Source organism: Phoca vitulina, unplaced genomic scaffold, assembly GCF_004348235.1.
Source record: "Phoca vitulina isolate PV1807 unplaced genomic scaffold, GSC_HSeal_1.0 scaffold1, whole genome shotgun sequence".
Lineage (NCBI taxonomy): Eukaryota > Metazoa > Chordata > Mammalia > Carnivora > Phocidae > Phoca > Phoca vitulina.
In genome coordinates, this window is record NW_022589704.1 from 11,173,542 (window position 1) to 11,245,630 (window position 72,089).

The 72,089-nt window shown below is 41.3% G+C and overlaps 1 protein-coding gene across 3 annotated transcripts; it reads right to left on the reverse strand.

Moving 5' to 3' along the window:
- Positions 1-2,736: 2,736 nt before the first annotated feature.
- On the reverse strand, positions 2,737-52,746 carry DAW1 (dynein assembly factor with WD repeats 1). Of its 3 annotated transcripts, none has more exons than XM_032400669.1 (13): positions 52,647-52,746; positions 35,754-35,826; positions 32,217-32,361; positions 30,741-30,799; positions 28,134-28,256; positions 24,096-24,195; positions 19,928-20,035; positions 17,624-17,730; positions 16,617-16,719; positions 15,728-15,842; positions 8,550-8,626; positions 5,598-5,760; positions 2,737-3,387 (listed from the first exon to the last, which is right to left on the reverse strand). In XM_032400669.1, exons 1-13 carry the CDS (start codon positions 52,726-52,728, stop codon positions 3,353-3,355), a joined length of 1,290 nt encoding a protein of 429 aa, XP_032256560.1. In that variant the 5' UTR covers positions 52,729-52,746; the 3' UTR covers positions 2,737-3,352. The 3 variants fall into 3 exon arrangements, with proteins under 3 accessions (XP_032256560.1, XP_032256570.1, XP_032256580.1); XM_032400679.1 differs by having other exon boundaries at positions 52,661-52,732; XM_032400689.1 differs by lacking the exons at positions 2,737-3,387; positions 5,598-5,760; positions 8,550-8,626 and adding an exon at positions 15,134-15,566.
- Between the last annotated feature and the right edge of the window lie 19,343 nt (positions 52,747-72,089).

Genomic DNA, 72,089 nt, shown 5'->3' on the forward strand with positions numbered 1-72,089 from the left:
AATGATTCACTTTCCTAAAATCCTATCCTAACTCTGAATATATGAAGATGGATTAGACCATAATCATTTATATTGATGATGATCTCACATCTCAGCTCCTCTGTTTGAGAGAGAAACCTTAAAAGGACAATGCTCCCAGGTTTCTTAAATTTTTATTGATAAAAATTTGAGTTATATTTCTCCCCAGGATACCTATAATACATTAAAGTGAGTTATATTTTAGCTATCATTTCTGAGTAATTAATACTATGTTCCTTTCTGAGAAATGTGTTCATATATCAAATAGAGTTTTTTAAGATGACCACTAAGTTACTGATTAAAAGAATAATAGGAAATATTTATCATGCTTACAATGTGCCAGATATTCCCAATCCTCAAAACAAGAATGATTATTATCACCACTTTCTGGCTGAAGAAACGAAGGCAGTGTGGTAGGGGAACTTGCCGAACTAAGAGTTGGAATCAGAATATATATCCAGGCACCCTGACTCCAGACCCCACACGCACTTCTCTTACATCCTACAACACTCCAGATGAAAATAAAGTGAGGGTATTATCACTTCTTTTATGATCTTAAGTAGCTTATTTTTTAAGTAGCTTTTTTAAGTAGCTTTTTTTTTAAGTAGCTTAAAAATACTACTGGAAGAAGTACAAACTTCCAGTTATAAAATAAGTCACAGGGATGAAAAGTACAGCATAAGGAATATAGTAAATAACATTTAATAATGCTGTATGGGGACAGATGGTGATGACACTTCTCATGATGATGACTGAGTAATGTATAGAATTGTTGAACCATTATGTTGTTCATTTGAAACTCATATAACATTGTATATCAACTACACTTCAATAATAAAAAAAATACTACTGGATAGTTAAGCATCCAACTCTTGATTTCGGCTCAAGTCATAATCTCAGGGTCATGAGATCAAGCCCCACCTCAGGCTCCACACTGAGCATGGAGGCTGTTTAAGATTCTCTCTCTCTCTCCCTCTGCTCCTCACCTCAGCTCACACATGTGCACTCTCTTTCTCTCTCTCTCTCTCTCAAAAACAAAAAAAATACTACTGGAAACTTTAATAAGTATTCTATAAAGAAAGATTTCTTCAACACATAAAAATTAGAGGAAACTTTTCTGACTGAGGGGCTTCCTACAGCTAAATAGGTCAGTGAGGTGTAGAATGATCTCCGTGACCATACATTGGCTCTCTCTATTGAATGATGTAACAAAATAGCATTTCCACCTTCCCTAAAGCCATCAAACACTCAGAAAGGAAGAGTCAACGTCAACTTCTTCTTGGCTTCAGAAGAAGTGGCTAAATTTTGGCCCAGGTTTCTCTAATCCAAGCCTTGCTTGGCTTCCCCATCTCTGAACGTCCTCCTTCCAGCAGCTGCACTGAAGTTTTTGTTTGTTTTGTTTTGCTTTTGTTTTATTTTTCTTCTTGGGTGCTAGACATCCATTGATGATCTGAGGGATAATTCGCAGCCCCGACCTTCCTACTGATACATCTGATACTCTTCTCCCATGATTGTTCATTTAAGGACAAAGTGTAATGGAGCCAGAATCCCTAACACGTGGTGTCTTTGGTAGATTATTTCACTTCAGTGTGACTCACCTCCTCATTTTCAGATCAGGACTGTTACCTGCTCGGAAACAGTTGCTGGGAGGGTTGCATGGATGATCCGTGTCAAGTGGGTGGCCGGTGTCTGGCAGGCGACACACACTCAGCCACCCTGATGACTGTTGTTACCATTAAGAAAATGACTCCATAAGATTCCCATGCATTCTCTTGCTCTGGGTTCAGGCATCACTGGTTTTATCTTGTGCTTTATCTTTTAACAATAGTTTTTAATATACATTACAGCACTTTTACATAGAAAAGTGTTTTTAAAAATAGTTTTTAGTATTTCAGTAGCAATTGGGTTGGTGTTTGATGATTTTCCCTGGTACCTCAGTTGTTTTCCATCCAGATTTTTTAATTCAATAGTTCGAAGGTCTATTCTGTTTAACTTTTTTTCTGGAGAAAAACCTGCCTATATATTTTATGCCCACTATGAATTCAGAATATATTTGCTATTAAGTGAGATCCATTTTGCTTTCCCTATATGCTGCCCTCATTTTACTCAGTATAGGTTGTCAACTTTTTTTTCTGGGGGAAGGAGGTATAGATATACTTTTGAGTACGAGGGAAGAAAGATTAGGCTTCCAATTTTGCCTTTCTCATTCTTAGTTACACAAATTAAAATCACTAAAGAAGTAATACAACTTCTAGTCAAATTCCAAACTGGTGCAGCCACTATGCGGCATGGAGTTTCCTTAAAAAATTGAAAATAGAACTACCATATGATTCAGCAATTCCACTTCTGGGTACTTCCCGAAGAAAATGAAAACACTAACTGGAAAAGATATAAGTGCCCCGATGTTCATTGCAACATTATTTACAGTAGTAGCCAAGATATGGAAACAACCTAAGTGTCCACTGATGGATGAATGGATAAGAACAATGTGGTGTATAAATACAAATGAATATTGCTCAGCTATAGAGAAGAAGGAAATCTTGCCATTTGCAACAACATGAATGGACCTTGAGGGCATTTTGCTAAGCAAAATAAGTCAGACAGAGAAACACAAATACTGTATGTTCTCACTCATATGCAGAACCTGAAAAGAAAAACAAAACAGAAAAAAAAAAAACAAACACTGAAACTCATAGATACAGAGAACAGATTGGTGGTTTGCGGTTGCCAGAGGCAGGGCATTGGGGGGATGGGCAAAATGGGTGAAGGCTGTCAAAACATACAAACCTCCAGTTAAAAAATAAATAAGCCTTGAGCATGTCATAGACACCATGGTGACTCTAGTTAATAATATTGTATTGTATATTTGAAAGTTGCTACAAGAGTAGATTTAAAAGTTCTCATCACAAGAAAAGAGAAACATACATCATAAATATAGATGTACAATTCACTAAAAACTGCTTCCAAAAACTTTATTCAACAGAAATTATAATAGCCTACAAAGTAGAATCTTGGAGACACACTGTTAAATCACTCTGGTTTCCTTAATCACTACCATGATGCTACTAAAAATAAAAACAAAATTGAAATGACCAGTGACATTTGCCAAACATTATGCTCTTTCCTGTCATTCCCATCAAATAATATCAAGAAATGATATAACTTTATCAGTTTTAATGGTCATATCCATGAACCTAAGGATAGTGTATAAATTGTTGACTTTTGGAAAGAGAGAAAACATGAAATATCAAAACAGCTTGCTTGCTCTCTGTGAAGCTCCAGGTCTTGATCTCCATTACTAGCAAATTTGTTCACCAACTGCCTTTTTCTTCAGTCAGCGCCATATCCTACACGTATTATCCTTGCTACCTAATAAAACAAATTTCACCAAGTTATTTTTTCTTTATTTCATTCACTAACTCTCCCTTTTTACAAGTTGATCTTCTCTGGGACATTGACGATGGTCAATGTACTCAATGTGCCCAGCTGTGGAGTCTTTGAGCTGCTCCGGCATTTTGGGGGCAAGAATTTTCTATTTTTAATGATTCCTGTCAGTCATCAATTGGGCAAGTTCATGTCCTACTCATACGTGTGAGATTCATGGCATCTCAGAACTGGACCCCTGAGAATGCAGCCTTCCCCTCTGCTCATTCCCTCTGCCCTCCCCTCAAACAATGCAGTCAAGTGGAAAGACAGTGAATTTGAACATCACCAGATCAGGGTGATTAACTTATGAGGCGGCAACACATTCCACTTCAGAACATTTCAAAATGTCAACGGATTTTTCTCATTGTTGGTAAAATGTGAAATGTGCATTCTTTTACCTCCCCACTGCTATGATAGACACTCTCCCAAAGCAGCTCTGATCAACTGCTGCCCAAGGGTGCCATTCACATTCACTCTGCCTTTGGAAATGGCCACTCTGGTATGGAGCAGCGCTGGGCACTGCTGGTTCTCTGACCTTTGGGAGCCAGGCACATAACATTGATATAAGAAGTGTGCTGGTTACATGGATTGGGAGAGCCTATGAAAACTGTTCATTCCACCAAAAGACACCTCATCTTCTAAAAAAAAAAATTAATGACCATGCTGGCCAAGTTCCTTCCATTTTGTGATTTCAGGCCCAACCTCAGGCAGCCCATGAAAACTCATGCAGTTAATCACACCTGGGCCCGTCAAGAAAAGGGGGTAGATCCATTCAAACAAAGTGATTGTTCTGGTGATGACAAGACAGAAGTGTCACCCCCCTTGTAGTAAGCTCCCCCATCCAGCAGGCCAGTATTTAGCACTTTGGTGCTTTGAGAGACACTAAATAAATCAGTAACGTCTTAACGAGCTCAGGAGCGCAAATGCCAGCAGCAAAATGAGGCACAAACAACGTTCTTCCCTAAAGTCTCTTAGGATCTCCTGTGACTCCGGGAAGAGGTACCACACAGCTGGTCTAACATGAACTATGTAGACTAGAAAAGGCTGGTCCTCTGACAAAACAGCCCCAGCTTCCTTTTCCTTACTTGCCATCAGCTTCCTACATGAGCTTCTGGTGCCCCCATCACTGCCTCCCACCTCTTTCCTTGTCATGGGAAAGGATTTGACATTGTGCTCACAATAAAATATGTGGGTTATTATGGTATTGCCTTAAGAGTACCTACATTTTAGTGATGCTAGCAAATCATAAACTCCAGAAAGTAATCCATAATTTTAGAAATTATCCACAATTAAATAGTAACATGAGGTTTTTAGGGCAAAAAGGGAGATTATTCTCAGCACCCCTGAAGTTATATGACTAAGAAGCTACTTAATCAGCCAATATAGAAAGTCAACCTTGCACGTGGGACATTTAACTTATTGGACCAGTTAAGCAATTTTGAAATTGCTCAACACAGTAAGAATCACTGGAGTTAGGCAGATTATGTCCTCTGTGTCCCCTTAGGGCACCCCTACCCCACACAGCTTTACCACCCCACTCCCTGCTAGGGCCTGCTTCCAGAGGCACCGCACTAACATCACACCATACTCTTGTCACTTCCCACAATCGAAGTTAACCTATTCTCAATCCAGTTCTTATAAAACATTTCTAATATAATTAATTCACAATAAATTGTTAATGGTTGAAAAATGCTCAATATGGGTTCTCTTCCCCCAAATATTAAGGTGTTAGCAGGGGGCATCCAAGGAGAAAACAACTTAGCTCAAAGAATAAATCTCTCATGGGCTGGAAGTCCAAAAGTGCAGAACTTGTGTCCTAGCCTGTTTTAGTTACTAATACTTACTGACAACTGAATATTAACCATTCGGTGGGCACTGCCTGGGGAGAGGCGGTAACCAGTAAGGCAGGTTACTGAATTCTTTGTTAAGAGCAACTAAAATTCAAAATTCAACAAAGCCTTATAGTCAGAGCTCACCCTTGTGGTCCCACATGCAACTAAAATTAAATCACGAGTGTGGGAAGCATGGGCATGCACCAGGGACCCTGCAAGAGGGGGCAGGGAGAGCAGTAAAATCCTTTTGGTATTCAGCTTGGAAACTCTAATAGCCAATTGAAAAAGAAAACCAAGTCTATGTGTTTCTCTCTCCCATACCTGTAATGATTATGTTGCCTTTATAGTTGAAAGCACATGAAAAGATCTCATCCGTGTGCCCCTCAAGAATCTGGAGGCATTGACCAGTCTGAGCATCCCAGATTCTAGCTGTTTTGTCAGCACTGCCAGTCAGAAGATGATTCCCTTGGGGGTTGAAAGAAATCTACAAGAGAGAAAGGAAAATGACAGGTTTGTGTAATTTGATTCCTGATATATTTTTAATCGGCAAAAGGGGGACATGACTAAGCACCTGTCATCTTCCCTGCTTGACATTTATTCTTACATAGAACAGTTCCTTCCTGGGGGGGGGGGGCGGATTGCAGGGACTAATACATGAAAATTAAAGTCTAGACAGAAAAGTATAACTGGCCACCCCACCCCCGCCCCACAGTTCTAAGGATAAAGACCAAAGCTCCCTTCTAATTCGAGTATTCCCCACCTAGCTTCTTTCCAAAGACTCAAGATGCAAGTCTCTCCAAACAAACAAAGAGACAGCCCTGGTGTGGATAAGAACACAAGTCAGGTTCCTTCACACCCAAGCCTCCATATTATCCCTATAACCCAACTTTCTGTAATCAGAAGCATATAGATCGTCCTTCAGTCTGTGCCACAGAACGAGTGAATGTTGGGGGGACTTTCGTTTTACTGCCACTCAAAGTAAAGCACGTTGTATAAATATGTCCTGAGTGCCCCCTATGTGCCAAGCGGTATCTGAGCGACTGCCAAAGGAAGTGGTTAGTTCACTATTTCTTTGGGCGCCACGCTTATAACCCTCTCTAAGTCATCGTAAGACAACGATTTGGGTCACAACCTCTATAACTGAAGGTTTGATGAGGACAAGGATCAAGAACATGGCTTTTTTTGTCCCTGTGTCCCCAGTACAATGCCTAGCACAGGGAAAGCTCTCAAAATGCATTTGCTGATCCATTTGTCTGTTGAAGGGCATCTCGGCTCTTTCCACAGTTTGGCTATTGTGGACATTGCCGCTATGAACATTGGGGTGCATACGGCCCTTTTTTCACTACATCTGTGTCTTTGGGGTAAATACCCAGTAGTGCAGTTGCTGGGTCATAGGGTAGCTCTATTTTTAATTTTTTGAGGCACCGTCACACTGTTTTCCAAAGTGGCTGTACCAACTTGCATTCCCACCAACAGTGTAAGAGGTTTCCCCTTTCTCCACAACATCTCCAACATTTGTTGTTTCTTGCCTTGTCAATTTTTGCCATTCTAACTGGTATAAGGTGGTATCTCAATGTGGTTTTGATTTGGATTTTCCTGGCAGCTAATGATGATGAACATCTTTTCATGTGTCTGTTAGCCATTTGTATGTCTTCTTTTGAGACGTGTCTGTTCATGTCTTCTGCCCATTTTTTGACTTGATGCCCTTCAACAGATGAATGGATAAAGAAGATGTGGTCCATATATACAATGGAATATTACTCGCCATCAGAAAGGATGAATACCCAACTTTTACAACAACATGGATGGGACTGGAGGAGATTATGCTAAGTGAAATAAGTCAAGCAGAGAAAGTAAATTATCATATGGTTTCACTTATTTGTGGAACATAAGGAATAGTATGGAGGGCATTAAGAGAAGGAAGGGAAAAATGAAGGGGGGGAAATTGGAGAGGGAGACGAACCATGAGAGACTATGGACTCCGAGAAACAAACTGAAGGTTTTAGAGGGCAGAGGGGTGGGGGGATGGCTTAGCCCAGTGATGGGTATTCAGGAGGGCATGTATTGCATGGAGCACTGGGTGTTATACACAAACAATGAATCATGGAACACTACATCAAAAACTAATGATGTACTGTATGGTGACTAACATAACATAATAAAAAAAGGAAAAAAAAAGCATTTGCTGAATGAATGAATGAATACCTTAACTTTGTATACCATAGAAACGCCATTGCTGAATGGCAATTCAATAAGTAGTATATCGCATAAACCTAAAATGCAATATAGAGTGTGAGAACTCTTTATATACACAAAAACATGTGCGCTTGTTGAGTGGGCCACATCATGCATATCAATGGTTATCAGACCAGTCACTCAGCAACATGGCCTGGGCTCTCTTCCTAAGCTGTCTCCCACATCCACACTTCCCTATCTCCCTTCCTGCCAGGCCCTAATGCCTCCTAGCCTATGGAAGAGATGTGTTCTGTGTGGCCTCAGAGACCAACCTTGGAGGGCAGGGTCTCCTGGCCACTGGCAGCAGGTGCAGAGGAGGGAGGGGGAGGGAGAGTACAGCAGGAGGCCGTTCCAGGGTCCAGGGGCAACATTCCAGGACCTGAAGCCATCAAACTGATCCTTTAAAAGGAAGGAGCAAATCTGATCTCAGGTATGAGACGAAGGAACTGGGCTGAGCTGGGTGGGAGCTGAGAGTCACCAAGTCCCGGCATTTCCAGAGTTTTTGGAGGACACAGCTAAACCTCAGATCACTGATTGGAAGGCTCTGCTCTGTGAATCAGCTTGTGGGAGGAGCTTAGACAAAATCGTAAGCTACAGCCTTGAAGTTTCAAAGTAGGTCATTTTAAACTCTGTTAAGTGTTAAATATTTCCAGGAAATACTTTCTCAATTGCACCTAATTTATGAAACACTTGATACTTGCTGCACAGCATGTTTTTTGCATAAAATATACTTGTGTGTCTGCCAGGACCAGGAAAAGCACTTCGTAGGTTTCTTAAATAGCTTTAATAGGTATTTTCAGTGAACTCAATCTTTTGCTGATGGCTGAGAAAAAATGCTGTTTTATACTTTTTAAGAGGTTTTAGGAATCTTTTATTATGCTAAGTTTGAGGTCACACTTAAAAATATAGTTTTTAGGTAGCTGATTTCTAGAAAGAGTGAGATAATTGGACAAGCCCTAGTGCCAACAGACCTATTTACACTAAGCATGCTATGTTTTTAAAACTAAATAAATTGCTCCAGATGAGAAAGCAACTCACCTTTGAAATTTCGCCTTCATGGCCTTCCAATTTGGTAATGCATTTTCTTGTGGCTGCACTGAAAACTCTTGCTGTTCCTTTTTGAAAGAGTGGAAACACATATGAATGCGTCCGAAATACAGAACTTTGAGCCATGTGCCCTGAATTATGGAATATCTATTCCTCTGACATACAGGCTCTGTGCTGCTTGTCTTCTTGCCTGTGGTGAGAGCCACCACCTAAAACTGCACATGTAAGCTGGCGCCACTGCAGGAGAAGAGGGGAAGCAGGATGCCCCTCCAGCCCCGAGCTTCTTAGAAGAAATGATGGGTTCCAAGGTAGAAAAGGTGGGGGGGAGGAATCCACAAAGACAAAGTTTGTAATGGGAAAAGGGAGAATCAAAACAAGTTTTGAGAGGCGGGCAATGAAATAAGCAGCCAGACCAGCATCACACACCAAATAGGAGTCTAAGGTTACAGAAGGTTCGAGAGGCCTTCCTGAAATGGAGCAACAGCCGCTACTTGCTGGGCAAAGAACAGGCACCAGGGAAGCGTTTCTACAGAAAGAGCTGGTAGAATGATTTGTTCCCTGTTGTATCCCCAGGGCCCAGAAGTGCCAAGCTCCCAGTAGACACTCAATAAGTGGATGCTGGATGGATGGATGGGTGGATGGATGGATGGATGGAATGGATGGGTGGGTGGATGAATGGATGGGTGGTTGGGTGGATGGATGGGTGGATGGATGGGTGGGTGGATGGATGGATGGATGGATGGATGGATGGGTGGATGGAAGGAAAGGTGGATGGATGGGTGGGTGGAAGGAAGGAAGAAATGGTATAGACACTCCTTAGAATTAAGGAATGGAGGAGTTAAATAAATGTAGAAGGAGAAAAACAGCAGTAGTAAAATTGTTGTCAGAGAAAAAGTTAAAATTTTTCTGGCCGGATGAAGGCTGCTCTCTTATTGCAATTACAAAATTACATAGAGGCAAAATTGGTAACGATAGAGAATTTTGGTTACTTAATTTTCATTCAGAGAAGAGCAAAACATCTTAGTAAATTTTTTACTTGCCCTTCTGACAATGTCAACTTCAGGAAGAAACAGATGAAAATTGCTATTTTACAATTAATATGACTAAAAATATAAACCTTGCTAGTCGGACATTTCAAAAGCCTTAAAGTGACCAATGTGTTTTAAGATTGTGTTAATAGGGCGCCTGGGTAGCTCAGTAAGTTAAACGTCTGCCTTTGGCTCAAGTCATGATCCCGGGGTCCTAGGATCGAGCCCCACATCAGGCTCCCTGCTCAGCAGGGGTCTGCTTCTCCCTCTTCCTCTGCCCCTCCCCCCTGCTTATGCTCTCTCTCTCTCAAATAAATAAATAAAATCTTTTTTTTTTTTTAAAGAATGTGTTAATATTGGGGCGCCTGGGTGGCTCAGTCAGTTGAGTGTCCAACTCTTGGTTTCAGCTCAGGTCATGATCTCAGGGTCGTGAGATCGAGCCCCATATTGGGCTCTGTGCTCAGCAGGAAGTCTGGTTGGGATTCTCTCCCTCTGCCCCTCCCACCTTCGCTTGCTCTCTTTCTCTCTCTCTCTCAAAAAAATAAATGAATCTTTAAAAAAAAGAATGTGTTAATACAACAAAAATGAATATCCTGCCTACAGTAATTCTCTAAATTTCTCAAAAGCATTTTTAAGCTTCAGAAAACACAGAAATAATATCGCCTAAAACTATATTTTTTAAAAGATAGAAATATGAATAAGACACCAAAAAATAATGCAGCCTTGAGAGTGATTCAAATGAGGAAGTAAAAGGTGATAAATGGGAAGAAACAGATGTCATTTCACAGCTTCAACTAACCCTGTTGAATGGATCCAGTTTTAAGTAGGGAATGAGAAGCAAGAAGCAGAGTTAAGTAAACAAGATGTCTCCAAACATCAAGACTTCTTAGAAGACGCAGAATGAGAAGAGGTTTACAAAACATACCAAAGGGAAAAAAAAAGTTTTTTTGAAGTAATGTCTTTTTTTTTTTTTAAAGATTTTATTTATATATTTGAGAGAGCGAGAATGAGAGAGAGAGAGAGAATACATGACGGGGGGAGGGTTAGAGGGAGAAGCAGGCTCCTCGCTGAGCAGGGAGCCCAATGCGGGACTCGATCCAGGGACTCCAGGATCATGACCTGAGCTGAAGGCAGTCGCTTAACCAACTGAGCCACCCAGGCGCCCCTGAAGTAATGTCTTATTGATCAAGGAAAGAATGGAATCACTGCTAGGGGACATATAAGATGATAGAGAAAACAAAAGAATTATTGAACTTGCAGTTAATTCTCATCCATCTCTCAGCATCCTGATCCCCAGACCCTGCTTGTTTCTCCACCCATAGTGCTGACAAACTCCTAACATTCTTTATAATCTAACATCCTCTATATTCTAACATTCTATGGAAAACACATATATGATATTCTTCATTGTCTCTCCCTCCAAAATATAGCTGCACGAGGGAAGGAATTCCTCTCTCTTTTGTTCATTGATATATCCCATGTTCCTAAAACAAATCCTGGCACAAAGTAGCTTCCCTATTCTTGTTGAATGGATTTTTTTTTTTTATATAAGTGAGAATGATATTTAAAATAAAAAGGGTAGATTAATTACCATTGAGGGATGATTTTAAAAAGCTAAGCTCTGTAAGAAGATGAAAAAGAACGTAGTTACTTTGAAAGATAGAGTTCTCCAAATTCAGGGTGTTTATATTCCAGGATATAGAAAGAACTTTATGTATGATCAAAGAATCACCTTTGAAAAGTCCTAGTGAGTAAGGGAACAGCATGCAAATGTAATTTTGAAAAGGGAGACAAAGGTGGAATAAAGACTGTAATTAAAATGAATCACGGGCAAAATTCTACAACTGATTATAACACAAAGGATATGTGACTACTTAACAGTATGTTAGTCACAAGGAACAAATGCAGGCAAACAAAGAACAAGTCATGTCTGAAAAAAGCATCCCATTTTTGCTAGAATTTCTTAAATGGCTGTTAAGTTTACATGCACATGATGTAGCGTCACATAGGGTCGGTCACTAAAGGAATTAGACATAATGAAACATCATGTGTGATTATCAAAGAGATGACTTAGACACAGTGGAGGCTTAAGTGTGCTGACATGGTGATGACATAATCATAGTACAGCATGATATGCATTCATGGGGAGGTGACACAGATATAATATAGTGTCACAGGTGGTCATCACGGAGATGATGTAGACATAGTGGAGCATGATGTGTGGTTGTCAAGGAGATGAAAACACACAGTGTAGCATCATACATGACATCAAACAGATAATGGAGATGTTGTGTAGAATCATCTGTGGACCACAGGAAGATGGCACATACCCAGTGTAGCAACATAATGGATCATCAACCGATGACACAGATATATTGTAGCACCATATAAGGCCATCATGGATATGACACATACTATATCATCACACATCATCATCTGGGAGATGATGCAAAATAGTGTAGCACTCCACATGGTTATCAAGGAGATGACATAAACATAGTAGAGCATATACAGCATATATCCCTAAGAGGTTGTCAAAGACATGAATAATGGTACAGCATGATGTATTTATCGAAACATTCAGTAGTAATGACATAGCATGACGCATACTTAAATTTGGTACAGAGTGTGGCATCATATGTATTTGTCAAGGATATGATACAGACATCATGAAGCATCATTCACTGTCATCAGGGAGCTTACCCATAGTACCGCATCATCCATGGCTATCAGGACAGTGGGAAGTCGCAATGTAGCATCATACAGAGCAGGTTAAAAGATGATACATAGTGTAGCATGGTATGTGGTTGTCAGAAAGATGATCTATAGCATAGACTCACATATGATTACCAAAGACATGATGCAGACATGTCATATCCTGGGATTTGCAAGGAGAGAAGCCTTTAGGCAGAAAATGCAAACATGCTCTATGTCATACATGGTGTTATGCACCAAATTGTGTCCCCCACAAAACTCCTATGTTGAATTCCTAACCCCGAGCACCTTAGAAGTTGACTTACTTGGAGTTTGAGCCTTTAAAGAAGAAATAGATTAACATGAGGTCATTAGAGTGGGCCTTAACCCAAAAGAGCTGGTGCCCTTATAAGAAGACATGAGGATACAGACACATGCAGAGGGAAGACCACATGAAGACACAGGGAGAAAACTGTCACCTGCCGGCCTCAGAAGAAACCAAGGCTGCCAACACATTGATCTCAAACTTATAGCCTCCAGAATTGTGAGAAAAGAAATTCCTGTTGTTTAAGCCACTTAGTCTGTTGTACTCTGCTATGGCAGCCCTGGCAAACGAATACAGTTATACAAGAGATGATGCAGTCACACGATAGCATTACATGAGCTTACCACAGACATACTGTAGCATCATACGTGGTGGACCAGATGGCACAGATACTCACAGCATCATACATGATTGTCAGGGGACTACCCATAATAGAGCATCATACAGGATTATTAGAAAAATACGCAAACATAGCATATAGCTTCATCCGTTGTCAGAGACACGATGAGACATAGTATAACTTCATACATGGTTGTCAAGGAGATGACCCAGAAATACTGTAGCATCACTTTGGTTGTCAGGTGAATGATGCAAATGTAGCATGGTGACATACATTATCAGGGAGATGACACATAGTGTAGTGTCATACATGGACATCAGAGTGACGACATAGACATAATTCACGTCATATGTGGATATAATGGACTTGACACAGACATATTGTAATGTCATAGGTGCTTCTCAGGAATATGAGACATATAGATTTCAGCATAAAAATAAGAAAATAACACAGAAATAATGTATCATCATACTGTTTTCCAAATGGCACAGACATGGTGCAGTGATTATCATGGACGTGATACAGAAATCATCTAGTCCATCCTATCGCATCTTACAGGGTTGTTTAAAGGGATGAGATAGTAGTAGTAGAGCATCACACATACTTTTGTCTTGGAGGTTTCACATAACAGCATAGTTTTCTAGGATATGATGCATATATTATGTAGCCTCATATGTGGTAATTGAGGAAACTCTCATAGTAGAGCATCATACATGATTTTCAAGAAGAGGATGTAGATGTCATTGTGAAGAACATGATACAGACATAGTATAACACCATACATGTTTTTAAGGAGATAACACAGAAATAGCATAGCATCTTAATGATTGTCAGGGAGATGATGTGGTTATCAGGATATGATATAAGGTATAGCATCATGAACGGTTGCCAGAGAGAGGAGGCAATCAGAGTATAGCATCATAAATGGAGGTCAGTGAAGTGACACGCTTTAACATCACATAACCTCATTAATTGTGGGCACAGAGAGCATAACATAGGAGCCTACCATGGAGATAACACACATGATAACCTCACACATAGCACTCAAGGAGATGACATTAAAGGATAGTGTGATAAGCAGACTTCAAAGATATAGTCTTATATCTTAACGTGGAATCATGCAGTTTTGTAAATGAAGGGATCCAAACATAGAAGACCTTGAAGACGTGTTTGTCAAGATGATGAGGTAGAAATATTACAGCATCACACATAAATTTCTAGGAAATGGTGAAGGTATGGTAGAGTATCATACATGGTTATAAAGGATTAGATGAAGATATAGTGTAGCATCATACATGATTTTAAGGAGAATGACAAGGACTGTAAATTAAAACATAGCAGTCAGGTATATGATATAGACATAAGATAGCATCATACATGGTCATTAAAGGAATAACATAGACTTAGCACAGCTCCATACGTGATCATTAGGTGGATGACACAGATGTGGTGTAGAATTATCTGCAGTCTTCAGGAAGAGGACATGCAGTGTAGTGTAGTATCATACTTTATTATCAAGGTGATGACTCATAGAACAGCACCACACATGGTTGGGTGATGGCATGAGATGACATAGACTTAGTATAACATTACATATGCGTGCCAAGGAGATGGTGTAGATGGAGCATCCCATGTGGTTGTCAAGGAGACGATGCAGACACAGTATCACATGTGGTGGTCATGGATATGATATAATGACAGGGGGGCCAGTGAATGAGGCAGAAGTTGTGTAGCCTCTTACATGCTTGTCAGGAATACATAGTTATCATGAGGATGACCTGTTGTTTACTCTCATAAATTATCAGCCAGGACATAGTGTATATGTAGTATACCAATACTGATGGTTGTCAATGAGATGATACAGACATCACATAGCATTATATGGGGTTTTCAGTGAAATATCACAGATACAGTGTAGCATCACATATATTTGTCATCAAGATGAGTTCTAGTATCATGGCACACATGGTTATCAAGGAGATGATGCTGACATAGTACACATCATATGCAACAAGCGAGGAGATGATATAGGTAGAGTGTAATATCATACATGGTTTTTAAGAAAATTTGAGTATGGTGTATTATCATGCATGGTCATCAGGATGATGATGATACATAATGCAGTATCTTGCTTGGTGACCCAGAGATGGAGTAGATAGAGCATGTAACATGTGTTCTGGAGGGATGAGGTGGGCATAACAGAATAGCATACATGGTCAACAGGGAAATGACATAGATGTCTTGTAGCATCATCTGTGGTCTTCAGTGAACTGAGGCACATGTAGTGTACTACCAGCCCATAGTTACCAGTAAGATGATGCAGACCCAGGGTAGAATCCTAAGTGGTAAGCAAGAACATGATGTACAGCATAGCATCATATACGTTCATCACAAAGATGTGTTACATGCAGCACATATGGTATAAAGGAGATAATGCAGATTTATTATAGCTCCATGGATGGTGGTCAGGTTGATGAGGTTGACGTGGTATAGCATAATGCATGATTAGGGCGATGACCCAGAATATACCATTATATATAGTTACCCAGGGGATGTGAAGATGCGAAGGCCCAGTATAACATCAGATGTGGTTGTCAAGGAGATGAAGCAGACATTATAACCTGTGGTTACCAAGAATATGATACTGACAGAGTGTAATGACCAACATCACAGAGATGAGGCAGATGTAGTTTCTCTCACAGCTGGTCATCAGGTAGATGACCTACAGTGTAGAATTATACATGTTTATCAAACAACTGAAATATATGAACAGATGACCTACCATCGGCTGAAGCAGTTGCAATAAGTTTTCCAGTGTAATCAAAACAGCTGTCTAATATTTCATCATCGTGGCCTGTTAGCGTTGCCACACATTTTCCATTTGTGGCATCCCACAGCTACAACAGAAAAAGAAGGTGACTATGACTTCCTGTCTGAAGTGCAAAAATGGGAAGAAGTAGGCCTTATGACATACTTATGGCTAGCTGAATAACTGTGCCAAGATCATGTGTACAATTTTCACATGTTCCATTAAGTTTACATGGATTCACGACAAGAGACCACAGTCAACCGTCTCACAAGGCACACTTTCGACAAAGAGAAGACCAGAGACAGACATTTAGAATGGATAGTGCAAATCTGCCCCTATATTAGGCAAGATCTCAAAGTGCACGCTTCACTGATTGGAGTGAAAATGTCCTCTTTTCATAAAAAGGTCATCGAATGATAAGGAGCTTGATCTGAAACTATAATGCTAGAGAATGAAAAGTGCATTAAGATTGTAATACATCGGGTATGTAATCAGATATTAATTCCAGAGTCTAAGCTCTTAGCAACAGAAATTTAAAGGCAGGGAAATATTGTATTGAGCCTCCTTGAGATTCACTCTAATCAAAGTTTAACAAATGAACAGAGAGACATTAAAGAAAAATAACATATCTTTTAAAATAAGATGTTGTAATACATTTGATTCAATTAACATGGTTTCACTCTATCATAATTCTTTAAAACCTGGGGGATCAGAAACTTAACATTTAAAAATAACAATTATTTATAAATTAACATCCTAATTTTACAGCCCCTTTGAGATGAGGTAATGTTGCAATGACTGTCCGACACAGTAAAAAGTGCACACAGGAGAACTGTAAAGCAAAGATATTTCTTGAGCTCACCATGCAGGTTTTGTCCATAGAGCCAGTTAATATCAGAGAGCAATCCCAGTTGAATAGAGCACTGCTAATTTCAGCACAATGCCCGATTAAGGTATACACCTTCCTACAAAATGGAAAGGATTCACACTGGTGAAAGACACCTTGTTTCAGCATATGTGCACAAATAATGATGTCAAGCCCATTGGTGTGAGAGTCAAAATTTTGTTTTTTACAAAATAATATGTTTGATGACAAAGCAATGATAGTTGTAGTGTAACTCAAAAAGAGTCAACTAGGCTACTAATTTCATTTCGGCAAAAATATACTTACATTTGAAGCACTCAAAAATAAAAACATTACTTAAGACTTCAGAAAGCCATGGGTAAAAAATAATACAGTTGGTCTGAAATTCTGGAAGTATTCTTATACCAGACCAGTGGACCCCTTGGTAGTTCAGAAACTACCCATCAAGTGTCTGAAGGGCCCTTCCTTCTCCCTCATTTCTTGGTGTATCCATCTTGTAGTAACCCCTGGTACTTAGCCCCTCTATCAAGATGCAGGCAAGTCCAAGGTAGAGCTTTCCAACGCAAATAGTCTAATTTAGTTAACTTCTTAGCAACTAGAACCCAAAATAATTAGGAAGGAAATTGAAGTTGTTGGACTAAATTTAATTTGGAAAATTAGCCATAATTTTATTTACTCATGATATCCATGCCTGCCATAATGACAAGCCATTGAAATTTGATTACACAGTACATGGAACAAATAATAGCCATACACCCAGGCTATTGTTAACATTCTCCTTTTATGTTTCTGTGTGGCATTATTTGCTCAGAATTCCAAGATAACACACATTTTTTTCTGGATCAGAAATATCATTAAATAATGAATTAATTTATTTTCGGTGCATCCCATTCCTATAGAGTCCAAAGCACAGTTAATAGATACGAGATTGAACTAGTGAACAGCAAAGACAGTCTTCTTAACCCTCTGATCCAAATTAAAAAATCCTTAAAGACAGAAAATACCTTCCAGTATCAGCTTCCCACACTGCAACAGTATGATCAAAAGATCCCGTGATGATTCTGTTTCCCGAGGTGTTAAAGGACAAAGAGATGATTTCAGCTGAATGTCCCTAGAAAGAGAGTGGATATCATCATGCATTACCTGCAGAAAAACAATCTCTACAAATGCACAATGTCACAGTTTAAAAGAAAATGCGAGAAAAGGAAAAACTCTATAGGGAAAAAAGAGATTAGTAGTTGGCTGGGGGTGGTAATAGGGAGAGACCGCAAATGGGCACAGGTATCTTTTTGGGGAAATTTTAAATACTAGAGTTTGGTGAAGGTTGCACAATTTCATAAATTTACTAAAAGTTGAATTATACACTAAATCAAGTCCATTTAACTTAGTAAAACTAAATAAAACTGGGTTTTGTTTGTTTGTTATTTTTAATGGATAGGAAGAGGACATGATTTCAGAAATCAGAGGGCTTCTTTCACATTGTCTTGAAAATAATTTTTAAAAGGCTGTATGCAAAAAAAGAAAAAAGAAAAAAAAAGGCCGGCGCACCTGAGTGGTTCAGTCTGTTAAGGTTAAGTGTCTGACTCTTGGTTTTGGCTTAGATTATAATCTCAGGGTTCTGAGATCCAGCCCCGCAGAGGGGTCCCCGCTCAGCAGGGAGTCTGCTTGTCTCTCTCTCTCTCTGCCCCTCCTCTTCTTGTCCTCTCTTTGTCTGTCTCTCTCTCTAAAATAAATAAATAAGTCTTTTATTTAAAAAAAAAAAGGCTGTAGGCTTTATGGGTTAACAATAGGTGATAGGTAAGTTTGTGAAATAAAGTTAACTTAAAAAAAGGATATTCTTATGGTAATTTTTTTTAAAGATTTTATTTATTTGAGAGAGAGAGCACAAGAGCTGGGTGGGGAGGGGCAGAGAGAGAGGGAGAAGCAGGCTGCCCGCTGTGCAGGAAGACCAACACACAGGACTCCATCCCAGGACCCTGAGATCATAACCTGAGCCAAAAGCACCCCCTAACCAACCAAGCCACCCAGGTGCCCCTCTTACAATGATTTAACATTAAATAGGTTAAGAAATATCTGGCCTTTGGTCTGACTTTCACTTGGTCCCTGTCTAGGGCCGATGCATCAAACATTCTGAGACAATGGGAGGAAGCCCCTCTCTGCAGCAGACTCTGCTTGCAGTATATCCCTTGTTTCCCAAATTATTTTGGCAAATTAACATTACTTTTTTCAATAGTGAAAGTGTTCATTTGCACATCAAATTTCTGGTTGATTCTAAATGGCAAACATTAAATGTAGCTGGACATGAAAATTCCAAACACGCAAGACAAATGTGTTGTCTGGCGACAGACAGGTGTAGGTGTGCCGAGGGAGAGACATCCTTTCCAAGAGCATCAGGCATCTGTCTAAAAGACGAGGTAGTGAAGAGGCAGTGACCCACAGAAATGATGAGAACAAAGATCAAAAGAGTATACTATATTAATTAAGGTTGGCACTCTGAATTCAGAAAATCCCTTGGTGTTTGTTAAAAAGAGTGCTTTTTCTCTCTTTCTAGTCCTTTTTTTTTTTTTTTTTTTTTTTACTTTCTTAGGAAAAGCTCTCCTAGGAAAGGGGTCCTAATTTGAAATCCATTTACAATTTGAAAGGATAAAAAAAAAAAAGAATTGGATTTCCCACCCAGCTGTTCCCACTGATTGGCTCAGAGAATCCCCCTATGTGTGTCCAGTTGTTTGGGCTGGGGTGGGAAGAAGCAGAGAGAGCAGGTGGGAGGAAGGTGCTGGGCACGTGGTGGGGACAGACAGAGACCCCCGTGGAGATACACCACCAACTCTTGCTCTCTGGGCAGTGCCCTTTAGCCTTTTTCCTCCTGCCACTTACCCCTTGTCATTTCAGACTTTGTAATACAGGAGGCTTCTGAGACCGGTGGGTAGTGGAGGAGAGTGTTAATGGTTATCGTTTTAAGGAATCTTCTGGCAAGTTTCTCCAGTTCTGCCTCTTCCAGAAAGTGCTAGCCTCCGCCTACTTGGCTTTAAGCCAGATAGATGGCACTAGGATTTAAGCTGTCTGTGGTATGGCTTACAGAAGGAAGCTAGTCAAAATAAAAAAGCCCATGTGGCCTCCTCAGCTCCCCCATCAAAGTCTTTAGGAATAGCCAGCAAACCAACTGGGACAACTCTTTTCACTGCAGTCTGAAAACCAATAGCTCAAAAATATCTTCTGACGCAGAATTCATTTTGTAATAAGAATATGAATAAAAACAAACTCAAAGGGAAAATGCAAAACCCTCGAAGCTGGTGACATTATGCACGTACTGTTAAAGTGAACACTTCCTCTCCATTCTGAATGTCCCACAGTTTGGCTGTTGTGTCCATGCTCCCAGTAGCCACCAATGTGCTTTGAGGATTGAATGATAAACACACCTGAATTGCAGGAAATAGAAGAAATTTTAGAAAGATAAGAGTTTTGAATTGTTAATTTTGTATAGAAAAGCTTCAAGATGCAACCACCTTAGGTTCAGCCTAATTCTCTGCAGTGAGATACCAGGGTGGCATTTGGGTGGCCTGCTTTCTGCAGGTTGAATCCTGAAGCAAGAGGTTGCTTTGATCTAGACCACAGAAGAGCAAGAATAAAAGCAAACCCATCTCCTTTGAGATTCATGCTCTCTGGCTCCCATCTTCCTTGTTGTTAACCTCACAGTCCTTTCCATCCTGCTCCGTCACCTGCCCAGGACTTTGGCTATTGGCTCACGGTCTCAATTCCATGTCCTAGCTGGCCTTCGTGTGAGCTGTCAATCCAGTAGCCCAGACCCATGACCCTAGACAACCTTTCATAATCACTTCTGTGGCCACACCCTGGACCTCAATGTCACATTTTCTAGAAAATTCACTACCCATACATCCATCTCTTGGTACAATTTCCCAATGCTTCCACTTTCATCCTTACCAAGCCACCCCCAGGATATCTTCCACCTCACTGAGACCCCTGCCTTTTCCTGGCACCCCATCCTCATTCAACTGACACCCTGGAAGCATCATTCCTGCCAGCCTCCTCAATACCTTACTCCTTGTCTTTTCCCAGCACCGTCCATAAGACTCCTAATAACTGTATCAAGCTGGCATTTCACCCACTCATTGGCCCTCCCTCACCACTCAGCTTAAGAAAACCACCTAGCAGATTACAGGAATCGCTCATTCGGGCCTTCTGTCCTCAGCTGTGTCCTCAGCACCATTCTCTCCCTACTTGAACGTGCCTCTGGCCCTGTACGTTCTCCCTTTCCCCACTCTTGCCCCCAGTCTGTCCTCATCCCTCCCCCACAGATAACCTGGCCTCCCACTACTTCCCAGAGAAAACACCTATGGGGGGACCTTGCTCACCTGGCCCTCACTTCCTTTCCCTTCAGTGTCAGGTGCAGAGGGATCCCTTTGCCCTCCTGAGACACCCTCTTCCCTGCACTCCTAGAGGAGACGTGCCCACTAATTTTTCCCTCCGTCTAGACTGGATGCCTCCTAGTGGCCTATAAATAGGCTTGAGCTCTTCCTACATAAAAATAAATCCTCCCTTGACTCTATGTACTCTTTTTTAGCTTCCTTTTTTTCCTTTCACTACCAAATTCCTTGGAAAAATAGTGTGCCATCATCACTGCTTGCCCATGTTTGCCCATCCCCAACTACTTCAACCACTCTGGTTAAATGATCCAAAGGCTCTCTCGGTCACTCCATTTAACCTCCCTGACGCCTGCAGTGTTGACTCCTTTGTTCTCCATATTTTCTTCCTTTTTTTATTTTAAAGATTTTTTTATTTTTTTGACAGAGAGAGAGAGAGTGCGGATTTGAGTAGGGGGGAGAGGCAGAGGGAGAAACAGGTTTCCCATGGAGCAGGGAGCCCGACATGGGGCTCGATCCCAGGACCCTGGAATCATGACCTGAGCCGAAGGCAGACGCCTAACGACTGAGCTACCCAGGCACCCTATTCTCTTCCTTCTTGACAGCTTTGACAGTGCTCTGCTTTTTTTCTTTTACCTCCTATCTCTTTTTTGTATCTTTTGGAGAATTCTTCTCTTCTCCAGCTGCTCAAGATGCCATCACACTTCTCCCCATACTGACCCTTTTCCTTTCAGAAATTGCAATTCTCAGTGGTTCCCACGGCCACCCCGATGCCCGTGACTCAGGCACCCACGTCTCCTTCCCCAACCTTGTGCTTGGTTCAGCCCCAAAGGGCCTCTGTGTGGACATCACACAGGCAGCTTGGATCAATCTAAGACATGCAAGTCATATGACCACAAACCGGCTTATCTTTTTATATAAAGAACTGGTGAATGGCCCTGCCATTGTCTGAAGTCAGGGAATCACCCTGGGGCCCCTTTTCTCCTTCACACCTCACATCTGCCTGGTAACCCCATCCTACTCCTCCACTCCAGCCTCTCTCGCATTCTCTTCACCTGCCTCACGACAGGCCTCTGTTGTCTTTGCTTGGACTGCAACAAGATGGTCAGGGGGCCCCTACTTCTGATCTTACATCACGCTGCCACAAGAAGGATCTCCCCAAAGAGTAAAAATGACCATGCTACCTCCCACCTAAAAAGTCTCAACAGCACGGTGTTATCCACAGGATAAAGTCCAAATTCCTTAGCACAGCATATGAATCAATACTGTGGCCTTGCCAGCCTTCCCCACTTCGATCACACTCACCACGTGATACGGCTTTGAATGGGGTGCAGGGGCACAAGACATGGTGCCTTTAACCCAGGCAGCGGGGCAGCACCAGGGATCCTTAGCCAGCACCTCTGACCATGGGCAGCAGGCAGCCCCCCGCCGCAAGTGTGTTGCACAGGCCTTTTGACCTATTCTGTGCATGTCATCATGGGGGAATGTTGGCAAGTGCTGCTTTGGCCACATGGAGTCATCTGAGTCTGAAAGCACCCACCCCGGTTGCACACCTCCTCTGGGCATTGACCAGTGCAGCTCTCACTGCCGGGAGAATGTGCTATCTACCTGCACAGTCTTTCCTTAACAGCCCCCTCCTTTGGAGGGTGACCACACTAAACCCCCCACCAACTCCTAGCACCCTACAACCCATCTCTGAACTTATTTACTGATGCCTCTACTCCCTCCACTGAACTTCAAAATCCCTGCAGGACAAGAACCATGTGTGATTCTATCTGGTATGCCAAGCACATAGTCCAGCGCTCGACACATAGTTAATATTTAGTAAATATTTATTGGATTGATGTTGTTGACATCAAAGTCTTCCTCGGAACTATATATAAAGAAAACTTTTACAAAATTCCAAGGGAGTGTGAGAATGAGGATTATGTCTTTCTTACAACTTTGGACAAGTTACTTACTCTCTCTATACCCTGGCATCTTCAACTGTAAAATGGGGAAATATCTAGCTCCCAGGGTTGTGATGAGGTGCAACTAAGCTAATATATGTAAAGGGCTTATTTATTAGCACAAAGCTGTCTTTTGTGCATATTGAATGCCATTTAATGGGTCAGTTATAATTTTGCAATGCAGTATCCCCCAGTGGCTAGCAAAATATTAAACATAGCATGAGCCCTTATTGGATAAATACACCATGAATCCAAAAGATAAATATAAATAAATTTTACTCCTAAAATAAGCAGGCTGGTTATTTTTAAAAGCTATCATTTGTCCCATAGGGAGACAATTATCTCACTAATTGTTATAAGATGTAACACAGAATTGGCCAAGGGCAAGATCTTCCCAATAGCAAAAGCTATTTAGAGTATCAAACTATTTATGCAAATTTGAGTTCTAATGATATCCAGAAAACAACCAGCCTAAATATTTCACATGATATAAAAAAGTTACTTTAAAAGCTATTCTAAGAATCTTATTCTTAGAATAAAGGATTCCTTGTCAGTCCTTTAAAAGCAAGTCACTGAAAAAGAAAAGGTGAGGTTGGATATTGTACTCAAATGTTTATCATATTACATATCTTCTTAGTCAATGTAGGATATGGGTCTTTGACAATAACTGCAAGATATAAAAGCTCAAATAGTTTATATATTACATTAATACCTCCATGTAAAATATATACAAACTAAAAATACTGGATATAATTGTAAAATTAATCATAAAGGTAGAACCACTATTTGTATAATGGACTACTAAAAAGAAATAACAATGATGTATTGATGTAGGTCCATCAATTGTAACAAATGTACAGGTTTGGTGGGGGATGTTGATAATGGGACATGTATGGGGCAGGGCAGGGAGTATTTGGGAAATCACTATACCTTCCACTCAGTTTTGCTGTGAATCTAAAACTGCTCTAAAAAATAAAATCTATTAAAAAGAGAGAGAAAGAGAAAAGGAAGGAAGGAAGGAAGGAAGGAAGGAAGGAAAGGGGAAAGAAAAGGAAAGGAAAGGAAAGGAAAGGAAAGGAAAGGAAAGGAAAGGAAAGAAAAGAAAAGAAAAGAGTAACATAAAAATATAATAAAATAAATATACTCACTATTTCTGCTGTATGACCTCTAAAGGTATGGTAACATTTTCCCGTTTCTGCACTCCATAGCTTACAAGTCTTATCAAAGGACCCAGTGGCAATTTTGTCACTAAGATTTAAAAAAAAAAATGTGGATTTTGAAAACAAATTCAAGCACAGTATATGATACACTGATTAAGACAAGAGATATTAATACATGGGTCTATCTACTCAGGAATTTACTTTGTTTTTAAAACAATAAGCAATCTGACATTTGTTTCAGTGGACAACAAAATTAAGGTCTAATTTTTCAATAGTATCAGTTTAAATGTTTAATTTTAAATATTTTACATTAAAGGTAAAATTTATGTTTGGGATTACAATAAGTTTTTAAATTAGCACAGTGAATATGGTACAAAATTTAGTTTAGAAAATTCTTATCAAATGGAAATGAATAATGTCTGAGCTGCAAGGACACAGAAAAATTCTATTAGTAGGTCTAGGATAATGTTGAATTTAAAAGAAGAATGAAAAGATATAAATCCTATTAACCATATGGCTAGATAAGGTTTTGAGAACTTAGTGTCTCCTTGGGAAAATAATGCCAATATTACTCTAATGGTAAGGTCCTTGAACAAGAGGGAGTGTCTAGAGAGGAAATACGGTAAAGACCAGTCCCTTTCAAACAAGAGGCTTCCAGAGGTAAAGACCAGTCCCTTTCAAACAAGAGGCTTCCAGAGGCTTCCAATTCTTCCACTCGTGGAGCAGAGTTATGGTCAACATCCAACAGATTAGAGTAGGTTGGCCTGTTTAACCTTTGACCATGGAACTAAATCTTTTCCTTTACCGTTGACCCCTGTCTTTTACAGCAAGTCATCAAAGTGTTCACTAAACTGGGTCATCAATTACAGTGCAAGTTCATTGTTCAAAAGTGTGAAAGGTCTTAAGACCCCAAATACATATCATAAAGCAAATTCTATATGCTTGGTACAGTTGCAGAATTGATAATTTGTCCAAAATAACCCTGATGCCCTGTATCTCTCCTTTGTTCTCAGGCCACCCACATAGTGTTTCTGTGGTCTCTGATACTAAAGGGAGTGAGGTCCTTTCTGTCCATGCTCCGGGGACAGTTTGTTTTGGAGAATACCCACCCAACCCACCTAGAGCTTCCTAACACTCAAGACTGGTTATCAACCCAAAGACTGCACTGGCTCTCTCTCCATCCAGTCTAGGCATTCCTCATCAGCTGCTGATGTCCACCAACTTCTGCTCAGACATGCTGAGAGCCCTGTGTGCTCTTTATTTACTCCTTCCCTCCATCTCCCATCCCTTTTGCCTCTCAAACATATTGTCTCAAGTTCCTGTTGTTTCTCGATTAATTCCTGTTTGATCACACACTGCTCTCTATATCCATATGCCACTACATGATAAAAGATAATACTGATTACATCTTTTTTTAGAATTACTTTATTGAATCAAAGCTTACTCCTGACCTAATGTATAGAACACACAAACACTAAACTGGCTGAAGTTCATCTCTCTCTCTCTCCCTCTCCTCTCTCTCTCTTATTTCTCTCTCTCTCTCTCTCTCTCTCTCACACACACACACACACACACACACTCCCTCTCATTCTTTGGTGGCTATTTTGAACTCATTCTGCTGAAACCTCAATGCCCCAAAATGCCATGGAAAATGCTGCTTTAATCCATACATAAGTCATCAGACTATGTAATTGGACAAGCAAGTTTTTCATCAGGAGGTCTTGGTAGAATCCAATAAAAGGGCCAAAAGATGAAGCATTTTTTACCTCTTTATCCCCCAAAAAACTATATTCTCAGATAGGCATGCAAAAATACCATATCTTTTAAGTGGACTTTATAGGATATGGTATTATATTATAAAGAATATACTTTTAAAGTCCTTTAAATAACATTGCAATTAAAGTAGAAATTATACTAGAAGTAAAACATTATAATTTATAATGTCAATAAAATCTTTCTCTCCCACAGGTTGGTGCGATAAGGTATTATAAAAATTATCATTGTCTACAATGTAAAACTGCATACATCACAGTTAAATTTTTGGTAATGCAATTGGAATATTTAATCATTTTAATTTACCAATTAAGTTTGACTGTGCCATCACAATTACTGTGTTTTAAAAGTGTGTTACATTTTAAAGTGATATAATGACATTAGCAACCCACATATCAAGTTTTTAATATTTATGGTATAAAATTTCAACTCTAAGTGGCATCAAATTTTTATAAAATTCCCTTTATTGCTCCTACCACTATCCTACACTGCTTTCATCTTCTCCTGAATCTATCACTTTATCTGCCTCCAACTAATCTCCTTGCCTCCTGTTTCATCCCACTCCAAACCTTCTGGCCCCTTGTCTCTGCCAGAACAGCCCTCCTAAAACAGAACTTTCACTGAGACCCTCTTTTGTTCACAAAGCTTTCATCACAACTTGGTCCTCCAGAACAGAGTTCGAACTACACAGAATGTTCTGATCTTGCCCTCTTTTGTTTCTCACCAGGAAATGTCCACTAGGGAGCTGGGGGTGCTGGGTGAGCCAGATGAAGTCCCACCTAACCTCCGGAGCTACAGGGTGCCCTCACCTAGGATGTCCTCCCCTTCCATTTGTTTCATTTGTTGAGGAAGATGTCTTCCATCTTCCACGCTTCTGCTTGAGCCCCATATCATCTTCAAAGTCTCTACCAGGAGAAATCACATGGATCTTTCTCCTTGCAGCAAACCATTGCTGTTTTGTTCTAGTCATCATAATACCTTATATTTATTGAAACAGCTTGGCAAATGGAAAAAATCAAAGTGAGCCATCAAGAAAAAAGACACACATTAAAATTTTTTTACTCAAATATGCAAGGCCAAGGCCTTTTCTTTGGCTAACCAGAGCTCATTATTTGTCTTCCAGAAATCATATCCAACCTCTACCACTTCCAATTCTTTTCTTAAAAATGGAATGAAGGGGCGCCTGGGTGGCTCAGTCATTAAGCATCTGCCTTCGGCTCAGGTCATGATCCCAGGGTCCTGGGATCGAGCCCCACATCGGGCTCCCTGCTCCATGGGGAGCCTGCTTCTCCCTCTCCCACTCCCCCTGCTTCTGTTCCCTCTCTCGCTGTGTCTCTGTCAAATAAATAAATAAAATCTTAAAAAAAAAAAATGGAATGAAAACATAAACATACTTGCAGAACAATCTGAATACAAAGGTTTTATAAATGTTTCAATGTGTTTTCTAATTTTTACATTGATCTCATCTGCAACTTCATTTAGTAGTAATTTTTTCGAAGATTTGCCTTATCTATGTTTTCACAAAAAAACAACAGCTTTATTTTCACACTCATATTTCATTAGTTTAAGCAATACTCAATTAAATTCTATAATTACAATTGAAAGCACATCCAACATAAGCAGACTGATGGACAAACACAACTAACTCTTGGTAAGTTTACGCCTAACCAGTGGGACAAGAAGCTGGGCATACTAGTGGGTGGCCCAGTGGGTGGCCCCGTTGCTTCAAGCATTCAGGGAGCAGAAGGATAGCTAGAGAACTAACTTAATCTGTTGAATCAGTTAACTAGAGGTTGGTTGAAAAATGCAATTATATTTTGTACTGTTAATGTAGCATGTTACTATACACATTTTTTCCTGCTAAAGGACTGTAAATTAACTTCTAAACAAGGTAAACCATGCTACGTGGGTATGTCAGAGTCTCCAGAAACCATTGCTATAAACATCAGTAGGAACCCCCAAGGGAAGGAGCTCAGCTCTGCTTGAACTTGGACCCTCGCTCTCCTCTTTACTACTGTGTGATCCCGGGAAGGGCACTTGAACTTTATATACTTTATATGAGAACAGTAATACCTGTCCCAAAACTCCTTTAAGCACCGAAGAAGGTATTTAGAAGGCTTTCAAAGCACACATCAGGCACTTGACAAATTTTAGGTCTTTTTTTCGTTTCCTCCCCCAATAAATGGAGGGAGAAAAGAATAAACAAATTAATGGATTAATAAGGAATAAGTGAGTGAGTGAATGTCTTCGTACCCGTAAGGATTGTTGAATGCTATGGCATAGACCACATTCCTGTGGCCCTCCAGGGTGTGAAGCTCTTCTCCAGATGCAGTGTCCCAGACTTTACATGTCCGATCATAGCTTCCTGTGATAAAGCTAACACAAGGAATATACATGAATCACAAAGTGACAACAGCAGTGTGTTAATAAAGACCTCATTTTTTTTTACCCTCATGATTGTAAGCCCATTTATCTTGCTTTTTACAATGGAAACTGTGGATGCAGAACAGTTAAATTGGGAACAATATCTAAATCCTTTGATTAGAAACTTTCCAATTTATCCCTAACCCAAAAAGGAGTCACTAAATAAAATAGAGTAATACTGCCAATAATCATTCTTATAATATAAATAATTAATAGTTAAAGCGTTAATCAGTAACATTTTCTGAAACTCTAACATATCTCGATAAACAGCATCATTCTTCCCATTGGTCAGACCATAAAATCTTAGCACCATCCCTCCTCTCTTCCCTCACATCCCACACACAATCTATTAGTAAATTCTGTTAGCTCAATCTCAAAATACACCCCTAGGGTGACCACTTCTCATCAGCGTCCATCGCTTGCCTCAACAAATGAAACCATCTTACAATGAGTCTTGGCTCACACATGGCCCTTATAAGTCTATTTTCTACCCTGAAATTGGAGTTATTTTTCAACCTTCCTCAGATGGCTTCTTAGCAATCTGGAGGAAGATCCAAACTTCTGCTCATGGCCCACAAGGCTAGCAGCACTGGCTGTCTCTGGGACTTCAACTTTACCCCAAAGCACACCCTGTGCCGCCACACTGACCTCTTTGCTAGTCTCTGAGAAACTCATTTTTGTTTTCCTTTATTATACATGCTAGTTCTTCCACCATCTGGTTTACCGCCATTGCAGACCTGGAACATGACTGGCACATTAGTAAGTGTTCAATGAATATTTGCTTAAGATTTGCAATCCTTTTACATGACTATTCTACTACAGGAATAATTAGTATGTTGGCCTCTCAAATTTTAAAGTAAAATAATAATATCTTAGTTATTCCTTAACTATTCCATTAGGAAAGATACTTGCCCAACACAGGAAAAAAAAATGCACAAAATTAGAAAGTCAGTCTCTATGTCAAGTGGGAATGATAAAAGTTGAGCACAAATCCTGACATTGAAACTCAAATAAACGAAAGGGTTGACAAGGCAGTGTGTCTTTGATTCTTCTCTAAGCATTTCCTCTTAGCTTCTTCAGGGATGTAAATTGGTACAGTCGTGATGGAAGACAGGATGGTGGTTCCAAAAAAATTTAAAAATAGAACTACCATATGATCCAGCAATCTCACTTCTGGGTGCATATCCAAAAAATGAAATCAGAATCTCATAGAGATATCTGCACTCCCATGTTCTTTGCAGCATTGTTCACAGTAGCCAAGATATGGAAACAACATAAATGTCCATCAAGGAATGAATGGAATATTATTCAGCCATGAGAAAGAAGGAAATGCTGCCATTTGCAACAACGTGAATGAACCTGGAGGACATTATGCTAAGTGAAATAATCCAGCCACAGAAAGACAAATATTGTCTGATCTCACTTACATGTGGAATCTAAAAAAAAAAGAAAGTCAAATTCATAGAAGCAGAGAGTAGAACAGTAGTCACCAGGGACTGGGGAGTGGGAGAAATGGAGAGACATTGGTCAAGGAGTATAACGTTGCAGTTATGCAGGATGAGTAAGTCTAGACACACAATGCAGAGGCACGATGACTAGAGTTAATAATACTGGATTGAATACTGGAAATATGCTGAAAGAATACATTTCAAGTGCTTTCTTCACACAAGAAGTGGTAACTGTGAGGAGGTAATATGTTAATTAGCTCAACTGTAACATTTACTTTACTGTGTATATGTATTTCAAATCTTGTCACCTTAAATATATACAAGTTTAATTTAAAAAAAGAAATTTTTATTCCTTGGTTGTTAAAAATTAGAAATAAAGAATAGAAACAGAAATATAGAAATAAAGAGGTGGAGCACAGAGGATTCTCAGGGCAGAGAAACTGCTCTGTGTGATGTCTTAATAGTGGATCCCTGTCATTATACATTTGTCAACCCTTAGAATATACGAAAGTTAAGAGTGACCCTTAATGTAAACTACGAACTTCGAGTGATAATGATGTGTTTGTCAATGTAGGGCCATGAAAGAGGGAATCTGAGGGTGTGTGGAGACGAGGTGTACATGGCAAATCTCTGTACCTTCTGCTTAATTCTGCTATAAACCTAAAACCACTATAAAAAATAAAGTCTAATAATTTTTTAATAAATTTTTTTCACTTAAAAATTTTAAAATTTTAGGGGCACCTGGGTGGCTCAGGTGGTTAAGCACCTGCCTTTGGCTCAGGTCATGATCCTGGGGTCCTAGGACTGATCCCTGCATCAGGCTCCCCGCTTTGGGAAGAGTCTGCCTATCCCTCTCCTTCTGCCCCTCCCCACCCCTGCCCTGCTCGTGCTCTCTCGTGCACGCTCTCTCCCTCTCTCTCTCAAATAAATAAAATCTTTAAATAAATTAAAATTTTAAATTTTAAATAAATAAATTTGAGAACCTTACCATGAGCCTGATTTATTAAGTGCAACATTAGTCAATGGCAGTATATGTGCTCTGAGAACCTTCAATGAAAGAAAACACAATTTTGTTTTAAACCGAAAAAAATTAAGTTTAACTCATTAATTTTAACTTCAAACTAATGAAGACATTCAAGTTTGTCTTAATTATAAATAAATGGACAATAGTCACTATCTGAACAAATGAAAAAAAATACATTGTGCCTTCTACCATTAAGACCAATAAGACATTTGATAGTTACAAATAACTGCAAAAACATAATTAGATCTGTGTTTTCCATGAATTTGCTTTTAAGATAATTTACTGCTATTAAATAAGATATCAAATAGCACTAATTTATAATATTTTCTTTTAAGTACTGCACAAGGTTTTGTACATATGCATGAATAGTATATAGAGGAAATATGCCAAATATGTTTTAAATATAGATTTTACAATTAGTTATTACTTTTGGAATCTTAAAGCTCCTCTAGAGTCAGGGTATATCTTATCTTATTTATCTTTCTACATTGTCAAACACATGATGGATGCTAAATATTTATCAAATGAACATACATAAATTGGATAGTCTGTTTATAGATAGAGTGGTGAGGGTGGGACAGTCTCAGTTATTTCTACTGCAGGAGTATAATTATTAATAGTGTCCCCTTTCACTATCAAAAATGTTCCCTTTGGAGGATAAATTACAAGGTCAGGCGATGTATAGAGCTCATATTTGAAGTTAAATAGTGCCACCTGCTGGAACAAAGAGATACCATAAGAATAATTCTTCATCTTTCAATAATACATTGAAGGGATGACTACAAAAGATTGAATATCTTGTATCAGATAGAATATGTCAAGTATATAAATAACAATTACATTTTCTTATAATTTTATTTAAATCATAAAAAGAAAATCAGTGTAATATGGAACAATACTAGAATAAACTACTAAATATTGTTAAATAATTAAGAAAAACTACAACTGTCCTGAATAAGTGACAATATTTGTGATATTTTTACTTATAGCAAAAGCTATAGAGAAAAATAGGTACATTTATACTGCATTAAAATTATTATATAAGTCATGTCAATAAATAATTTACTGAAATATAGTTTAGTTCACCTGGAAGCAGAAAATATTAAATATTGATATACCATGAAATACAACTTCTTAATATTACTCCAACTGAAAAGAATTTTAAGTTTTCAGTAACTTAAAACTACCTTAATGGTCATCCCTTAAATTTAACATTGTAAAGAACAGCCAAACTTACTACAAATCTCTCTTTAACTCCTCAAGAAATAAATGTTAGAATTTCATTCAGTCAGTTAATAAACAGATACTTGTTGAGACTTAGTCTCAGCAAATATATGTGAGGCACAGAGATAAAGAGGAAATATAATCTGTATTTTGTCTCAGATTGATAGGAAACAACTAATTCACTGAAGTTCTAGTTTTTTTTAATACATGCATTACCTTAAAAAGATAAAATTTGTGGTTGCTGTGCTGTCTGAGTTTATCTTGTAATCTCTGTATTAAAAGCTTTACTTGATCTGATCGTGAAGCTGTGATTAGAGGCTCTGCTTTCTGTATCTCTTCTACTAAGGCATTGACATCAGTGCTGAAATTCACAAAAAAAAAAGTTACTTTTTTCTATGCAAAAATTTGCATACACAGGCAATGCACGAAGAATTGCATTGCATTATGAAGGACATCTATAAAATGTCAAAATGCCATCAGCTTTACTAAGAGATTTCTGGGGAAAAATACAAATCAATAAAGAAATCAAGCCTGCATGAAAGTGGCTCAGGTTCTTCCGAATGCACCGTCATAAACCGAGATTCTCCCATGGAAGGTGTGCAAGGATTCTGATTTGCTCACCTGAGAAGGCCAAGTGCATACTGGTTCTGAACATGAGCTCTTTATTTTCTTCCTGTTGCTTTTGTCTCTTTAGTGAACATACACAGAATGTTCCTGGCACTACTATACTTTGAATCTTATATACACTCTCTTGTTTAATCCTGTAACAACCCACCAATTTAATGCTTTTATTGTAATTATTTCAGAGATGAAGAAACTGAGGTTTGAAAAGGTTAAGTTTTAAATATTTTTTAGGGAATGAGAAAGTACCTAACCAAAAATGGACATTCAAAGAATGATGATGATTAATATTTCATATGGACTATAACATCATTTCCCCCCCCCCAAAAAAAAAAAAGCTGCTCTGAAAAGTACAGTCAAGGTTTCCCCCAATACTCAAATAATCTATAGCAATGCTGATCAATTTTGCTAGTCCAGGATAATAATTGTTCAAGAAAAAGAATAATGTCTATAAGCCACAAAGCAGCCAAAATAGGTCATTTTGCAAAACACATCACAAACATGTATCAAAGATGCACTGCCCGTCCCCTCCCTCAAGAACAGACTCGTGGCCCTGCTGGGATGGGGGGTGGGGTTGCCTAGGCAGCTGACAGCCTCCAGCAGCAGCTCCTTAAGGATCCACCTCAGCATCGGATCCCGGAGCCCCGGGGCAGGCCCTCCTCCAGTAGCCCTCAGCCCAGGGCTGAACAAGTGCACGGGGCAAGATCCTGGCCATTTCTGCCCCCAGAGGGACTCTCACCAGCGAGCTTTATCCAGAGCTCCCTGTGGGCTGGCAGAGACTTGTCACATCTGCATCATCATGGTCAATGGCTCTTCATGCCGAACTCTGCTTCGCTTCCTGTCACAGATGTCACTTCTCAATAACCTGTCACCCACCTACCTCTCCTACCTCTGTCTCAACAGCTGCTTCCCAGAAATGCAAACTCAGATAAGCATGCCTCTCCTCTTCTAAATAAACAGTTCCTGAGCTCCAGTCCTTATAAGGCACTGAGCTAGAAGACTATTCATCCCACTAACTTTTACCCTACTGTTGCTTAGGCCCTGGGAAGGTAAAAGATACAGTCCCAGCTCTCAAGAAATACAATTTATCGGGATAGGAATGAATATCTAGAACAGAAATGAATCAGAGACAGTTTATAATGATGACTTTGATAAATTCCAAGAGAGTCAGTTGTCAAAGGACTCACAGTTTCCTAAGAATTAAGAAGATGGTAATGCCTCATGGAAAGGTTTCCAACCACTGCTTTAAATCAAAACAGATTTCCCAGCAAGATCTAAATTCACCAGATATTTAATCTGTACATCCCAACCCTGTGGTATTCTAATTTCCCGTTTCCAATACAGTAACTCCAGTATGTCTCATATCATGCAAATGTTTTTATATGCAGAATTCTTCCAGATTCTTGAGCAGAACCAAAAGTAACATCCATACTTTTTTCTACTTGACATTTATATACCACATAGCATGACTACAGAATCCTAAGGATCTACACTTTTTAAAATATAAAATCTGTGTTTTTCTGCATTTCTAGCTGGAAGTTATTCTCTCATATAAACATTAATCTGTGCCACTCATATGATGTTCTGTCTGGTACAAGTTGTTTCTCAAACTAGACAACACATTCACTGAGGTAGGGATCAAGATTCTTTATAGCCTCTCATTGATTCTAAACTAGAGCTTTGCATGTAGAAGGTGCAAATAACATCTTTGTGGACTCAATAAATGAATGTCTAACAAAGGAACTTTCTACATGCTGGCATAATCAGTAATATGTGCCTGTTACAAAAATAACTGAAATCTTGACTTGATCTTAGACCTTGTCTTACCTGAAAATAGATAAAACAATGACTTGTTGTAGATGAAATTCAATGCCATTATCTTTGCCACCATTTTTTTTTATTAAAAAATAAACAATTGAGTACCTTCTCTGTGTGGTCACTTGGAACAAGAAGAGGGCTCAATGTAAACCATCACCATCCAAGCCACACCCTGTCCTCACCCTCAGACAAATTCCAGAGCCCTCGAGTGGCCGCAGCTCTGACGAGCCATGAGGCTGCTGGGGCTCATTTTAAAACTAGAAAGCAGCTCATTTACTATTTAACTATGGTTATGTGAGATGTCCCTTTGTTCCCCTCCCCGATAATCACGACAAAGGAGAAGGACAGTTACAATGGAAAATCACTTATTTCACTGGATCAACAACTCTGAAACACGTATCGTGGTATTTTTGTCCTATTTTAAAATTTTCTCTCACTCAAAATATCTTTACCTTATCTGAACATGGGCTTCTGCAGGATAATCACTAATCTGATTCTGTCTCTTGAAGTGGAGTTTTGCCTAGGATTTCTTTCTGGTTTGTTTGTTTGTTTGTTTGTTTTGAGTTTTGCATAGGATTCCCTAAAGGGAATGAATTCTGGGCAGTATGATCTCACAAGAGGATTTCCTAACTCTGCCCCATGACAATTAATGAGGAGGATGGAATGCAGTCAGCCCTGTGTGATGTTTATCTCCCAGGAAAGTAACAGCCTTAGTAGTATTCTTAAAATTCCAATAACCAGTATTCCTCAAAAATGTTAAGGTCATCAAAAAGAAGGGAAGTCTGAGAGATCCTCTTCACCGCGAGGACCCTGAGGAGACTGGATAATGAAATGTAATGTGGTATCTTGGAAGAGAAAAAGATAATTAGGCAAAAAACAAGAAAAATTGAATAAGACATGGTCTTTAGTTAGTAAGAATGTATCAGTACCTGTTCACTAATTAGGACCAATGTACCACACGAATCTACGATGTTAATAATGGGGGATGCAGGGCACGGGGTATATGAGAACTCCTATATTCACAACTTTCTAAAACTATTCTAAACTAAAATATTAAAAACAACAACAACAATAACTGGTCTATTTAGGACCAAAAAAACGGCAGACTGATGATCCTTTTCCCATCTTCCCCTCACCCAGCAAGACGCTCAAGCAGAACTCACTGAAGCAAGCAGGAAATAATACAGCACAGGACACTGTTCTAGCAAAGTATTGTCTGAGTTCATGCAGCTCATCCACACATCACCCTGTGTCAGCATTTTCCAGTAAAAAATCTGGATATGAAACCCAGGTTGCATTGCGTAGCTATTTTACCTGGAACTGAGGTTGAGCAAATCTATGGATTTGGTTTTCAATTCTCCACTCTTTTCATATTCCAACATAATTCCTAAAAAATAAGCAAACATGTTATAAAACACTTAGGATGACAACCAATGTCAAAAGCTAATCTACTTTGCCATAATTTTTTTCATTTGTTTTTTAATTTTTTTAATTTCTCGGCATACATAGTGATGTCTGATTCTAAAACAAGACTATGTGACCTCACTTTTCCCTAGTCCTTCCTCTAAATACAGCTACATACCCTTGAAATTATTCAACAGGCAATGCTAAAAGAACTGAAGGTTGGGTAGAGGGTAAACTGGCTAGAGTTCTCAGGACTTGAGCAATGACAGTGTGGTGAGTTCCCTGAGTTTTCTTTTTACCTCCCATATACCCCTAAACTGGAAACCAGAGCGACTTGCAGCCTGGAACCACCAAAAAGCATAGACAACAAAAACCAAGCAAGAGCAAAGCTTGCTTTCTGTGGCCAAAGGACCAGGCAAAGAGAAGTCAGACAAAGAACTAATGGGGAGCCAGAAGCCCTGCTCCACAACTGGGGCTCCTTAGGCAGTCTGATCCCCCAGTGGAAGGAAGCTCTGGGCTGTCCCAGTCCCCCTGCAAAATTGGGCCCCAGCAGTAATCTGATCTGCCTGCACCAGCCTGGCAACAAAGACCCAGGCCTCCTCAAGACCCTCAGCTAGGGCCCCAGGGGGCCATCTAATCTGTCTACAGAAGCCACAGGGAAGTCCCAGGATCACTCAGTCCCCATTCCTCACCCAAGCCATTGGTGGGCAGCCTCATCCACCCGCAAAAGGGGCAGCAATGAAGTCCTGGGATATCCCAGACCCCACTCCACAATCAAGCACCGAAGCAGTGTCTTCCTGCCTTTCAACCAGTGGTGTCACCAGGCCTAGAGTCTTGTCCCCCGTGCCCCCCTCCCCCCAGAAGGTCACTCAGTGAGAGCAGGCATACTGGGAAGTACCTTCCACTTTGCAGGTGGCACCAGCTGGAACTGAGCAGGAGACTTAACAGCATCAGAAAAACGAAGCAGACCAGAAAAACATTGCAAGGGCTCATGAAACTAAGCTGCCATTGAAACTAAAGCCCACAATGTAGACCAGAACCTCTATGCTAAATCTAAACATGGTGACAGGCCTGTCAAAGTAGATTCAGATAGGATCAAGAGTCTCCTAACATAAGAACCAAAATGTCCAGGATACAATAAACAGGAAAAGACAATCAATAGATCAAAATACCCAGTATACAATAAAAAAATCACCCATCACACCAAGAACCAGAGAAAGACAATCAACAAACACAGATATGGTGGTGAATCAGATGCTGGAATTATATGACAAGGATTTTAAAGGGGATGTCAAAAATACTTTAGCAGCCATTCACAAATTCACTTGAAACAAATGAAAAAATAAAAAAATCTCAGAAAAATAAAAGTTTTTTAAACAAACTAAAAGGGAATTACAGAACTGGAAAGTTCAATGGGCAAAATGAAAAACTTGTTGAGTAGGCTCAGTAGAAGAATGGAGATGACAAAGGATAGAGTCAGTGAACTTGAAGACAGTTCAATAGAATATATTCATTCTGAAAAACAGAGAGATAATTTACTGGGGAAAAAAAAAAAACCTGAACAGAGCCTCTTACCCACTTTATTGTACTACCTCTATAAATATGGGCCATTGGATCTCAAAAGTTTTGGCCTTAAGACCACTTTACACTCTTTAAATTATTAAGGACACCAAAGAGTTTTTGTTTTTGTAATATTTTACGTATTAAAATCGAGAAATTTTTGAATTACTTATTAAACTTTTAAAATAACAATAATAAAGTCATAGCATGCTAATGTAAATAACATATTTTATAGAAATAACCAAGAAGAGTAGCATCATTTTACACTTCTGCAAATTTCTTTGATATCTGGCTTAATGAAAGACAGCTGGATTCTCATCTCTGCTTCTACATTCAAATTGTTCCTACACAGTGTTTCAGGTGAAGTATATGGAAAAAAAATCTGGTCATACACAGATATGTAGTTGGAAAATGAGAAATTATTTTAATTGCATTTCCAAGTAATCATGGATAATCTTCTTTAATACTATATTAAAGCTTAACAAGTGGTGGGGCGCCTGGGTGGCTCAGTCATTGAGCATCTGCCTTCGGCTCAGGTCATGATCCTAGGGTCCTGGGATTGAGCCCCACGTTGGGATCCCTGCTCGGAGGGAGGCCTGCTTCTCCCTCTCCCACTCCCCCTGCTTGTGTTCCCTCTCTTGTGGTGTCTCTGTAGATAAATAAATAAATAAATAAATAAATAAATAAATAAATAAAATCTTTTTTAAAAGATAATAAATAAGATAAATAATATAAAAAATAAGATAAATAAAATCTTTTTTAAAAAAAGCTTAACAAGTGGTAATTCATAAAGATTGGTTGCAATATAGAATCCGAAACCACATCAGTTAACTCTTCATACTCTGTTACATTAAAATCCATTGGTCTATCTCACACTCAAAGGATCTTTTATTCATGTATGGTTTATACATCATGCACCAGACATCCGAAAATTATTCGTTTACTGAGTTATGCACACCTTCTAAATGTTGGCATATATCATCATACAATATCCCCCCAAAAATCACATTTGTTAATGTCACTACCAATATCTATCATCAGAAAACTCTTTCAGTGTCAGTAAGCTGCCCAGCTCATGACAGTAGATACAAGTTTTCTGAAATTCTAATTTTTGCTTGAAAGCTCAAATTCTATCACTGGCAAGAAATGCTGACAGTTTGGCTTGAAAGCTCCAGGCTCACTTTTCTCGTTTCCAAACAAAATGTCTTCCAAATGTCCAAGTCTGAAAGCCACATTTGTTTTTCAGTCTTTCACATAAAACGGGTGTTTCATGAAGAAAATGGCTGGTTCATCTCTCAGCTCACATGACCGCACAAGTGTTTTCCTCAAAACAACTATCAAACATCACTGTGCAGCAGAAGGGCTTAATGAGAACTTTCTATTTCATCAGCCAGAATGCAAGTACTCTTAGGTCAGTATTTGACTACATTAGTAAGTTTTACTGCTTCATCAAGGGCATTCCTAAGTGAAACTGAGGGGGTTTCTTCCTATCACCAATTTGTGTCAGTGAGAAATACAATGACCACTATGAAAGTTTGTTGCTACCGCCTGATGTGGAGCAAGTTTCCAGAGATTTCACTTCCCAGGGCTTTTGTAACCAGTAGTGCAAATGTCAACACCATGAGAAATCCAAATGGTATCTGCTATTATGGAAAGAGATTTGGCCTTGAGGCCCCACTGAAAAGACACAAGAGCCCCCAAGGGTCCTCCTACAATTTGAGAATCACTGCCCTAACTCCATAAATTTGATATAACAGATGTGATTCCAGAAGCCTTTTAGATCAAGAGAAAATAAGAAATTCCATCCAAAACACTGTATTTACTTTCCAAAGCACTGAACCATTGAGATAGAATGTGGCTGAGTTGAAAAGGCATGCACGCGGCATCAAACAGATCCAGGTTTGAGTTCCAGCTCAAGTCCTAACTTATTTCATGTTACAGTAATCTCTTTAAATCTCAGTCTTCTCATTTGCAGATAATATCTTCATTTTGCTGGTTGAAATAATATGTATATAAAGCACCTGGCATCTAGAAACTCATTAAATAGTTCTTATTATCTAATGAGTAATCAAATATTGCCTTGTGACACATAGTCACCTTGTATTACATAAATTGCCTCTATGCCTTCTTTCCCCAGTGAGATTTTAACATCTTTGAAACCATATGCTTCTTTATACTCCCAGGAAGACCCTCCTAGGAATGAGTCATGATGATTTACGCACAGTAAGCCCATGATTTAGCCAACCTCAAGTACAAACAACACTGTCAAATGGATTTACACCTTCCCCTCTCTGGCTTTCATTTCTCCCTCAGTGGTGACTGCCCCTCCCTGTTGTCTTTATGATCTTTCTGTTTTCTGTCCTCTCCACATCTGACTCACTAGACTATGCACTCCTGGGCCTGTCTTCTCTTTATCCCTAGTGTCTACCATGAAATTTGGTGCACAGGAACTGTTCAAACAGTGCTTGTTGAATACAAGCTAACTGACAGATGACTGGATGAGTGTCTCCAGATTGCTTAATGCAATTGACAGTTCTTATATTTATGGCACATGGACTTTCAGAGATAATCAACACCATGACCAACTCCTTCCTTCTTCAAATACGATTCTCCATAGGTTTTTATGAAATCTCTCTTGTCTTTTTTCTCTACTTTGTTACTTTTCATTCTCCTTTACTGATTCCTCCTCTTAGACCTGACCTTTAAATAGTGATTTAGGTTAGGGTTCGGGTCTAGGAACTCTCTCTTTACATTTTTTTCTCTGTATAAATTCACCCGTACCCACGGCTTTGATTACCATCAGTATGCCAACAATTACAGATTACAGTTGTAATCTCCCATCTAGACCTCTGAGTTCCAGACGTGTGGATATCTCACCTGTACCTCAAACAAGTCCAGGATCTTCCCCCTCAATCCTACTTCTCCTACAGAGTTTGTTTCCCAGTGTCAGACATCACCACTCACCCGACTGCACAGCTACAATCTTGGGAGGAATTCATCTCAACACAGTCACACTGCATGGATTTGGCACAACCTAAGTAGGTGAACCCAAGCAGCTGTTGTGTAATGAAGCATAACATTTTAGAACTGAAAAATCATTCCAGAAGGAAAGATGGCAGAGGAGTAGGAGACCCTATTTCAACTGGTCCCCGGAATTGAGCTGGATATCTACAAGACCACTCTGAGCACCCACGAAACGAGCCTGAGATGTAAGAAGATCTGGATCTCTACAAGCAGAATATCGCAGGTGGGTAGTTTTGAGGTATGAAGCAGGGAGCCCTGATTCTGCGGGCAGATATCAGAGGATAAACGGCAGCGGAAGGGAGCCTGTCCGTGGGGATCCTACACTACCGGTGAGGGACAGCCTCACATGCTGGGGACGGGGCACAGACTTGGAGACTGGTAGCAGCGGGGAAAGGACTTTAGGGCAGCCCCCAGGGTGGAAACCCAGAGCGGCAGGGTCACGCAGGTGAACTGGGAACAGCTGGCAGTTTTAGAAGCACAAAGGGCAGAGACGTGCCCTGATCTGGAGGCAGGACTGGGGGCAATGCGGAGGGGCGCACAACCCAGGACGCTGCAGTTTATGGCAGCACGGACAGAAATGGAGACAGTGTGGCCTGGAGAGCTCACTGAAGAACAGACTGTGATCTCTCTGCTCTGAGGCAGAGGGTTGGAAACGGTCTCTTCTGCTCTGACTCACGGAAGAGACGCGGAAAGCCACCAGGGAAAGCCGCCAGAGAACAAAAGCCCCCAAAACTGATTCCCACTGAGCCCATACCCCGCCACAGGGGGGCAGGGCAACTCCACCCAAACAGGGTTGCCTGAGTAACAGCGCGGCAGACCCCTCCCTCAGAAGACAGGCTGGGAAAACAAGAGGCCAGCAACCCTAAGGTCCCAAGAAAACAGGTGCATCTTGCTTGGGTTCTGGTCAATAATTTGGACTCCATACATTCCCTCAAGCACCCATCAACAGAATGACTAGGAGGAACCCCCAAAATAGGAAAGACTCAGAGATTATGACTTATGCTGCAGATTTACAAATGGGTGCAGATTTAACCAAGATGTCAGAGATGGAATTCAGGCTAGCAATTGTGAAGACAATGGCTAGAATGGAGAAATCAATTAATGGCAACATAGAGTCTCTAAGGGCAGAAATTGGCAGAACTTAAAAATGCTATCAACGAGATCCAATCCAATCTAGATAATCTAACAGCTAGGGTAAGTGAGGCAGAAGAACGAATAAGTGATCTGGAAGACAATATAATAGATAAAAAGGGAAAAGAGGAGGCCAGGGAAAAACAACTCAGAATCCATGAAAATAGAATCAGAGAAATAAGTGACACCATGAAGCGTTCCAATGTCAGAATAATTGGAATCCCAGAGGGAGTGGAGAGAGAGGACTAGAAGATATATTTGAGCAAATTGTAGCTGAGAACTTCCCTAATCCGGGGAATGAAACAGACATTCACATCCTAGAGGCAGAGAGGACCCCTCCTAAGATCAAGGAAAACAGGCCAACACCCCGGCATGTAATAGTAAAACTTGCAAATCTTAGAACCAAGGAAATCATCTTAAGGGCAGTTAAGGGGAAGAGATTCCTTATGTACAGAGGGAGGAACATCAGAATAACGTCAGACCTATCCACAGAGACCTGGCAAGCCAGAAAGGGCTAGCAAGACATATTCAGGGTACTAAATGAGAAGAACTGCAGCCAAGAATACTTTATCCGGCAAGGCTGTCATTTAGAATGGATGGAGAGATGCAGAGCTTCCATGACTGGCAGAAACTGAAAGAATATGTGACCACTAAGCCAGCCCTGCAAGAAATATTAAGGGGGGTTCTATAAAAGGAGAAAGACCCTAAGAGTGATATACAACAGAAATTTACAGGGACAATCTATAAAAACAACGTCTTCACAGGCAACATGATGACAATTAATTCATATCTTTCAATAATCACTCTCAACGTGAATGGCCTAAATGCTCCCATAAAACGGCACAGGGTTGCAGATTGGATAAAAAGACAGGACCCATCCATACGCTGCCTACAAGAGACTCATTTTGAACCTAAAGATACATCCAGACTGAAAGTGAAGGGATGGAGATCCATCTTCCATGCCAGCGGACCTCAAAAGAAAGCTGGGGTAGCAATTCTTATATCAGACAAATTAGATTTTAAACTAAAGTCTGTAATTAGAGACACAGAAGGACACTATATCATTCTTAAAGGGTCTATCCAACAAGATCTAACAATTGTAAATATCTATGCCCCCAACATGGGAGCAGCCATCTACATAAGCCAACTGTTAACCAAGATAAAGAGTCATATTGATAATAATACGTTAATTGTAGGAGACCTCAATACTCCACTCTCAGCAATGGACAGATCATCTAAGCAGAAAATCAACAAGGAAACAAGAGCTTTGAATGATACACTGGACCAGATGGACCTCATAGATATTTACAGAACATTCCACCCTAAAACAACAGAATACTCATTCTTCTCGAGCGCACATGGAACTTTCTCCAGAATAGACCACATACTGGGTCACAAATCAGGTCTCAACTGATACCAAAAGATTGAGATTATTCCCTGCATATTCTCAGACCACAATGCTTTAAAACTGGAACTCAATCACAAGAAAAAATTTGGCAGAAATTCAAACACTTGGAAGCTAAAGACCACTCTGCTCAAGAATGTTTGGGTCAACCAGGAAATCAAAGAAGAACTTAAACAATTCATGGAAATCAATGAGAACGAAAACACATCGGTCCAAAACCTATGGGATACTGCAAAGGCGGTCCTAAGGGGGAAATACATAGCCATCCAAGCCTCACTCAAAAAAATAGAAAAATCCTGAATTCACCAACTAACTCTACACCTTAAAGAATTAGAGAAAAAGCAAAAACGATGCTTAAGCCACGCATTAAAAGAGAAATAATTAAAATTAGAGCAGAAATCAATGAATTAGAAACCAGAAACACAGTAGATCAGATCAAAGAAACTAGAAGTTGGTTCTTTGAAAGAATTAATAAGATCGATAAACCACCAGCCAGACTTATCCAAAAGAAAAGAGAAAGGACCCAAATTAATAAAATTATGAATGAAAGGGGAGAGATCACGACTAACATCAAGGAAATAGAAACAATTATTAGAAATTATTATCAACAACTATATGCCAATAAACTGAGCAATCTGGATGAAATGGAGGCCTTCCTGGAAACCTATAAGCTGCCAAGACTGAAACAGGAAGAAATTGACAACCTGAATAGGCCAATAACCAGTAACGAGATTGAAGCAGTGATCAAAAACCTCCCAAAAAACAAGAGTCCAGGGCCTGACGGATTCCCTAGGGAATTCTACCAAACATTCAAAGAAGAAATAATACCTATTCTACTGAAGCTGTTTCAAAAAATAGAAAGAGAAGGAAAACTTCTAAACTCATTCTATGAGGCCAGCATTACCTTAATCCCCAAACCAGGCAAAGACCCCAACAAAAAGGAGAATTTCAGACCGATATCCCTGATGAATATGGATTCCAAAATCCTCAACAAAATCCTAGCGAATAGGATCCAACAAGACATTAAAAGGATCATCTACCACGACCAAGTGGGATTTATCCCTGGGATGCAAGGTGGTTCAACATTCACAAATCAATCAATGTGATAGAACACATTAATAAGAGGAGGGAGAAGAACCATATGGTCCTCTCAATTGATGCAGAAAAAGCATTTGACAAAACCCAACATCCTTTCCTGATTAAAACTCTTCAGAGTATAGGGATAGAGGAAACATTCCTCAAGTTCATAAAATCCATCTATGAAAAACCCACAGTGAATACCATCCTCAATGGGGAAAAGCTGAGAGCCTTTCCCTTAAGATCAGGAACACGTCAAGGATGCCCACTCTCACCACTATTGTTCAACATAGTACTAGAAGTCCTAGCAACAGCAATCAGACAACAAAAAGAAATAAAAGGTATTCAAATTGGCAAAGAAGAAGTCAAACTCTCTCTTTTCACAGACGACATGATACTTTATGTGGAAAACCCAAAAGACTCCACCCCCAAATTACTAGAACTCACCCAGCAATTCAGTAATGTGGCAGGATACAAAATCAATGCACAGAAATCAGTTGCTTTCTTATACACTAACAATGCAACTATAGAAAGAGAAATTAGAGAAACAATACCATTTACAATAGCACCAAAAACCATAAGATACCTCGGAATAAACCTAACCAAAGAGGTAAACGATCTATACTCTAGGAACTACAGAATACTCATGAAAGAAATTGAAGAAGACACAAAAAGATGGAAAAATATTCCATGCTCATGGATCGGAAGAATAAACATTGTTAAAATGTCTATGCTACCCAGAGCAATCTATACCTTCAATGCCATACTGATCAAAATTCCAAAGACATTTTTCAAAGTGCTGGAACAAACAATCCTAAAATTTGTATGGAATCAGAAAAGACCCCGAATCACCAAGGAAATGTCAAAAAAGAAAAACAAAGCTGGGGCATCACGTTGCCCGATTTCAAGGTTTATTACAAAGCCATGATCACCAAGACAGCATGGTACTGGCACAAAAACAGACATATAGACCAATGGAACAGAACAGAGAACCCAGATATGGACCCTTAACTCTATGGTCAAATAATCTTTGACAAAGCAGGAAAAAACATGCAATGGAAAAAAGACAGCCTCTTCAATAAATGGTGCTGGGAAAATTGGACAGCTATATACAGAAGAATGAAACTCAACCATTCTCTAACACCATTCACAAAGATAAACTCAAAGTGGATGAAAGACCTCAATGTGAGACAGGAATCCATCAAAATCCTAGAAGAGAACAGGCAGTAACCTCTTTGACATCGCCCACAGCAACTTCTTTCAAGATACATCTCCAAAAGCTAGTGAAACAAAAGCAAAAATGAACTTTTGGCACTTCATCAAGATAAAAAGCTTCTGCACAGCAAAAGAAACAGTCAACACAACAAAGAGGCAACCCACAGAATGGGAGAAGATATTTGCAAATGACACTACAGATAAAGGGCTGGTATCCAAGATCTATAAAGAACTTCTCAAACTCAACACCCAAAAAACAAATAATCAAGTCAAAAAATGGGTAGAAGATATGAAAAGATACTTCTCTGAAGAAGACATACAAATGGCTAACAGACACATGAAAAAATGTTCATCATCATTAGCCATCAGGGAAATCCAAATCAAAACCACATTGAGATACCACCTTACACCAGTTAGAATGGCCAAAATGGACAGGGAAAGAAACAACAAATGTTGGAGAAGTTGTGGAGAAAGGGGAACCCTCTTACACTATTGGTGGGAATGCAAGTTGGTACAGCCACTTTGGAAAACAATGTGGAGGTTCCTCAGAAATTTAAAAATAGAGCTATCTTATGACCCAGCAATTGCACTCCTGGGTATTTACCCCAAAGACACAGATGTAGTGAAAAGAAGGGCCATATGCACCCCAGTGTTCATAGCAGCAATGTCCTCAATAGCCAAACTGCGGAAAGAGCCGAGATGCCCTTCAACAGATGAATGGATAAAGAAAATGTGGTCCATATATATAATACAGAAAGAATGAATACCCAACTTTTACATCAACATGGATGGGACTGGAGGAGATTATGCTAAGTGAAATAAGTCAAGCAGAGAAAGTCAATTATCATATGGTTTCACTCATTTGTGGAACATAAAGAATAGCCTGGAGGACGTTAGGAGAAGGAAGGGAAAAATGAAGGGAGGGGAATTGGAGGGAGAGGTGAACCATGAGAGACTCTGGACTCTGAGAAACAAACAGGGTTTTAGAGGGGAGGGGGCAGGGGGGATTGGTTAGCCCGGTGATGGGTATTAAGGAGGGCACGTACTGCATGGAGCACTGGGTGTTATACAAAAACAATGGATCGTGGATCACCACATCAAAAACGAATGATGTATTGTATGGTGACTAACATAACATAATAAAATTAAAAAAAAAAAAAGAAACAAAAAGAAACAAAAAAAAAGAAAAATCATTCCATATGCTTTTAATGACCAGAACACCAGGACACAGCAGGCAAACAACTCTAACTAAAAGGCTAGTTCGGGATAGTTTTATTTTGTTTCTTTTCCCCAAGAAGTGACCTTTTCATATCAAAGACTTGAAACCAGACTCCAGTCTAAGAAGCAAACTTACAAAGAAAAAAGAAAGGATCAGTGGAGAGCCAGCCATTGTAAATACTGTTATTTTCTTAGAGTAAAAATCGGCTTCTTGTTCCACATTAACCTTTTCAATAAAATATGGATGTTATAACATTGTAAAAATCTTCTCAAAAACCTATTTATATGCTGCGTGTTCTAGGAAGGATTTAAGTGGGTTTAGAAAAAATAAATAGAATACAAAAAGCTAAGATCAGAAGTAGATAAGAATTAGATACACTGACAAGGGAAGATTCAAGTAAAGGAAAGATCACATCTATAATTGCATTGAACACCTAAATATAAAATTAACAAGAAATGTGCAAGGCCTAGCTGTACTATTGAACAAAAAGGAAAATTGTGATAAATGGAGACACACATTTCTAGATGGGAAAGTGTAATATTATAAACATGTCAAATCAATCTATGAATTAAAGTAATTATAATGACTTTATTTTTTGGAATTTGAAAATTCACCATATATTACCACAAACTCTAAAACAATAAAGTGTGATTCTGAAACAAAATTAGATATAAAATCAATATAATAGAATCACCTATATATGGGAGTTTAAAAATAAACTGAAGGTAATATTTTAAATTAATGAGGAAAGAATAAATTATGCAATAAATAATGATGTAATAATCAGTTGGATTTTGGAAAAATTCATAAAACTGGATTGCTACTATACAATATACAAAAATATATTCTAGATTGATTAGAGATTTTAATATTAAAAACAAAATATAGAACAGTCAAAATAATAGAACATATTTACATCTTAGTGTAAGTAATTGGCTTTTTAAGCATGATGTGAAACTCAACACCTAAAAAAGAAAAAAAATGATGCATTTGTCTGAAATAAGTTTGAAGCTTCTACACAGGAGAAGATTTCACAAAGTTAAAGAAAAATGATAATCAGCAAAAAATCATATTCAACTATAAATACAAAGCTTAAAGAACTTAATATAAAGAAGTCTAAAAAATGATTTTTAAAGAGAAAATGGACAAAAGGCAAGAACGGTCAGTTTGCAAACAGAGAGGGACAATGGTCAATAAACAGACTGAAATAAAATGTTCCCAACTCCATTAAAAAGAAATACAAAATACAACAAGAGATATAATCTTTACTCATCAGAATAGCAAAGATGGCAAAGACTGATAATACTAAATATTAGCTAGGTTGAGGAAATGGGCATTCTCACTATTGGTAGATCTGTCAGGCGGCTCCCTTCAAAGAACCATCACACCCTCAGTGCGTCGAGCATGATCTTAGCTATCCCTTTATGTATTTTTTAGAATTTTGTTAAAAGTAAATACTACTCTTATGATAGGAAAAAAAAAGTATGAGAAAAATTAGAACATGGAGAAAAAGGAAGAAAAATTATAAAGATTAACATTATTAGCATATAAACTCCTGAAGATCAAGATCAAGATCCCCATAAGGTTATTTAAAAACTCAAATATCATGCAAAGTTTCTACCAGCTTAAGGCATCACTGTAATTAAGGACTGCTTCTTTCCTGTTCTGTAATTTTAAGTATTTTGCATCATGTATGAGTACTCAATATGCACTGTTTATTCTTGAGGAAAGTAGGCATTCAATATAGTTGAGTAAATAAATGATGTAAACAATGAGTAAATAATATAATCCTAATTTGTAACTCAGAGAAAGGTTGGAAAGAATTAGCACTTGACAGCCCACACACCATAATTTAATATCCTAAGGAAATGCACTAAATAATTTTGGCAAATTCACAAAATACTGCATTCTTTTTTTCACTACTATCTTGTTTCTTATAAAATAAAAAATGTTAAAAGTCTTTAAAGTTGACTACTAAAAATTAGTTGGGTTACTATACAAATGGACCTAGAAAACAAAGTGCAAAATCTGAAACCTGTGCATTGGACTGTTCCACTGTTACAAAACATCAAGGTCAAATGCTCACCCTTCCCATGACCACTGAGCTGCAATATGAGCCACAGGCTGAGTCATGCACAGTGAAGAATACAAGAAGAAAACAGACAAAGATGCTCCCAGGAGCACATGTTGTTCTTCAGGGATTGTTTCCCATAGTATCTTAATGTTCTCCATCTGCCCCTGGTTGTGAATTTTTGTGCATTAGGCATGATTCCAAAAACACTTAAGTAAGAAACTGTCCCCCCCCAAAATTCTGCAATGTACTAAGATTCAAAAGATGTGAGTGTTCCTCACTCCGATCACCTTCAACCAACAGAGACCTTTAAAGTGCTCAGAATATTAACTAGTCTAATTAATGTTTATTATCTCCTTCTCATGGCCCAAAAAACTAGGGGCCTACACACAAGAAGTAAAAGACAAAGACAGTCATGCCTAGTCAGTTGAAAAGCACGTATGCAACACCCACTCTTCACAAAGTGAAGAGCTTATGAATTAATGAGTGAGATAAAAAGAGAATGCCCATGCTCGATTAGCCATATTACTGCTATGTACCTTTAGGAGGGAGAGGGACAATTCCATGGATGCCAGCAATGGAATGCTCCTGACATATGTGTTACTCAAAAGAAAGTAGGAGGACTGAAATCTCTGGATTAAGAGATTAAACGAAATTGCAGAAGGGATAAAGGTAACACAAGAATGATTCAGTGGTGAGTGATTTTTTTTCCTACTTGATAATGTTATTTCAACACCCACCTGCTATTCAGTAGTACCTTGGAAATGTGCATATAACGTATGGCTCACCAAAGACTGGAATTCAGAAATTAAGTGTCTAACATGCTAAGTGCTATGACTTCATTATAAGATAATCATTAAGGCAATAGTTGCAAGTGTAAGTCTAAAGCCTTATTGAATGTGAGATTGTTGTTGGAACCCTGGACTTTCAGAGCTGGAGCGAATCTTACCAATCATCTGTCTGACCTATTCCTATTTCAGGAGGAGCTCGAGGCATCCTACTCAACACACATCATCTCATTAAACTCATTCATTTATCCAACAAATATGTGAGTGCCTCTTTATTGACCACTCTCTAACTACTCTAAGTGCTAGAGATGCGGTAGTAAACAAAATAGACAAAGTCCAGGACCTCATGAAGATTTTATTCTAAGTCGGGTGACTAAGCAAAATAAGTAAGTAAAATTGTGGTGCATTGAACTGAGGTAATGCTAGGAAAAAACAAAGCAGCGGAGGATGCTATGAAATATCTTGAGGAGACGTTGGAAATTGTAGAAATTCTAGAAAGGGAGGCTTCAACTTACTCACTTTACTTACTTTTAAGGACAGAGCCAAAAACACGTGAGAATGCTGGCTTATGCAGATGTCCAGGGAAGATTACTCCAAGCAAAAAGAGTAGCAAGTGCAGAGACCCTGAGTGGGGGCATACCCAGCCCATCCATGGAACACCAAGAAGAGTAGTGTTGCTGGAGGGGAAGCAGGGTGAAGTCAGAGGCAAAAGCAGGGAAGATCCTGTAGGGCCTTGGAGATTAAGGCCTTGGAGATCATGGCCCTTTTATTTTAAGTAAAATGCAAAGCCATTGGAGAGCTCAAGCATAAGAGTGACATGATCAGATTTATGTGCTAGCACTCATCCTGCTGCTGTGATGAAAATATACAGAAGTGGGGCAAGGGTGGAAGCTTTAGCAATAGAAAGCATGGTAGCCATTGCTGTGGGGTAAAGCTGCTGAATCCTGTATATATTTTAAAGGTGAGCTGGCAGGATTTGTTACTGGACCAAATGTGGAGTATGTAAGATGGGAGAAAAGGATGAGTCCAAGGTTTTGGCTCAGGCAGATGGAGGAATGCAGCTGCCATTGACTGAGAGGAGAGAGACCATAGGATGCCCCGTATGAGATGCACATTGCACATCCAAATGAACAATCAGGCAGGCCATGAGGTAGGTTCTCAGGACTACTCCCTCAGGTTATTAAACCTGGAGAATGGATGAGATCACCTAACTGATGAGTATAGATAGAGAAGTCCAAGGACAGAGCTCCAACATTAAGATCAGAAGGAAGAGAAGCCAACAAGATGGACGAAGAAGGAGTGACAATAAAGCAGGATTAAAAACCAGTGTGTCCTGGGAGCCAAGGGACGAAGTAGTCAAATGCATCAAATGTTGCTGTCAGGTCAAGAAAGGAAGGACAGAGAGGCGGCCAGTGGGCTGAGTGATGTTGGAGGTCACTGAGGATCTTGAAGAGTGCAGTTTCAGTGGGGCCATGAGGGTGAAAACAGGATAGGAGTGAGTCCAAGACAGAAGAGAGAAGAGAAATGGGGACACTGTTCTTCCAAGGAGGTTTGCTCTGAAGGGAAAGAGATAAATGGGAGAGTAGCTGCAAAGAGTCAGTAGACGGGCAAGATGGGTGTTATTATCACCATGTGACTTGATGATCAAAACACCTTAATGGATAGAAACAAATTGACCAAGTTACAAAATTTGTACATGGTGAGAGCCAGTTATTATGATCCCAGAGCTCATCTTCCTAACCTACACTCCACAACAAAGGGATGAATGAAAGCAAGTCATTCACATATCAGTCAATGGGAACCAGCACGAGCCTACACCAAGCACAGCCAAAGTAAAGTTGTGAATGCTTCCAGAGAACAATCTATTTACAATTTCCTATGTGCTACCTCTCACATCTAGAGCCTTTTCATGTTATTTTAACTGTGATTCTAAGAGGGAGAAAATGAGTTATAATTTTACTACAAATGTTCACTTCACATTGGTGAGAGTTGCTGCCAGGCTTACCCTTGCAGGGAAGCCCAAACTTCTCATCTGGCAAGGATATTTGGTCATCTACTGCTTTGTGGCAAGTTTTGCAGACTTTGGGGTACCTGGGTGGCTGTCGTTAAGCGTCTGCCTTCGGCTCAGGTCATGATCCCAGGGTCCTGGGATTGAGCCCCACATCGGGCTCCCTGCTCGGCAGAAAGTCTGCTTCTCCCTCTCCCGACCCCCTGCTTGTGTTCCCTCTCTTGCTGTGTCTCTCTGAGCAAAAATATTTATATATATATATATATATATATATATATATATATATTTAAAATTTAAAAAAAGTTTTGCAGACGTTTTTATTTTATATTCTTATTTTTATTTATTTTTAAAAGATTTTTAAAATTTATTTGAGAGACAGAGCACAAGCAGGGTGAGCGGCAAGCAGAGGGAGAGGGAGAAGCAAGGCTCCCCACTGAGCAGGGAGCCCCACCAGGGGCTCCATCCCAGGACCCTGGGACCATGACCTGAGCCCAAGGCAGACACTTAACCCACTGAGCCACCCAGGCGCCCCTACTCTTATTTTTAAAGTGAGTTCTGAATTGGACCCAAGAGTTCTGCCCTTATTTCTGTACCTAATGAGCAGGGTGACCAGTGGGCTTCACTCATTCTTCAAAGGTGACCAAGTCCTCACCTGTGAAACAAGACAACTAGACAAGTTTGTCCCACTCTAAAACTATAGCGTTCTGTCGGCGTATTTTGAAATTCCTTAACTCGTTGGAATCAAGGACTGTGACCTTCAAGCTGGAAGCCCCGGGGCACAGAGCGCCTGGTGGCCCTCAAAAAACGTGTGGGTCAACTGATATGCGTGGTCTGGAATGCGGACACGCAATTAATATACTTTGTTGCATATGCATTTTACTTTTCATACTCAACACATCTTGACGTGATCATTCTGCTATGTTTAAAATAAAAAGCAATGTGCTCCTTGTCAGTGTCGTCCCTTCCGGAAACCAATCTCTTGGGACATCACTGATCACCGCCCCTCCCTCCCCATCTGCCACATTCCTAAGTAGCCAGAAAAGTATTATAACTCAGCAACTTCAACGTTTAAAGAACGCTTTTAAAAATCATTTTGAATGTTTCGAGCAACAGTGTCCAGCAACCGAAGGAGTGAGAGGAGTGAGGGGCCCCTGTTGGGACTCGCCCGGCTACCTGCCCCCCACATGGATCACCCACTAGGGGACCCCGCCGTCCCCTCGAGTCCCCGCACCCTCCGCCCCCGCGGAGCCTCCCAGAGCCAGAGCCCAGGACCCCACGCCAGGACGGAGGCGGCCTGGCCGGTACCTGGCGGGTAATACCGGAGCAGGAGGCTCTTAAGCTTCATTTTCTCCTTTCCAGGCCCCCGGTCAACGCCCTTCGTAGCCATGGAAACGGCCAAACAGCTGCGGGGCTTCGGCGCGCATGCGCGAGCTTCCGGGGCGCGTTGCTGGGCGTGCAGGCTTCCGGGGTGCGGTCTGCGGCGCGGGCGACCCCGGGCGGGTTGGGGGGCGTCGGCCCGGCGAGGCGCGGCCAGGGAGCACGCCCTGCCCCTGCCGGAGCCCGCACCTGCCTGCTTGTTCCCAGGGGCGGACGGGGGCTCCAGGGCGCGTGGCTGAAGAGAGCGTTGCCACCCTCGCTCCTTCTGCACCTTCGGTGCCTGGACCGGGCAGGGACGGGGTGGCGGGGGCCTCGCGTCCCCAATCAGGGTGACCTCACAAGGGGCGAGGCGCGGCCGGGGAGGGCGAGGTGCGGGCCGCGCCCACTGTGGCCCATTGAGTTCTCAAGGAGGAGAGACGGGAGAAAAATCCCCTCCGGGTCACCATTCCCTGCCTGTCCTCCAGGCCTGTCCCTGTCCCCACAAAAGAATTAGGACCACAACGTAAGCCGTACATTTCCTGACGCTGTGCGGTCCGCTGCGCTTGGCGCCTTATACCCCTGCAGCTGTGGAGACTACCAGAGGTTTGAGATGTGCACCATTTCTTCCCGCCCCCTCTCACGGATGGGACCCCCCAGAATCAGAAAAAGTGAGACAACCGCCTCTGCCCAGCTAGCGAGCCGCGGAGGCGGGATGGGAAGGCAGGTGTGTCAGAAGCCTGCCCCCTGGAGCCCACGCGGTACTGTCCACCCAGGGTTTAAGGCTTTCCGGACATTTTTGTGGCCTGTTTCTTGCCAGAATCGGTTCTTTGCCTGCCAAGTCCAGTTCCCATGAGGAAGACTGGGCGGCCGGGAAGAATCAGTGGGGCCAGAGTGTCCATTTCCTTTAAGGGCTTTGGCCTAAATTCCAAAGTCGGAATTTCCCCAAAGGTAAGCACTTCGTCTGTGGTCTTCACAACTGTGGGCCACGTCCACTCATCGCTTCCATGCCCCTGTACCTAAAAGTTTTCCTTGAGTTCTTACAATTTCTCCAAATTGACTCACTTATTTTTTTTTTTTTTTAAGATTTTATTTATTTGACATAGAGAGACACAGCGAGAGAGGAAACACAAGCAGGGGGAGTGGGAGAGGGAGAAGCAGGCTTCCTGCGGAGCAGGGAGCCCGATGCGGGGCTGGATCCCAGGACCCTGGGATCATGACCTGAGCCGAAGGCAGACGCTTAACGACTGAGCCACCCAGGCGCCCCAAATTGACTCACTTATTTTACTTCACGTTTTTAAATGGGAACTTGAAAGAAAATTATTGTTAATCCTGTAAATTAGAATTTTACCCAATTTTCAATGAGGAGCAACAGGTAACTGTAAAAATAAGCATGATTTTTAAAATGCTATTGAATGAACTTATACTATTGCCTACCAGAGACTATGAGCCAAAGGCCTTCCCTTTCTTAAAAAAAAAAAAAAAAAAGTAGGAAAAATCAACTATTTGAAATTTTCAAGACAGCCTAGCACCCAACTGAGCCTTTCTACTTCATGTACTCAGAAGGTTGGAGAAATCACTGAAATGGGAGAGCCTCTGCTACGGTGTGAAACAATTAAGCCTAATACAAATGGGAAGACATAAAAATCATAGCATCCCACACTTGGGAAACAGAAAAACAGATGAAATCTAAGATTCCTTCTAGCTCAAAGTCTCCCCTAATCATTAAGATTCTGGAAGAGGTTTAAGTGGGGAAGGGCAAAGAGGTCATCTATAGAAACAAGGAAGCCTTGGGGCTCCTGAGTGGCTCAGTCAGTTAAGTGTTGGACTCTTGGTTTCCCCTCAGGTCATGATCTCGGGGTCATGGGATCGAGCCCCACCTTGGGCTCCTGCTCATCATGAAGTAGGCTTGATATTCTCTCCCTCTCCTTCTGCCCCTCCCCCAGCTCTCTCTTTCTCTCTCTCAAATAAAATAAATAAAATCTTAAAAAAAAAAGAAATAAGGAAGGCTTTAGTAGATTTTGTTCACCCATTTACTGTTTATGCTTATGACATTTTAAATGAGGCCTTTGAAAAAATAGTAACCTTACAATGGAGAAATCCAGTAGACACCATTTAACCATTGGAATCGAAGTTAACATCCCCAATGTAGGGACAAACTGACATTCATACACCTCCGAATACAATCCAATGACAAGAACACAGCAATTCTCTGGAATTCCTGCCTGCAAAGCATTACCTGTCTCTAATCATGAGGAAACATGAGGACAACCCAAATTAAAGTAATTGTACAAAATAACTGTCAAGGTCAAGAAAAAAAAAAAAAACAATGAAAACTGCTTCAGATTAAAGGACACTAAAGACATAGAACAATTAAATGCACTGAGTGATCCTGAGTCCTGAACCAGGAAGAAAATTAGCTGTAAAGGACATGATTGGGACAATTGGATGAGACATTGTGGTTTAGATTATATTGATATTATATCAATATTAAGTTTCCTGATTTTGATCATTGCACTGTGGTTATATAAGACAATGTCCTTGTTCTTAGAAAAAAAATACACTTATTTATTTAGAGATAAAGGGGTATTTTATCTGCAATCAACTCTCAAATGGTTTTGAAAATTTTTGTTTATGTGTAGGTGTGTGTGTGTGTGTGCGCGCGCACGCACGCTTGTGTTTGGATACGTGGATGAATAAGAAACAATAAAGCCACTGAGAAAAAAAATGTTGAATCCAGCTAGGCAAAGGGCTCCTTTTGAGAAGTTCCTTGTCCTACTCTTGCAACTTCTCCAAAAGTTTGAAATTATTACAAAATAAAAAGTGGCCTTTGTTTTCCACAGAACAAGCCAGGCTTCAGAATGTTCCAGGATATAGATAACAACCACAGAACCATCTGGCTCCACTTTTGTTAAGAGAGCCCCAAGTTCAAGTTCACTCCCTGCTTCACCCCTAATTTCACCTCCACCTTCCTCTAGTTATGAGACCAAGAGCCTCCACCACTGTTACCTATCTATCCTCCACCTCTCCCTCCATTTCCAGGAGTTCCTGAAATTCCTAAGTGGCTCTTGTCTTTCTGTTCCAGGTAAAGGATTTCTCCTACTCCCTTGAACCAAACTTTAACAGGTAGTCCTTTTGCTTATTAAAAAAAGAATTCCAGCTCTGCAGCTTTTGACATCCTTCCCTTGGCTCAAAGAGTTTAAGCCAAGTTCTCCCATATAAGTTAGAGAACTGCCTCACCACCTCCACATCACATCCAGAGCCCTCTTTACAGACTCTGGGGCACAGGTCCTTGGTGTTGAAGTCCCGTCTTCCCACAGCTCATGCCCACCAGGGCTCAGCAGCCCTCACCTCTGTCTTCACTTGAGAGTCATTTATCCAGATGTGGGTAAATCCAGACACCCTGACTGTCCCAAAGTTCTCTCACAGTTTCTCCCTAACATCTAGGTACTCTTTGCTGATAGGATTCCTAGTGTACTGACTTGACAGCCCAGAATCCTGTCACAAGTACCCAGTGTAAATCCCCCCACCCCCCTTTTTGGGAGGCAGTAGGCTTGTATGCAAATGAAGTGGTGATCCAAAGAGAAGCAAGCGAAGTTCATGAGTGTGGGCAGATTTCTCTTTTGGCCTTGGCTTACGTTGAGGTTAAAGCTATGCTTAATTGACTCAGCATTTACTCATTCCTGGAAGGTGCTGCATGAATCTCTCAACCTGAGTAAATGTCTGTTTCATGCTAACTCACCCCCAGTGCAGAGCCATTAGCCATAAATGATGTACAGAAATCTACAAAAACAAAACTCCTACATTGCCCAGGTGGTGGGTGCTCATCTCAGTTTCTGGCAGACTTGGTATGACTTCCTCACAGGACTACTCTAGAGACCTTTCTAAAAGTTGTATCATACTTTTTCATCAATTCCTGCCATTCTGTGTTGATTTGACCATTGACCCACTAAAGGAACAATCGGCGATCATAACGGATTTGTCTATATAAAAGTGACATTTGACTCTGGGTTTCTTCCTGCTGACACCTGCCTTGAACAACCAGAAACTTAAAAAAAAAAAAATTAGTAGCATTAACTTTACTCCCCCAAACTAATTCTGTCTGGTGGATTGAAGCCACACTGGGTTTCCGTTCTCAGTGTGTCCCTGGACCAGCAGCATCAGTCTCACCTGGGAACTTGCTAGAAATGTAAATTCTTGCCCCACCCTACCGCCTACAGGATCAGAAATGCTGGTAGCAAATACCCAACAATCCATGTTTGAACAAGTTTTCTGGTGATTCTGGTGAATAATAAAGTTTGAAAACCACTCAGTATATATGGTATAATATGTTACAATGGCTTGGCCAGGACTGAGTGAAGGTGGGCACTCTCCCCCTACCATCAGGCCTTTTATGTATCCTGAAGTCTTCCCTGATCATCAGGGACAGTAAGCTGCTCGCTCAGCCATATCTGAGGATATGAAGAGAACCCAGAAACAGTGTGGGAAGACACTGGAATTCTCTACATAATTGGGTTTCGGAGTCTCCAATGCACTGAGAGACACCAGTGGATATCAGAGTGTGAAGGAAGGCTGGGGGTGGAGGAATGTCTACAAGTGGGAGAGGGAAAGAAGGAGGGGAAGAAGGACCGAGGGAGGGAGGCAGGAGTCAGCCTGGAGGATCTGGCTCAGCACTGAGGCGAGACCGATGGGCAGGAATGCGGTTCCAGCAGGACATGGTGGTTCCCATTTGACCCAGTTCCTCCTGGAAAGAGCCATGACATCAATGGGAGACTATAATCACTAGTTTTGGGGGCACCCATTGAAAGCAGTACGTAGAAAAGAGAGGTACAGTTGCCTTCTGGAAAGAAGGTACAGAGAATGAGATCTGAATGTTCAGAGACCGGCAGGAGAGGTCAGCTGTGCCTCCCAGGTCATGGGATCCCAGTACAGCAACCCCAGAGGAGCTGCATCCAGGCTTTTGAACCTTCTTCCCATTTCTGCCTCCACATCACTGAAGGACTTGTGGAGTACCTGATCTCATCTGGGACCAGAAAACCAGCGGCGCCAGGGGCCACTAATTGATTCACTAAGTATATATAGAGGGCCTACCAGTGCTAGGCATGCTTCAGGTACAAAGGACCTAATTCTGAAAACAGTAATTTTGGGGGAAGTCATTCCTAGAAAGGATCAGATTTCAGGTGGGTTTGAAACGATTGTGTTTATGGAGTGGGGGGCATGTCCCTAAGTAGGACTGCATTTACGATCAATGAGGGACTGCTCCTGGGACAAGCAGGGCACATGAACATGGCTGGTCCACAGTAGCTTCTGCCACTAAGAGCAGCATGCCTGACCCGAGACCTCGCTCTGCCATCTACCAGACGTGTGCTCTTAGGCAAGGTCCCTAACCCCTAAGGCTTCAGTTTCCTCATCAGAAAGATAAGGAGGATCCCAGCATCAAGTTAATGGGGTTGTTATCTTTGAGTCTGGCTTGTTCAGAAACATTCTGTAAGTATCAAGGTTGGTGATGACAGTGATAAACATTTATTTTCCTAAGGTTGTTTGTTTGAAATTGGGGAAGGGTGTGTGCATATGGCTCCCATTCAAATTGATAATCTAGATCAACAATTACCCTGATAACCCCATACAGGCAATCTGGAGTCCTTTGTATGATACCTGACAGTAGATACACTTTTCTAGTTATGTTTGTATTAGTATAATTAGTATAAATATTAAAACGAATTTACATTCTTTAAGACATAACTACTTTGTCTGTAGATCCAAATAGCCTTGTATTCTTAAACAAACGGACTGTGAGGACTTAGAAGGGGGAAGAGGGTTATAGATCTTAACAACTCTAGAGATTATCCAGAGAAGAATAAAGGTGTGTAAGGACTTGAGAATGTTCGAACAAGGGGAGCTGCCACGGACATCACAGCCCCTTCCGTGCCCGGCACACAGTGGGTCCTCCATTAGTGTTTGATGCTCAAGAGTTTGGAGGATCCATTTGGAAGAGGAAGTAACTGATTATGTGCAGGTAGAGGGCAGGGTTGAGAGAGCCGGATCCCCAGAGACAGATTTCAGCTCAATGCAAAGAACTTTGTCCCCGTGTGTCCAGTAATGGGCTAGGCTGTCGCAAAAAGTACTGAGGATTTTCCAGCACGGGAAATGTTTTAGCTGAAGCAGTTTGACCAGCTGCCAGGGTGACTGCAGAACACAGTGTTAATTGGATGAAAGCCAAAACTAGATAAGAGGTCTAATTTCCCTTTTGATGCTATAGTTCCTTGATTTTGTGCTGCCTGTGTGTTTTCACAAGAGAGGAGGTGAGGGCAGGTGAATGACGGTGGACTGGGAGCTGGAAGTTCCAGTCCTGGCCTTCCCATCAGTTACCTTTGAGCAAGTCACTTGTCCTCACCTGGAGTTACTCATCTGCAAATCATCTTTCATTCCGTTTGGCTCCAGTATAACATGGCCAACTTATTCAGGCTCTGGGCTTCCATTCTGTCATTCCTTCCACCTGATCGGCCTCCCACTTCATCAGCTCTAAAGTCGTACCAGACTCTAATTACCTTTGCCACATGCTCAACTCAACTGTACGGTGTGGCTGTGGGTTTCACATCAGGACTAAGGCGATTCCTTCCTCAAGTCCCCATTCACAAGACTGTACCTGGCCACTTTCCAGCAAATTCAGATGAATCCAGGGATTCCTGTGGAAGCCATTTCATGTATAAAACCTCATTGCATTCAGAACTGTTATTTTCTTTGTCCTCCTCAAAGAGAGTTTATTCTGAACTCCCCATAGCCACTTATGGCTTGTGGAGAAAGGCCCAGAATTCTCAGTCCCAGTTACCATGGGTCCTGCCCTCCTACTTTGCAAACCCCCCGCCCCCACTTGCCAGGGTTGCTCCCTGTCACCTCACTGCAGCCAGGTGCTGAGATGTGACTACGTCTTGCTCTGGATTCCAGCTGGACAGTCTGTGCATCATATGCATTTTCTCCTCTAGACCAGCAGACCCTAGAAGGCTCTCTACCTCCCATGTCTCAGTCATGGATCCTGAAAATTTTCAAATATCTAGACTCGCCAATTTGATCATGAGAAACAAGGGGGCTCTCTCTAACCCACATTGAGCTGCCATTTCTACCCAATTTCCACCCATTGCAGTAATGCGGGGAAGTTTCTTTGCAAGGCTTGTCGGATTCTAGTATTATCTCACAGAAGGGTGGTATCATTCTTCTTCTTCCTGGCTCTCAAAACGCCAAAGGAGTTCTCTGTCAGCCTTCCACATCTTATAACAAACCATCTCCATCTTGCCTCCGTTTACCCAGATGAAAGGGTCCACTTCCTAAATATGCCGGTGAAGGGGGTTGGTTTCGAGTCAGTGCGCTGGTACCCTCTGCCCGCCAGACTCGTGAATCACCCAAGGGCAGACAATGCCCAGCAAGTGCTTTATACACGGCCACCTCTAGCACAGTCCATGCCTTTGCGCAGATTATAAAAAGGTATCTCCTCTGGGTTGGAGAACCACAAATGATGCCCCTTCGCCACCCTAGGGCTCCAGGGCTAGGCTTAATGGGGGCACTCCCACAGCCCGCTGAGCCAGGCTGGGCATGGGCCAGGTTTCTCTGCACTCTTCCTCCATGGCCGGGCTCGGGGTGCTGCAGAGACTGCCCGCAGTCCTCCGTTCACGCCCAAGGGAGTGTGGATCCTTACAACGCTGCTCACACAAAAGCTTTGACCCACCTAAACTTCCCCGTGTGGCTCATACTCTACAGAAGTGCATTTGCCTGCAAGTTGCTTTTGGATGCAAAAGAAGTGGGGGGTGCCCGGGGGGCGGGGGGAGCACGGAGATAGTGTAATGTGATTAGGTTAGACTTGCCAAAGAGTCAAACTTTTTTTTAAAAAGATTTTATGTATTTATTAGAGAGAGAGAGAGAGTGAGAGAGAGAAAGCACAAGCAGGGGGAGCAGCAGAGGGAGAGAGAAAAAGCAGACTCCCCGCGGAGCAGGGAGCCCGATGCGGGGCTCAATCCCAGGACCCTGGGATCGTGACCTTAGCAGAAGGCAGACGCTTAACCACTGAGCCACCAGGCACCCAAGTGTCAAAGTTTTGATGTTGTTGATGACTGTGTCCCTTTTAGGGAGGCATCCTGGCCTAGAAAGGACGCAAAACTGAGTCAAAGGAGTTTGAAGTTGAATGCTGGTTCTGACACTTAGAGCAGGGTCACTTTTAGAGCCTCTAGCTTCCTTCACTTACAGTGGGGATAATAATAGTATCTCTCTCCTAGGGTTCTTGTGCAGATTAATGACAAAAATATAAGAAGGGCACTTATTGCCCTTTAAATCTTTAGGCACCTAAAATTTTTTTCCGTAAATATTATCATCCTGCAATTATGTACTTCTGCAACTGAATTATCTAACTCTACAATGCATACATGCACAACATATCTAACCAGGTATTCAAAGTATCACTTTGAGGGATTCTTACAAACCACTTATGGTTATTTAGCTGCCCATTGGCAGTAGGGGGCAGGAGTGTAGGTAGGTTTCTTATGAGCCATAACACCTGTTGCCTTTCAAAGTCCAGAGCCCATGTCGCTGGGCAAAGGAGTACACACTCTTGGAGAGTACACTCCTTTCTTCTGGCTTCCAGAAACCTGTGTTTGAAGGCCATTCCCTGGGTATACCAAAACAGCACACAAGACTGATTCTTGTTTATCTTTTTGTAATTTTGTATTTATTTGTTGAGATTTTGTAATTTAAATGTGTGTTTCTCTTTGCGTTGAAAGAATGTTCAATATTGGTGAGTTAGATTTGTTGTTTTCTATTGCGTTTCACTTTACTTATGTGTTAGTGTTGTATTCTTAGCCACAATTTAATATATTTAAGAGAAACAAAAAATCAATTATTGACTATGTAATAAGACAATGATCATGCTATACATGACATAGCTGTAGGAAATCAAAACATGTGGTTTGCACAGCCCTGCTAATGACACACAAATATGCTAGCTATGATAACAATAATAATAATTAACATCAACCGAGCGCTTACTTTGTGCCAGACATTGGGTTAAGTGTATTAGAAAAATTATGACCTGATTCAGTCTTTACAAAACCTCTAGAAAATGAGGACCATTGTCCCCATTTTACAGATGAGAAACTGAGACTCTGAGAGGATAAGGTAGATTAAGCCTCCTCTGGGTGTACGGCCATTTTATTTTTTTTAAAGGTGTATTTATTTATTTTAGGGAGGGAGAGTTGGGGAGAAGGGGCAGAGGGAGAGAGAGAGTTTTAAACAGACTCCCCACTGATCGGGGCTCGATCTCACGACCCTGAGATCACAACCTGAGCCAAAACCAAGAGCCGGGGTCAACCGACTGCACCACCCAGGCACCCCTGTGTACAGCCATTTTAAATACTTACCTTATTTAACCAACTTTTTTGCTTGTCTTTTTACTCTACATTTTTTATTTAAAAAGAAAACTAAAATTCCATTTTCTCCTGCCTTTCCTTTAAAGGATGTAGCACCTTCCCCACGAAGGAAGAACTACTTCCCTGAGATGAGTCTGTGCGGACTCAAGAGCCGCGGTCCCTGTGGGACTGTCATGTCTGACACACTCTAAGATGACCACAGTGTGGCTCTCTGTCAACCAGGATTGTGACTTCACGGGGGCCGACTACACTCCGTGCATGGTTGCTAACAGGTGGTATTTCAAAATGGAAAAGAGAAAAAAATCAAACTGCCCTCACTGTGTCTTATTTGCCGTGGGAATATATACAACAATACATTCAACAATAAAGAATTTGAGACCCATGATGCTATAGCCATTGCTGTTGTCATTCTTTTCCTCGGCGCTTAAATCCCCTGGACTGCCCAACATCTCAGAGTAGCAATATTTGTGAGTAATGACGGGAATGTGTAGTGGAGCCGACCTCCCTGCTCTACCATAAGTGGGGGGGGGCGGGGGTCCAAACCTTTTCTCCCTCCCTTCTCTTTCTGTGACCCCATCAGCACTCCCTTCTCTTTCAAAGCTTCTTTGGCTTTCTCCTGCCTTTCTGATCTATTTCGCTCTCTTATTTCAGTCCCACATTGCTGTCTTCAACTAAACCTATGTTAACAGCATCCTTCTCCCACACCAGCTCCTCTTCAGACACTTGAAAGACTTCCCTTCCTCTTCTTCCTCATGTTGAATCAGCCGATAAGTCTTTTTATTTCCCAAACTCTTACATGGCCTCTTTGGCAGCCCCGGCAGGAAAAGGCTCACTCAGCTCTGTTTCATGCCCCCGGTGGATGGCCTCCTGCCTGCTGAAGGCTGCAGATCACCTCCAAGCCAAGCCGGCTTCCACGGGGGGCCTGACTTCCACCGGGGGCCGGACTTCCACCAAACGGGTGGCGCCTGGGCCATCGGGGAGCAGATCAGCATCCTTGATGTGCTGCAGCTGCCAAGCTCAGTCACTCAGTCACGGAAGCAGCAGTTTTTCTGCAGCTTCAGCAGAGTTTTCCACGTCGGGTCTCTAGCTTCATGGATGTTGGAAAGCAGAGTGCGGGCCATCCGGAATGCCCCACAGTACTGTGTCCCCCACGGCCACCTGCTGTATGCTGGTGTCCCGATTCCCTGCTTTCTGACCGTGGCGGAGCTGGCCACACACTTGCTTTGCCAGCTCTGCGGTGTTGTTTTGATCGCCCTGCCTGAAGTCTCCGCTCAAAATCTGTTCTTCTAGCCCTCCAGTGACTTGGAAAACTTCTTATTCCCTGTTTTAATGACTTGTGTTCAAAATAAAGTCCTGCCTGATCATTAATTGGTAAGAAAAGTGACTGGAGGCAACGCACCATCACAGATAGGCATCTGGGACTGGACGTCCGACCTGTTGGGGCAGTAACCACTGCAGGATGGAATATTGGGAGTCCATAGCACGGAGGGACTTTGGGCATCCCCCCGGCCCACGAGATCATGCTGGTCGCTAGGTAATGATACCACGCTGTTAAGACAGGGCGAGCAAGCAGTGGCAGGATACCCTGCCACGACCCATCGATACAAGTGGTTCAAAGATAAATTCTGTTAAACGCACAGATCTGTCACCTTACAGATGTTTGTGGGAGACCAGTATTCTCAAGCTTGTTGGGATATAAGCTTCAAAGAGAAAAATAAGATGTTGCACCCTGCCCCCCACCCAGTTAAAAGGCAAAAAGCCTGGTGGGAATATTAGGACACTTTGAGTTGAAAGTCTCAACTCATTTACTGAGTAACTTCTAAGGCGGCTGACTTGGAGCAAGACTGAGCAAAGGAGTGTTCTCAATTCCTCCAGGTAGCGCTGGAAATAGCGCCACCTCTTGGTGCTTAAGTATCAAAGCATGTTCAGGACCACGTATAAAGCCTATGGAGAGCCTTGAAGGAAAAATCACTGGGTTTCAAAGCAAACCATGTCCTCGTCTTTAAGCACATCTTCTTTAGAAAAATAGTGCTTGGCTTGCTGTGGACTCCTAGCAGAGACTACACCCCTGACCAAAAAACCAGTTGGCCTTGTACATGGAGGTGCCCATCCCGAACTGGATGTTGTCGGGCTCATCAAGCTATAAAATCAGGTGGAACCAGCAGCACGCTATCAACAAGGGAAGCACACTTATGGGATCCAGTGGGAGCAGACCCTGAAGGCATAAATCGGTTGCATGAATAAAGTTTATGCCCCTAGGGTGTCTATGCTCCTACACTGACATCTTTCCTTCTGCCCACACCTCTGGCCATGTAAGGAGCCCACCAGTCAACTGAGGAAGGCAAAAATATAAACATCATTTCAATGTGGCTTCATAAGTTAGAAGTGGACAGCTGCAAAGTTACAGTCCCACTTAGAAGTAACTCACAAGGACAGTGGGGAATGAAAAACCATGCTCGGGACAGAACTTGAAACAGCACATCTGAAAGTCCACTTTGCATGGAATGGGAAGGAGGGTCTGGTGTGTGAGCAGCTGCTATAACTTGGAAAAAGGTTCAGGGACTTGGAAAAAAAAAGTTGGAATTCAGTGACAAGGAAGTCTAGAGAAGAGGAGGGTGGAGGAGAGAGGCATCTCAGAACGGGACCGGAATGTGAGAGTATTTGTTATGTCCATGTGAGTGCTTACCAAAGACATGGCCCACCCCCAGAGCAAAGGTTCTTGATGATCAAGAAAAGAAAGTAAACCCACTCTGGAGCTGCCAGTGAGTCTCCTGCCCACCAACCCCATGTTTTGTTTCATGGGCGGTGAGTGAAGTGGCTGTAGAGGCAGGGATGAAGGTAAGGGATGAAGACAGGATTTCTTCTCACCACTGGGTTTGCCTGCCCACTGCCCCTGTTGGGTGTCCAAATCATCCACAGCGGCAACCAGCCTTGAATCCCATTCTTGTACCATACCCCGAGGACCAGGCTGACACCATCCGAAGCCTGATTATAGTGAAACTTCCTGTCACAGAGGGGACAGGAAATTGCCCTCAGTGGAAAACACCCTTAGGCTGGATAAGCATTCTTCTCTGCTTCCCATGCTCCTTCCTGCAACACAATCTGCCTTACGCGTTGCTCCACCACAGAATTCACAGGCTGAAATCCTAATGCCCAACGTGATGGTATCAGGACAGGAGACCTTTGGGAGGTGATTAGGTCATGAGGGTGGAGCCTTCATGAATAAGATTAATGCACTTACAAAAAGAGGCATTACAAAAAGAGGGAGCTCCCGACCCCTTTCCCCATGTGAGGACACAGCAAGAGGTCCTCTGTGACCTGAAGGAGGGCCCTCATCTGACCATGTTGGTGCTCTGATCTCGGACTTCCAGCCTCCAGAAAGAAATAAATAAGAGAAATGAGAAATAAATTTTTACTGTGTATAAGCTGCCTAGTTGTGGTATTTTGTTATAGTAGCCTGAACAAGCTAAGAAATCATCATGATATCTAACAGTGTTGCTTCTGAGCCAGAAATCATGTCCATGCACAAGAATTGAGGCAGTCAAGGCGTTCCCTGCTCTTACCACAACCTTGCCACCTGGCAGCAGCTGGCCTGTGGAGCACTTAGTTCCAGCACCAGGTGGAAAGCAACACTTGGTTTGATTAGGGTGTGTTGTTCCTGATAACGGTTATTTGCTTTGAGCCAACAACCATACTGGGTGCTGATTCTCTCATAGTCAGAATGTATTATTCTGAGATCCAAAGGATGGAAATGAGAGTGGCATCTCCTAACATCCCATCTAATAATTCACTTATAAAAATTTGCTTATCATCTTTGTAACTCTTGTTCTACTGGTTTAGAAGTCTGAGATCCCAAGGGCAAAATTATTCCACCATTGGACGAAACTATATTCCCATGACCACGAACTGCCCCTTTTGGGTTCCTTGTGTCCCCGGATAAACAGGTCAAGAAAAACAGGGTCACCACAATGACTAAGGGGATCAGATTGGTTATCAAGGGGAAATGGAGTTCCCGTTAAATTAGGCAAACGAGGGCGCCTGGGTGGCTCAGTTGGTTAAGCAACTGCCTTCAGCTCAGGTCATGATCCTGGAGTCCCTGGATCGAGTCCCACATCGGGCTCCCTGCTCAGCGAGGAGCCTACTTCTCCCTCTGACCCTCCCCCCTCTAATGTACTCTCTCTCATTCTCGCTCTCTCAAATAAATAAATAAATCTTTTAAAAAAATAAATAAATAAATAAATTAGGCAAACGATGGGAGAATATTCCGCAAACCAAGCAATCCTGTGGAAAGGCTCTGTATCATGCCTTGTCAAGTGGTAAATGTCAATGGATGACCATGAGAACTCACATAACAAGGACCTCCCAAAGTTTCATGCCCTTCAAGAATGAAGTTTCAGTTACCGCCTGAGTAAAGAACCCTAACCTGCTGAGAGGCTGGCTGGAGGCAAAGGGAGCCCAGAACTGGCAGTGGAGTTCGGAAGATTGAAATAACAAATAATGAATAAAGTCACACGGTCGGTTGCAGAAATGAACACTGTGGCAGGTAAGGTGCTCCTGCTCTCCATGCTATATAGAAGCTTCCTCCTCCCGGGGCACCTGGGTGGCTCAGTTGGTTAAGCGTCTGCTTTTGGCTCAGGTCATGATCCCAGGGTCCTGGGGTCGAGCCACGCATCGGGCTCCCTGCTCGGCAGGAAGCCTGCTTCTCCCTCTGCCCTTGCTTGTGTTCCTTCTCTTGCTGTCTCTCTCTGTCAAATAAATAAATAAAAATCTTTAAAATAAAAATTAAAAAAAAAAAGAAAGAAGCTTCCTCCTCCCTCCCTTTCCGACTATTTTACACAGGGCTTGGTTATAATTTTGCCACTAGGTTATAGTAAAACAACCGAGGCTCAGATTGAACTGAAAGAGGAAAGACACTCACCCGGAGACGATTGCTGACGCTGGGTAACATTGGAGGTCTCCATTTTGGGGAATGGTTTCATGACAATAATGAGGGCATTTTTTGTTGCTGTTGTTGTGGTTTGAAAGTTTACGTGTGGGAAGAAGGGTATTTGTGGGTGTTGAGTAGCTAAAGGTGTGGTCTGCAAGCATTGGCTATGGGGTCCTTCTAGTCCATTCCAAACCCCTTGGGTTGGATCAGGCCTTACTGCAAGCTGGAGGCTGTTCTAGAAACCAAGACTGCACCTCCCAGACATCCTTCTTGCACACATTTTCCATGTGATCTCGCCACCCTAGCCCTCTCTCAGAAAGACCAGGAGAAGGGGTGTTTAAACCCTGACGTGGGCTATGTTCTCAGCTGCAATGGAAAGGTGGGAGGTGTTAGAGTCAAAGGACTGGGAGCTTGAATCCCTGCTCGACTCCCCAAACCTGACCTTCCCAGAGCTGAGCCTCAGCATCCCGTGTATATAATGATAACCCCTCCCTGGAAGGATTATCGTGAGAAGTGAGATCATGAGTGTAAACCACCTAATATAGTACCTGGCACACATCACCGACTATGGTTCCTCATCCCTTAACAATTGACAGATCTGTTTGGCAGTTTGGCAACTGGTCATGTCTTTTCCAGAAATATAATGAGTAAAAAAATGTACAACATTGTAGGAACAGTAAGCAAAGAATTCATGATATTATCTAACAGGGCATGGAGACAGGGGAAATATCACACCAATCTGATTTCTTTTTAGAGGTAGAAAGTTATCTGGGCACAAGCCCCTTTTAGAATGCAGGGTTAATATCCCATTAAAACTTCTGGACTACGTCACGGCTTCAACCAGAGATGTTCGTTAAGTAGTTTACAGATGGTAGAACTGTGTTCTTGTGTGGCCCCCTGCTTCCTCTACCATCTTGATTTATTTCCCTCTTGGAGCAGAAAGTGCTATTTAATACGTGGCAATTGTCGAGAGTGATCTTTTTTTAGTCCTTTCCAAGTGAAAGTTCCTAAAATATGTTGTTACGTGCTCTCCACTTTCATGTTAAAGCAGAACTATTTGAAATGCTTGTTCTCAGAATTCACTCACAATGTTAACCTCCAGAAGTGAAAAGAATAAAAATTCAAGCTGTGTTTCTTCACAGTGGAAACCACCACTTTTGAAACAATGAAGTGAAATTAGCTTTCAGGGCTGGTTGTCCTACCGATGTTGTTGTTCTAGAAATGTGGGTACCTGATAAACCAGAGCAGAACAAGAAAGCTATTCATTGATGAGTAACAAAACCTACAATATGTGATATATTGATGGTATAACCTGTTTAGTACTTCCCATACCCAAGGTGGAGAAAAGTTCACCTTTAAGAACTGGCTTAGAGGAGAGAACAAATCTATTTTCTCTTTTATTTAAATATTTCTATTCTTCTAACTTAACCAAAAATACAAAAACGATGAGCAGATATTTCGATTTATGCCTTCATAAATATAGTACTTAGATATTGTTTAATATAGGTACTAATTTCACCCATTTATTAGTGGGTGATAGGAAGGAGGTAAAAGGGAAGAACAGGGGATAAAAGAGAGAGAAAAGTCACAGAAACAGATGGTTAATGACAAGGAAAGAGGAGACATTAAAAATAGACAGAGGGAGGGAAATATATCGGGCATATGAGAAAGGGGAGAAAAAGAAGGAAAGGGAGAGAGAGAGGTTGGCTCTAAAATATAAAAGGAAACATCATGCTAAGTAATCTGAATCCAAATTCTAGGTCCCAGGAACAAGTGATCATGAGTATAGGCATGAAGCTGTCCATTTCTCTTTCCTCCCTACTTGCCAAGTCTGTGGGTTCACCACCATGTCCCTCATGCCTAGCCTGAGGACAGTAAACCCTTGTTCACTAATTGAATGAGGATCAGGAATCGTCACAGAAGGTCACTTGCAAAGACCTTGAAAGGTACCCCCCTCCCCAGGCATGGTTCAGCCTATCTTGGTTCTTTCCAGGAATAAAGAATTCACTTCTCAAAGCAGAGAGTGTTCTAATGGGATAAACCCTCAGTCTGTATGCACCCGCAGTCCAGCCCTGGAAACAAGACTCAGAGGGTCTAATCAATCTTCTACAAGACAGCACACTGCAGCTGATTCTCTGTGCCCTTCAAGGTCACCTTGAAACCCTGCTGGTTCCTCACACCCTCTTCTCATCTCCTTTTCCAAGTACGGCTCATTCTCAGCGTGTGGTGTGAACAACACAAAGGAAAGGGGCTGCTACCTCCCTCATTCTAGAGATCCCGAGTCTAATGCTGTACCTTCAATTCAAATGATTTTCTTTGGGCAGCCATGTGGTAATAGGAACAGCTCACCATGGAAGAGCAGTCTAGTTCGCCTGCCTTACACAACATAGCAGTTTCCTTCCCCTTCTGTGGGTACAAAGCTCAGGGAAATTATTCAAACAGGGTAAGGACATTTATCTTTGTCTCAGCTTCAGCTGCCTTCATGCACCAATTCTCTTTCCCTCCAGGGATGCTCCGGAGCCTTCTTTTCCTTCCTTGCCTGCCCTTCACAAGGGTCCCCCTGGACTCATGCTAATTGCCAAGGTGTTACAAGCTTTTACAATAGCTGCCCTCTTTAGCCATCTTCCCCCCAACCATTTCCCTGCTGAGCTTCCTCCTCCTTCAGAGCATTCTGGGGAAGAGGGCAAGTGCGGAGCCACACTGCCTAATGACTCAGCTGCATGAATCCAAGCAACTGAATTAACCCTTATTCTCCCTCTTGTAAAACAAGGAAAATACTAGTGGCAACCTCCTGGCACCCTTGTGAGATACAGTAATACATGTAAACCCCTAGAACAGGACTAGGCATTCAGCAAGTATTCAGAAAGCACTGGCTTCTATTACAAGGCTTACTCTGGTTCTGCCTCCTAAAAAAAGCCCACGTAATTTATAAAGTCACACCAAGGAATAGTTGACTATTGGCTACAAGTGTCATGTGTGGGATTCTTTAATATTGGGCTCATGAAATGGTATGCAAAATTTTGTGGATACAAGCATTTTTCCCCTGTTATTCTCAACTCTGGCAGCACATTAGAATCTTCTGGAAAGCTTTTAAAACTATGGATGTCAGGGCTCCCTCCTGCACCAGATATTCTGATATAAGTAGTCTGGGGTAGGGCTCAGGCATTTCTCCCTAAGTAAATATACTTATGGGCATCAGTGAGAACCACTGATACATATAGTAAGGTCCTTATTTAGAATGGGCACCAGATCATTTTGTGGTTTAAAAATCAACAACAAAACAAAACCATATGTCAAACGTATCCTTTCCAAAACCAAACCAAGTGCCTGAACATTTCTAAAACCGTAGAGGTGATTCTGATACGCTCTGGAGAACAACTGGCCAGAAAATTTTCCTCACATTTCCAAATGTCATGAAGAAAGGCTGGCTCCCAAACAGACGTCTGAGATGTGGTTTCTGTCGGGGATGAGGTTTTCCCCCATCCAGGCCTCTATCTGGATCCAGATGCTTGCATTCAGCTCCCTGGCAGCCAGCCCTGGGTGGAAGTGGTCACCAGGAAGGGAGGGATCCCTGGAGCCTCTGGCTCTTTCTTTCCCAATTGGGCAAATCACCAAGCAGAACCACTTCCATCACTGAGGATGAGAAAAATCAGGAGAAATGGCTGGAGCCATGAGGTCCTTTCTTTATCTTTATGCAGGATATTTTAAATGGAGAGAAATCGCCTGAAGAAAGTTGTTTCTATTTCTGTCAACATACGCATCTGAGAACAGATTTTCAGCAATAACTGATAAACATTACATCCAGGAAGAAGTAGGATATTGTCACCTCATTTCACACCACTTCAAATATAAATGTGCAAATTGACAAGCTTGTATAAAGGAAAAATACACTAAAATAAAATAAAATGTTACGTTGTTCTTTATTTTTACGTATCTACATGCTTTAATATATTCTCTTTTCAAAAAGACATTCAGGTGTCATCAGAACTTTACTTCCTGTGCTTTCTTACAGGAGTTTCTGTAAGAAACTACTCTGAAATTAGTCTTCCCATATTAATGATGTGAAAATGTCCTTTTTTTAATGAAATGAGGGCATGTTTACTTGTTCGTTAGTCTAATGATTTTGCTTTGAAAAATAAAGAATTGGTAACTCTGTTAGTCAACAACCCTTCATTGTGAATCCCCCACATCTTTTTTAAGACCAATCTGTGAAATCCCAGAGTCTGGGAAACCAGTGGTTTCTACAAAGGACTCCTCAAAGTACTTAAACAGTATTCGAATATACAAAGAATACAGAGTACTGAAACAATATACAAATAGTAGGTGTGGGGTGGAGCTCTTAACAAGTGTCCCAGATGGGTTTTGCCTATGGAAATCTGACAACCAAACTAGAGATACTGCATTTTTTATAAGATTTATTCATTTATTTTAGAGAGAGACAGAGAGTGCCTGTGAGCTGGGGGGCAGGGGGGAGAGAGAGAGAATCTCAAGGAAACTCCCCACTGAACATGGAGCTCGATTCCCACAACCCTGAGATCATGATCTGAGCCGAAATCAAGACTCAGACACTTAAGCCACTCAGGCTCCCTTGAGATATTGCATTTTTAAAAAGGAAATTTCTTTATCCAAATAGATCTATAACTAGTGACACACCATAATGAAAGGAGGGACAAAATGATTAAATTGAGCGGGGGGCGGGGAGTGAGGACTAGTGAATCTGAAAAGTGTTCCTTTGGAATAATTAACGAACAAAACAGGGAAGACTATGTTAGATAAATGATGGATGGATGGATGGGTGGGTGGATGGATGATGGATGGATGGAAGATGGAGAAAAGAATGGGGGCTAGAAACAGGAAGACTAGAAAGATTTTGGAAGAAGGAGACAAGGAGATGAAGAGGAGGAGGAAGAAGACGAGAAATATAAGAGAGTGTATAAATAGCGTGGAGGAAAGAACACTGAGAGCTACTCTCTAAGTGACATTCCTCATGTCCTCAGTTTCCTCATCTGAAAACAAGCAAATTAGTTTCAATTATCACTAATATCCTCTCTGGTGTTG

Coding starts and splice junctions, on each gene's coding strand:
- DAW1 (XM_032400669.1), bottom strand. CDS start 52,728: ATGGCTACGAAGGGCGTTGACCGGGGGCCTGGAAAGGAGAAAATGAAG. Junction 28,257..30,740: donor CTTAATAAATCAGGCTCATG/GTAAGGTTCTCA, acceptor TCCTTGTGTTAG/CTTTATCACAGGAAGCTATG. Junction 16,720..17,623: donor TGGGAAGCTGATACTGGAAG/GTATTTTCTGTC, acceptor TCCATTTTGTAG/GAAGGTGTATACCTTAATCG.